Source organism: Canis lupus, chromosome 3, assembly GCF_011100685.1.
Source record: "Canis lupus familiaris isolate Mischka breed German Shepherd chromosome 3, alternate assembly UU_Cfam_GSD_1.0, whole genome shotgun sequence".
NCBI classification, from domain to species: Eukaryota; Metazoa; Chordata; class Mammalia; order Carnivora; family Canidae; genus Canis; species Canis lupus.
In genome coordinates this window covers 88,153,199-88,225,287 of record NC_049224.1, presented here as the reverse complement: position 1 = coordinate 88,225,287, position 72,089 = coordinate 88,153,199, and the positions used below count along the sequence as shown (strand labels likewise).

Genomic DNA, 72,089 nt, shown 5'->3' with positions numbered 1-72,089 from the left:
CACAGCTTTCACTTAGCAAGCAGATAAAAAAGAACAGATGACTTGATTCTGACATTTCTAAATATCTACCTATGATTTCAGTCACCTTTCTTTTGAGTCTTTGCTTATTTTTAGAATCACCTTCCAACAATGGCTAAATGAGTTCACAGAACTGAGAAGAACTCAGGTGAGAGCCATACAACTGCAGTCACTTGAGTATTTTAGACAAAGAAAGAATTTTAAGGCTTTCTGAATGACCTAGATAATTAAATTAAAAAGTGAGTACTCACCTACACTATGTACTGAACATACCTGCCACAATGTTTAGATAATAGCTAACAGCTGCCACTCTATGTATGTTTTCTGTTCAGAGTGACTACTTAAGAGAATACTTCTTTGAAAGACGGCCTCATTAGCCAATCACCAAACATCAGGGTGATCACTAGAAAGTGTCCATTGATCCTCTGGATGTGTTGCTTGATTTGCAACAAATCTGGCTGGTTCTGTTGCTTTCACTTGGCATCTTGTGGATAAGAGTGGTTATAGGGTAAGACACCAAAAAGGACAATATCTCCTGCATGAAAGCTTCTGGTTGAAAGGAGAATAATATGTTTGTTTCCCTAGATCCTGAGAAGTAGGGTTGGTTGACTTGATGTTCTCCTGTCATCAGAATTCTTTGTGTTGATAAGGACCAGTGTGTTGACATTACCCCAGAGTTAACCTTACTCATGCAGACCTGAAAACCCAATTCTACACTCACAAGGGCAGGGCTTCTAAGCCTAAAATTACCAGGGAGGTAAGACTAGCTGAGAAAGGATAAATCCCCTCCGCCAACAGGCAGTTCCCCAAAACAGAAGATGGCTAAACTGTGCTCAGTATTTTCTTCCCTAACTCACCAGTCAGAGGGGCCACCCCTCTGCCTTCCCAGAAGGACAGTGAGGGTTTGAGGGTCAGGGCAGGACATCAGGAGTATTATTCTAATAGTCCCTTCAAATGGGAACACGACTCAAAAGTTCTACTGTTTCCAACAGAGGGCAGCATCCACATCTTAGGCTTTTTCATACCCAACACCAAAGCAGCGCCCTGATCAGTAAGTTGAAGGGTGATGACCTCTAAGGAAAGAGACCAGATTTTAGTCAAGCTTGACCCTTACTTCTGAACCTTTTTGACTGTACACCCTCAGGCAAGTACTTTCTCCTCTTTGTGATTTCATCAACTATGGAATCCAGGTGGTACATACCGAGCTCACAGGAGTCTCTTGAAGGTTAAATATCCAGTAGCTTATCCCAATGCGGTAGGGACAGAGAGGCACTCAAAACTCTGAACGCCCTTCCTCTTCTTTCCCCTAATAAAACCTGCTTTCAGGGAAAAAAATCTGGAGAAGGCATCATTTATGCTCCCATTCTAAGTTTTCCTCTCCCAGGGCTATTTTTCTGTTGAAGCCTTTTCCCTCAGTGTAATAAATGGCTCATTTAGTCAATCGTGGTCCAAGAGCCGAGACGCGGGATTTAGGAAGAGAACGGCATTCTGGAAATCAGAGCCTGTCTGGATTATTGTTCTGAACTCATTATTTTCTGTGCCGCTCCACCCCTCATACCTTTGTATCATCCTAATCCTTCTTTTTTTGTTCTTTTTGGAGCATTGTCATGGGAACGTATGTCCTATAAATGGCAAGGGGGTGATGAAGGATAACGAGGGAGAGAAAAAGAAATAAAGATCTGTGCCCTGATTGTTTTGCCACTAAAAACAAATGAAATGGAAATCAAGATGTGTGACTTGGCACTGCAGTGTTTAGAGAATTGAAACCTACAGTGCTTACTTTTAATTGTTCCTTAATGGCACATGGAATTGCAAGACATTAAATCACTTTAGAGGAGTGCCAGCGGAATTAGTTTATCCCAGTAAAGTCACCTTTAGTTTGTTAAGTCGGCCATTAGACAGGCTAAATGCTAGAAGACGCCACCATTACGTGTTTTGTTGGAAGCACCGTGGAACATACTCCCGAGGTGTGAGACCCCACCCACAGCCAGATGTCATCAGAGAAATGAATGACTAAAGACAGGTGCCACTCGGCCCTGAGTACATGCTCGGTATCAACCTTACCATAAGGAAATCATTGCCAAAGGAGTTGGTGATGCGAAAGGGACACAGAGACCCAGGCAGAAGCAGTTTGTATGTTATTACACAGCCTTGGGAACAGACAGAGCTGAGTTTAAATCCCAATTCCGTTTCCTTGCTGAGGGACCTTGGGCAAATTCTCTTTCCATTAAGTGGAACTAATAGCACTGACATAGTTCATGGCTTCTGTGGGGATTGAATGAGCTACTTCCTGGGAGGCCGCAGGCAGAGGAGGCAAGTGACAAGGCTTCCGGGCTAGAGAGCCTGGATTTGAATTCTGTTTGCAGGAAAACTAGCAGTGTAACCTCACTTCCCATGCCCTTTAGTCTTCTTGTTCATAAATTAGACTCTTTACCTACTCTATGGAGCTGTTATGTGAATTAAATTAGCTCACACACATGTTAAGTGTGGGGTCACTTAAGAAGGACTCCATAGTCCTTAACTGTTATGTTAACATGCCGGCTCCTGGGATGTTGGATTCCTTCACCCATTTCTGGTAATCATACTTCCCCAACAAAGTTTTCCCAGGAGTTTACATAATTTGAAGAACTCTATTAACTTTCCCTTCAAAGCCATTTCCCTAAATCTAAAACATTCATCATTAATAATGAATTTGGTTGAAGGCACTGGCTCTCCCCTGTTACAATAATCATCATCTAGAAAGATCACATTATCATATTATTCTTAGGTTACGTTCAGACATTACCAGCGTCTTATACGTTGATTCCATCAATAGAGTTCCAGCTGCTCTGAAAGTCTGGGAATTGAAGTAAGACTTCTGGACATGTAAGTTTTGATGAGACAATAGAAAGGAACAGATACATGGACTAGTTTAGGTTGAACAGGACAAGGAAGTAGGGGAACCCATGCCCCATCGTGGCAGCTGGGGAGGTCTCAAATATATGTGGGATGGGGGACAGAAATTGAAATTCACACTTTTCTACAGTTTTCCTGGTCTGTCATGCCACCCCAACGTCTCTGGGAACTTAGGTTATATTGAAAGATTTAAATTATTCTATTTATTTAAAAAATCATGATACATGTCATCAGCATCATCCATTTACAATCCTCTATGAAATGACTTGTGAGATATTATAACAAAAAATAAAAGGAGATGAAGGCAATTAAAACATTCTCAAAGGACAAGAATAAACTAATGAAATAAAGCAAGGTTTTCTGAATGATAATGTCATTCTAACATTTGGATAATGAAGTTTAGGGTAGCTGTTGTAGATGGAGTCACAGGGAATTAGGAATCACGTTGTTTCAGAATAATGGCTAATCCTTAAACTTACCATATTTAAACTAAAATTAGGGAATGCCTTTTTTTAGGAAACCATGCACCTGCATCCCTCATCCTCCTTGGAGAGGATGTGTGAGCTCTTTGCAACATTGCAACATAGAGCAGAGTGGACCAATAGCTACTTTTATTAGGAACACATATGTCCATGCACACACGTGTGTGTGTGTGTGTGTGTATTTTCCTATGCACTTACATAAACCTTTCTCATTTTATTTTCAGGGAGAACCTAAGGTATGTTTTGCTTTTATCCCCATCTTACACAGGAAGAAGTAGAGATTCAGAAATAATTAGGCCGAGATCACAAAGCTAATAAAAATAACTAATGTTTATTGAAAGCTTACTAGGTCCAGACACTAAACACTTTACCTATGCTAATTCTTTTAGCTCTGTGAAGTACTACTATTCCTATTTTATGGGAAATAAAATTAAGGCAAAGAGAAATTAAACTTGTTCGAGCTCCCATAGATAGTAAATGGATGAGCAGGAAATGAAAACCAGGCATTCTGGCTCCTATGTCTTCACCTTTCACCACCATGCCACACTGCATCTTTCTAATGCATGCTAAAGCAACTGACAGTCCATTTTTCCCACTTGAACCACACTACCCCTTTTTCTTATGGTTTGAAATAATTTTAGGTCTAATCTTATATAAGGACAGCAGTTCGGTCAACAGCCTCTTCCACAGTCATGGTATTGAACACATTGACCAACAGCAATTTGCACAGGACTCGAACACATGGAGTTAAATACACAGAAAGGGAACTCAACACTTTGAGAACTTTGTCTAATTACTCATTATCTGTTTCATCTTTTTCTGAGTTGACTGATTGTTCAACATAATTTTTCAAGTGATTGTGTTGGTGCAGAATTAGCTCAGCTTTATTTGAGAGCATGTGCACAGCTGCTGCCTATAGCCTAGTCTCCTTGAGTCAGTCAGCTTGAGTTGGTGATTACCCCATCCCTAAATAATCTACTCCATGTGTGTCACTGAAAGTGACATTACAATGTGAATCTGTCAGTTCAAGCAATTTCAGTAGGAAAAAAAAAATGCATGCCTACCTGGAGGGTTTTGTGTTTCTCAAGTAATTTCTTTTCAATTAATCTTAAGTGCTGTATGAGGTTAATTACATTTTCACAAAAGAATAAGTGGATAGAATAGGATTGATTAGATGTTTGGAGTCACATAATGAAAGCCAAGTCAAATAAAGCTAGTAATATTAGCTAATATTTATTGAATATTTGTTATAGGTCAGGAACTGAACAGTTAAGTACTTTATACACATTATCTTGTTAAATTATCTCCTCAACCCTAAGAAATAGGTACTATTTAGATAATCCCCCGATAGGTGTATGAAACTGAGCCTCAGAAGAATTAAATTACTTTCCCAAGATAAGATGCTTGGTGGAACCAGAATCTAAAGCAGGTGTGCTTTAGACTAGAAGCTCTTAGATTTACTTTCTGCAATCATTTTAATTATTTGTAGCATGATCATGGGGATATTCCACATCCCACATTCTGTCTCAAGATGACTCAGTATAATTTTCTGATTGAGAATCAATTATGATAATTATAAATCTGTTACTTTCTGCAAGAAGCCAAGGAGCAGAATCATAAAGTAATGTGTGATACTAAAGTGAGTGCTGCCAGGGGAGAGGGCAACACGGTATTTATTCTATGTATTACTCATGCTCTACCCTCATCCTCCTGTCCACATATTAAACATGTATTTAATTTTTAAGATTATGTTCAAAATAACCAACAACTTCTTTAACTTACTCTTTTCCCCCTTTTAGTAGAAATGGTCCTATTTCTATTATAAATCTATATGTGCTTATATTATGAGCCCCATGTATACAGTCAAATTTTGGCACCAATAACTCTTTATTACATTTCCTTTTTGAATTTAAATTCAATTAACATATAGTGTATGATTAGTTTCAGAGGTAGAGTTCAGTGATTCATCAATTGCATACAATACCCAGTGCTCATCACATCACGTGCCCTCCTCATGCCCATCACCCAGTTACCCCCTCCCCTCCAGCAACCCTCAGTTTGTTTCCTGTGATTAAGAGTCTCTTATGGCTTGCCTCCCTCTCTACTTTTGTCTTATTTTATTTTTCCCTCCCTTCCCCTATGTTTTGTTTCTTAAGTTCCACATATGAGTGAGATCATATGGTAATTGGCTTTCTCTGACTGACTTATTTCACTTTATTACACTTCTTTGTGTGCTTATCTACCCTTGTGTCCAGCATATTCCCAGAGAAAAGTTATATGTCTCATTCTTTGCATCTCCAGAACCTAGAATGATAGTAATTGTATATTAGCAGCTTCTTAGTGTTTGTTCAATCAGTCTATCAATAGACTTCTGGGGGAGAATAAAGTGCAGTAATGACATGTGGGTCCTCTGGCTCTGAAGAAGTGAATTCAGTGGGCTGTTGCAAATACCTCGTAATCTGACTGTCGTGTTTGAAAACAAAAATATATCACTTTACTCTTTGTTTCTCTATTGAATTTTTAAAATCAACTTTTTCTTATTTCATAAAGAAAATATGTTTATTATTGCATACTTAGAGGTATAAATAGGCAAAGGAGATTATATTTTAAACACCATTCCAGCTAGAGAGAATTGTCAGGAACATTTTTATGTGTGCATTGTAGGACTTTTCTGTGCAAACATATTTGTGCCTTATTCAGCATGGGTAACTTTCTGAAATCTAGAAACCTGGATTTTGCATGTGAGTTGGGTTTGATATGAAATTTGGAATCTTATATATGCTTATAGATGCTATCCAGTTCATTTGTATGACCCAAACAAACATAAATAAATAAATAAAAAACCCAAACTCTATGCTAAACAGATGATTAACGTTTTTCATCTCATTTCCATATCTTAGTTCATAAACCGTGGTCTAAATTATAACAGGTGAAAGAAAGTAAAGTGAGGTACTGGTGACACATGGAGAGACTTTTTCTTTTCTTTTTCTTTTTTCTTTCTTTTTTTTTTTTTTTCCAAATCTAATGGCAAGAAGTACTTGATTCGTTTAGGCCAGTTATGGTGGAGATTCTAGTGTCTAGCCCATGACAATACAGGTCAGTTGCAGAGTGAAGGTCAGTGGCAGCACTGAGATTCCTGCTAGAGCAATCTGTTGTGTCATGGATGTTTCCATAATGTGTTTTTTTCTGGTTATGAGTCATATGTCTGCATTTCATTCCCTATATTCTCTAGTGCCACCTCCACAGAAAAATAATTCTGAAGCTACCTATTTGTAATAGGATAACTGGTTAAAAAAAAAATCCTTCTGCTTAAACTACTAAGAGTAAAATAGATTATTTCTAAGTAAATATCCTGACAAATAGGATAAATATTGACAGAAGTGATTGCAGGTAACAAGACACTCAAAGAAATGGAGATCTCAATTGGTAGTGACCTGAGTTTGATGGCAGTGACTATCCATTATCATTAGAGAATGCAACACTTATCACTTGTTGCATACAGTGGCAAAACAGCGACTTGGAATTCTCTTTGGTTCCCTGGACAGCAGTGCTTATTAAGGATAAGGCCTTGGCAGAATGGGACACCGAGAAATATCATTATGAAGTCTAAGGAATAGGCTGGTTACTTCTAACTGCATGGGATAACTTTAAAAATTAAACCACAAACTCATGGTTTTTCATTCTTAACTTAAAATACAGGCAGGGAACCAAGGAGTTTTTATAACTATCCTAATCTACATTACATCTCACCACTCTCAGCCGATAGAGCCTATAATCAGACCAAAAATTTGATCAGATTACTGAAGTGCAATGTAGGTTAAATTTGTAGCCTTGCCTAAATCTCTTACATGAGAACTGGGGTATTAAGTAGGAGCGAATTAGATTCTGAAAAGGAAGAGGAACATCTGCAGTGATTTGGATATCCTAAACCTCCAAATTCTGTGGAACCTCTTTTGCCAGCAGATATATCTCCTCCTCTCCTAAAGGAGCTGATTCTTGTAATTAATTCTTGTCCCAAATCTACCAACTCTCACTTCCTCTTAGATTAAAACTGGAGGCAGGTTCCAGCATTCCCAGGACTGGGGAGTGGAAAACTGCAAGGCCAGATCTGAGAGGAGAAAACTTGCCCACCCAAAAATTGCAAGGTTTTGCTAACACTTGTAAAAAAAAAAAAAAAAAGTCTAGAGGTTTATGTAGGGCTAGATTCTAAGGAAGGTAGAGGAGGGAGTTTAGATTGGGCTAAATTTACTTATATGGGTACTTTTGCCCCAAATTCTGCATTCTGTGTGCTGAGTGGGACAGTGGTGGTTCTGGTTGTCCATTGAGTGGCTAAAATAGTAAACTATTGACTGCACTAAATGAAATTGAGACATCAGGATTCCTTGTGATAATGTAAAAAAGAAAATACAGACTTAATGACAGTGAATTTGTGTAGTGACTCTATCATGAGTAAGCCACTTGCCCATTCCCCATGAGATCTCTAAGAGAACATTCCTTTTGGTGCAACACAGAGAAATCTATTGGTGAGTAGAACAGCATCCTCTTGGAAAAGTGAATGTTCTTGGGATAAAGGTAGGAAGATAAAGGATAAAGATAGAAAACACTGCCATTGAATGGACTGCCTCATTACTGTGAAAATTGTGAGATCCCACAGTGGTACCTAACCACCAGACACAAGATGGCACAGTACGCAATAATCTGTAGCAGGGCTAGGGTGGAAAAGATGATAGCTTGGTCCAAAGAGATCTTTGGCTGATACGGTGCATTTTATCAGGGGAAAAACTATTCCCTCGAGTTGTACGTAAGATGGTCTCATCCTCAGCAGTAATAGATATGGTAACCCACTAAGATGCTATCCAGTTCATTTGTATGACCCAAACAAACATAAATCAATCAATCAATCAATCAACCAAACTCTATGCTAAACAGATGATTAACGTTTTTCATCTCATTTCCATATCTTAGTTCATAAACCGTGGTCTAAATTATAACAGCATATCCTCTCCAAATTGAAAGGAAAATCTTTATATTTCACACTTACTAACCACTAAAAAGATGTAATATTTATTAGATTTTCAGCTTTGGAAACATCATCCATCTCAGCCAGATGCACTGCTCCCACTTACTGAATTACCAGTATGGCTACCAGGTTCAAGAGAGACTTGAGAACCCCAACGCAGGCTGCTCTGTCATCTTGTGCATATTACACGGTAACCGACCCAGCTGTTCCCAAAATGTCTATGGCTGATGAGGATGCTCTGTGGAGCCCATTACCAGCCTCAGAAAGAGAATCACAGTAGGTTTGGAAGTTGATCCACTTCCATTTACGCAGCTAACCTTTCTTTTAAAAATTAGTTCTTTGCTTGCTACTAGACCTCTGTCGAGACTGAACACCTAACCATGAAAGGGTACATAACTGTGCCCCATGAAAGAAACTACAGTCAGGGGCATCTGCGTGGCTGTGGGGGTTAAGCGACTAACTCTGTTTCCAACTCAGGTAATGACCTCAGGGTCTTGGGATCAAGCCCTGAATTAGGCTCTGTGCCCAGCAGGGAGTCTGCTTGTGAATTCTCTGGGGCACCTGGGTGGCTCAGTGGGCTAAGCATCTGCCTTCAGCTTAGGCCATGTTCTCGGGGTTCTGGGATAGAACCTCATGTTGGGCTCCCTGCTTGGCAGGGATTCCACTTCTCCCTCTGCCTCTCCCCCCGGCTTGTGCCCTCTCTTGCTCACTCACACTCTCTCTCAAATAAATAAATAAAATCTTAAAAAAAAAAAAAAAACCCTGCTATACTCAGCTGTTTCTAGTAGTATCCATGCTCTACTGAGGCTATATATACAAGATCAAAGACAAGCAGATCCTTGGAGGCACAAGCAATTTGCAGAATTAGCTGTCACTACCAGTGTGCTCCCCCGAACACACTATCATGTATTGGTCAATCTACATCTTGGTCCTCATAAAGAATTCCCAGTGACTGACTAAGGGGGAAAAATGGTTTACAGAAGATTCTGCATAATAGGCTAAGGTGGGAGTGGAATGTTGTGATATTATAACCTTATTTGGTTGAGGCCCCAAAGGGCAGTTATGTTGGAAATGGTTCTAGTTGGTGAAACTACAAGAAATATATCACATGGTCCCTTGTGCAGGGAAGGAATTAAGGTCTCTTGTGCATGGAAGGAATTAAGGTCTCAGATGAGTCTCTACATCAATTCATGGATAGAGGCTAAACAAACTGGCTGACAGCGGAGTATTAGAAAAAACATTTTACATTTGATAATAAGACTTGTGGAAGAAATATATGGATAAACCACTCTTAATGAGTTCAGAGTGTAACAGTGTATGTGGCCATATAAATCATATAAATGTTTATCAGAAAACTCCCATCCCATGGTGAGAGAGGAGACTTACTGATAAGGTTAAAAAAAAAAAAAAAAAAAGATCTCTTCCAGGGCACCTGGGTCACTTAGTCAATTAAGCAGCCAACTCTTGATTCCAGCTCAGGTCATGATCTTGAGGCCCTGGGATGGAGACTCGAGTCGGGCTCCCTGCTCAACACCTCTCCTTCTGTCCTTCCCCCTGCACCTTCTCTCTCTCTTTCAAATCAATAAATAAATCTAAAAAAAGAAAGAAAGAAGAAAGAAAAAGAAAGAAAGAAAGAAAGAAAGAAAGAAAGAAAGAAAGAAAGAAAGAAAGAAAGAAAGAAAGGTCTCTTCCACGGGTGTTATTTAACCTGTTTCCCTAGCCATGGCAACTTTGAGAAGTTTCTCTGGTATTCATGAACAAAATAAAATGGCCAAGGTGGCAAGAACATAAAATATCCACATGTAAAGCATGAACTTCCCCTCACCACATCTGGCCTGGACATTAAAAGATCAAAGGTTCACTCTTGTCAACAGCAACATCCTTTTCTCTTTTTTTTAAGTCCTTTTTATTGAGTTCGATTTGCCAACATATAGTATGACACCCAGTGCTCACCCCGTCAAGTGCCCCCCTCAGTGCCCTAAACCTGAGTGATGAGCCTGCTCCCTGGCAGCAGCTGAGAGCACGGGGAAAGTAGATTGGCTTTTCTTTAGTCACACTTCTGTTAGCAACACATTTAGATTTCCTAAGAAAGAGTAAACCATAAAGAACAACCTATGGAGGACTTAGATTAAGTCCTGGCTTGGAACTATCACCTTGAGAAGCGGAGGATACGAGTGCTTTGAACAAGCAATCAATACCTCATGCTGTTTTTCTTGTAGTCAAAACCATACGGTGAGAGTAGGTGTAGCACCTTACATGCTTTCACTTATTGACCTATTGAACAAAAAAATATATTTTTTAAAGTCTTTAGGACTCCAGGTTCTGCTAATTATAAGTCTGAGTGCCCAAGAGAGTAATTCCTCCACTGCACTTAAAGTTAAAACTGCCATAGGGTCATTTGGGAAACCTTAGGTTACTGAATGGACAGGGTTATTAGCCATAATCACCAATGGGAAATTGCTGCCCTATAATGAGGACAAAGAAGAGCATTCTAGATCACTGGGGATCATTCTGAGTACCCTCTAGTGTTTCCAAGTCTGTTATAAAATGTTAATGTGACACTAAAGCATCCCATATAGGAAAGTCCATCAAAGACCCGAATGCCTCAGAACAGCAAGCTTTGTTTATTCCACCAGGTAAAAAACTCCAACCAACCAAGGTATTTTTGAAGAAAAATGAAACATGAAATATACAGTAGAGGAAGGGGATTGTAAATACCAGTGGCCTCACGACCAACTGCAGAACCGAGTTTCTCGCTGGCTGTATTTCGGGAGTATATTAGTGTGGTTAGACGTATTAGTCCGCAGGTTATAAAATACCGAGGCAGGACTGTGATTCAGCAAAGGTAAGGGAAAAAAAACCCACTCATGAGTTTTAGTTGTCATAACTGACAAGACTTTGTATCTTCCCTTTAGAATACATATAATGAATCCAATTTTGGTTTTGTAGAAACAAATGTTTTTACATATGTTAAATGTGAACACACTGTGCTACTCCTGTTGTTTAGATTTTTGCACATAAAAAAGAATGCGTACGAAGCATTTACACTGTGACAGCCTCATCAGACTTAGCTCAGGTAACAGCCACTCCCATTCCCTGTGGGACCAGGACCGTGCCATGGCTTCCTGTTGGGAAACCAGAGGAGATAGTCCAGATATTTCCCAGGTCTTTTGCAAATAGGATTTCACTCAGCAGATTGCACTGCACACGTCTTGCAGGAGGGAAGTGAGCAATGTGAGATAGCAGCTTCACTTCGGGAAACCAGATCTCCTTGAACCTATGGTGGTGGAGACATCTGGTCGTCTAGGGCAGCTCTCATGCAGGTTCCACCCTGGCACCAGAAAGTGCCCAGTAGCAGATGGTGGCAGAAGTGGGATTTCACCTAGAACAATCCCGTGTGTGGCTGAAAAGTTCTCCTTCTGTTTTTTTCTTGACTGTGTGGCATGCAGGCCTAAGTGCCTTCCTTTCCTGAAGAGTCAGCACGGGACTAGGGGTTTGCTTGCTTGCTTGCTTTTTGAGGGGGAAGGAGAGGCAAGAGGGTGAAAGAGAATCTTAAGCAGGCTGCAGGCCCAGCGTCGGAACCCAAGGCGGGGCTCGATCTCAAGACCCTCAGAACATGACCTGACCTGAAATCAAGAGTCCAACGCTTAAACCAACTAAGCCACCCAGGAGCCCCTGGGATGAAATATTTTTCAATAAAGTCCTAGCTGGAGTCTGTTGTTTGTAATCATGAATCGTGACCAAATAAAATATCTGTCTACATAAGGGGATTATTTTACATTGACACATTTTATAATTTTTGCTTAATAATATGTCACTAACAGAATTATATAATTAAGTTATTTTTTTTAAAGTTGAAGTGTAATTTCCATATAGTAAAATGCACAAACGCTGGCTGAAGGGCTCCACAAGTTTTGACAAACCTGCAACCCACATTGCTATTCAGATGTAGAATATTTCCTTCATTCCAGCAAATTCCCTCCTGCCCTTTCAAAGTAAGCCCTCCCCCTTTGCAGGATATTCTGATTCTGATTCCTACTACAATACACCAGCTGTTCCTGTTCGAGAACTTCTCATAAATAGCGTTGTGCAGTAAGTGGACATTCGTATCTGCTCCTGTCACTGAGCATCATGTTTTCCAGATTCATCCATGTTATTGTGTGTATCAGTAGATTATTCAGTTTATTGCCAGATTGTATGAAGATGCCACAACTTGCTGATCCGCTCTCCTGTTGAGGGATATTTGAGCTGTTCCCATTTCCTGACGGTTATGAATAAAACTGCTATAAATATTTTTGTACAAGTCTTTCCATTGACAATAAGCTTTGGTTCCTCTCAGCCAAACTGCTGGGACAATAGAGTAGGTAAATGTTTAAGCTTGGAAGAAACTTGCAAACCATTTTCCAAGATGGTTGCAATATTTTAACAATTTTACTAACAACGTTTGCGAGTTCTGGTTGTTCCATAGCCTCAGCAACATTTTGGTGTTCTCCGTGGTTTTAAATTTTAGTTATTTTAGAGGGAGTTCGGTGGTATGTCATTGTAATTTTAATTTGCATTTCCCTGATAATTACCGTGTTGACCACATTTCCTGTTTATTGGCCATTTATATTGCTTCCTCTATGAACAATGTGTTCAAGGGTGTTGTGTATTTTGTAATTGGGTTGTTCATAGGAATCCTCTAGAGTCTGGATGTAAGTCCTCTGTCAGATATACGTACTGCAAACATTTTTCTCTCAGTGACTTGCATATTCATTTTCTTAAGAGTGCATTCTGATAAATGGAAGTTGTAAAATTTCATAAAGTTCAATTTGTCATTTAGTAGAAACTTACTAATTTCTGTGTTCCTGCCTACAAAATTATTTGGCTACTCCAAGGTCACAAATATATTCTCCTGTTTTCTATTCCTAGAACGTTAATGGCTCTAGCTTTTACACGTATGTATATGATTCAAATTGAACTCGTTTTTGCGTAAGATGTGTGTTCGGAGTCCACGTTCTTTCCTTTCATGTGAATATCCAGTTGTTTCAGCACCATTTGGTGAACAGACTTTCTTTTCCCATTGAACTCCTCTGGCACCTTTGTAGTAAATCAAGCGACTGTGTATGCATGAGTCTATTTCTGGCCTCTATTATTTTCCATTGATCTTTTTGTCTACACTTATGCCAGAACTACACTTTGTAGATTACTACAGCTTCATAGTAAGTCCGGAGATTAGGTAGTGTAAGCCATCAAATTTCATTCTGTTTCAAAATTGTCTTGGTTATTCTAGATCTTTTGCACTTCCATGTAATTAATTTTTTAGAATCACTTTGTCAATTTCTATCAAAAAGCTTGCTAAGCTTTTGATTGAGGTTGCACTGAATTTATAGAACAATTTAGGGAAAATGATATCTGAACACTGAGTCTTCCAATCTAATGGTATGATATCTCTCTCCTTATTTAGGTCTTCTTTGCTCAGAATTACCTTATAATTTTCAGTTTACAAGTCTTTCACATTGATCATCACATTTATTTATAAGGATTTTGTTTTCGTTTTATTGAAAATGGTATTTTAAATTTTATTTTCCAATTACTCATTGGTCATAAATAGAAATACAATTGATTTTTGTATACTGCCACATTACTAAACTTACTTACTGGCTTTTTTGTGATTTTTTTTGGTAGATTCCTTGGATTTTCTTAGAAAGTCACATTAGTTGAAAGTAAAAATAATTTTATTTTTCTCTTTCTAATCTGTATGCCTTTGTGGTCATTTTCTTCCCTTCACTGGCTGGGACTTGAAGTATAATATTCAATAGAACTAGTGAGAGTAGATGTCCTTGCCTCATTCCAAACTATAGATAAGGACCAAGGGGCTCAAGGTTTCACCATTAATACAATGTCAGCTGAGATTTTTTTTAAAGACATCCTTTGTCACGTTGAGGAAGTTCTCCTTAGTTTCTAGTTCACTGACAGTTGACTGTCATGAATCCATGTTGAACTTCTTCAAAAGTTTTCCTATGTTTACTAAAATATGATTTTTAGCCTTTATTGTATTAGTTTGGTAAATCACCATGATTTGGGGATGTTGAAACAATATTATATTTTTAGAATAGGTCCCACTGAGTCATGCTGTATTATGCTTTTTACATATTGCTGATATCATTAGCTCATACTCTGTCCATATACATTCATGAGGAATATTGGTATTTAATGAACATAAATATTCTTGTAAGGTCCAATCAGGTTGGCATTGGCTTACTATTTTCTGAAAGTGTCTGTGGAAGATTGATATTTTTTCCTCCTTATATGTTTGATTAAATTGACCAATATAGCTACCTAGATATGGTGTTTTCTTTCTGAGAAGGCTTTTAATTATGAATTCAATTTTTTAAATAGATATAGGGCTACTCAGATTTTCTAGCATAAGCAGGGGGAGAGAGAGAAGCAGACTCTCCACAGAGCAGGGAGCCTGATGCAGGGCTCTATCCCAGGACCCTGGGATCATGACCTGAACCGAAGGCAGCTACCCAACCAACTGAGTCACCAAGGTGCCCTCTTTTTGTCTGTTTTAAAAATATGTTCCCCTGGGGCACCTGGGTGGCTCAGTTAGTTAAGCTTCCGACCCTTGATTTCAGCTCAGCTCGTGATCTCAGGGTCATGGGATCCAGCTCCAAGTGGGGCTCTGCTCCCTGCATGGAGTCTGCTTGTCCCTCTTCCTCTGCTCCTCCCTGCTTCACAGTCAATGTATGCTCTCTCTCAAATAAATAAATAAAATCTTTTTAAAAAAAATGTCCCCTCAAGGAATCAGTTCATTTAACTTAAATAACCAAATTTAGCATCAGATTACTGTTCATGTTGTTCATATTATTCCTCTATTATCCTTTAAGGATTTATAGTGATGTCCATCATTATTGATATTTGATAACTGTTTCTTTTTTTTTCCTTGATCAATTCACCTAAAGATTTTTTTATTATGCTCTTCAAAGAAATGACTTTTAATGCTATTATCTCCATTTTTATTCATTTCATTGATTCCTACTCATCTTTATTCTTTCCTTGTTTCCACTCACTTTCATTTAATTTGCTCATTTTTTCTAGTTTCTCAATGTGGATTAACTTCTTCTAACCTTTTTTCTTCTCATACATAAGAATTTAAAATTTTAGCAGTGCTATTGCTGTATTCACAAATTTTGGTATACAGTCTTTTCTTTACCATTCAGTTTGAAATATTTTCTAAATATCTCTGTGATTTCTTTTGACCCATGATTCAGAGGTATGTTGTTAATTTCCAAATAGTTGAGAATTTTCTACATATCTATTGACTTTTTTAGAGAGGGAGATCTAGGAGGAGGGGCAGAGGGAGAAAGAGAATCTTAAGCAGGCTCTATGCTAGCACTGAGTCCAAGCCAGGGCTCCATCTCACAACCCTGAGATTATGACCTGAGCCAAAATCAAGTCCAATGCTTGACCAACTAAACCACTCAGGTGTCCTTACTTTATTAATTTTAATCTTTGACAGATAATATAAATTCTTTGAAATTTTTAGACCTTTTCTTAGAGCATTGCATATAATCTATCTTTATAAAAGTTCCCTGCTCACTAGAAAATAATTTGTTGGGGATCCCTAGGTGGCTTAGCGGTTTGGCGCCTGCCTTTGGCTCAGGGCGTGATCCTGGAGACCCGGGATCGAGTCCCACATCAGGCCTCTGGCGTGGAGCCTGCTTCTGCCTCTGCCTGTGTCTCTGCCTCTTTCTCTCTGTCTTTCATGAATAAATAAATAAAATCTTTTTTTTTAAAGGAAATAATTTGTTTTCTGCAATTTGGGGGAGCAGTGTATCAAATATATAAATGAGGTTAAAATAGTTGATGGAATTGTTCTTTTATATTCTTACTGTTTTTTGTCTAATTGTTTTTTTAATTAGTGAAAGGAATGTTAAAAATCACAAACCATAATTGTAGATATGTCTATTTTAAGCTCTTTTTAGTTGTGTTCACACTTCTTTTAATTGCTCTTTATTTAAAACCATAATCAGATGTACCTTGGTCTTTACATTCTCTAGCTGTTATTCAGTCTGAAAATAAACATTGGAAGTATATGATTAGTAACAGTTCAATGAAGCCAGAGCATTTGCAGGATTCTCAAATGGGTACAATATAAAACCTGTCATAAAAATTAGTAAAAGATACAAGTAGAACACATTCTAATACCGGTATAATGACAGTAGCAGCTTTACAAGTGTTTATTTATAGGATTTTTATAGCATTTTTATGAACCTTTATTCCACAAGAATGATTAAATCATCAAATCATTTAAATGAAAAGGTACATACATGCTTTTAGAATTGTTATATCTTCATCATGAATGGACTCTTTAACCATTTTAAAATATCTATTTCTATTGACATACTCAGTATCCGGAAATTTATTTTGTCCAATATTAATCTAATCATTCTGAGTGTCTCTCGTGTAGCATTTTCTTGGCATTACCTGTTCCAATTCTTTTAGTTTTAGCTTCTTTAAACGCATCTCTTGCAATACCATGTAATTAGATTTTGCATTTATTTAATTATTTATTTATTTAGCGAGCACACTTGGGGGGAGGAGCAGAGGGAAAAAGAGAATCTTAAGCAGCTCAGTCAGAGCCTGACACAGGGCTTGATCACATGACCCTAACATCATGACCCCAACCCAAAATCAAGAGTTGGAGGCTTAACCAACTGAGCCAACTAGGCCCCCTAGATTTTGTTTTTAATACCGTATTTAATTGCAATATCTGCCAATTAACTCATTGTTTACTCCATTTACACTTAATGTAATTATTTATATGCTTGAATTTTAAGCTACCATCCTGCTATTAGTTTCCTATTTTTTCCATCTGTTCTTTGCTCATTTTCTTTTCCTTTCCTGTCTCCGTTTGAATAAATCAACCCTTTTCCCTTAAGCATTTTTTTTACCTCCACTATTAGCTTTTAAACTCTTGTCTCTTATTTTTTTTTATTAGTGGTAGTGTTTATTATCATTTTAGGGATTATAGTACACATTCTTAATTTATTAGATCTGTCACAGAGTAATGTGTTGGAGGTAATGTTATGCTACTTCATGCATAATGTAAGATTCTTACAAAGTAAGTTACCTTTTATTCACTTCCTTTTCTTGGTCTATTGTCATAGGTTTTACTTCTACATATACCATAATATCCCCAGCCTATCATTACTAACTTGCTCTAAATAATAAGGTGGCTCTTAAATAAATTAAGAGAAGAAAAAAGACAGTATCATATATTTATTCACATATTTGCTATTGCTGTTGGTATTTTTTATGTGTTTATTTTTGTTTCCATCTGGTATCATTTCTCTTTAGTGCAAAAAAAAAATTCATTTGATATTTATTATGTGCTAGTCTTTGCTGATAAAATTGCTCCACTTGTGTTCATTTGAAAATGTTTTATAATCACCCTAGTTTTTGAATAATATTAGGAAAATAGACCAGGCAGTTAGTATATAGTAAGATAAGAATCAATATGGAGGAGGAATTAGAGAAATTTGTGGGAATGTATGGAAGAGGCACTTCACCCAGGCCTGGAGGAGTCAGGAAAGGTTTTCAGTATAAGTAATACTGCAACTATCTGAAAGATGAAAAGAAAAGAGACAATGTGATGAGTGAGAGGAACAGAGAGGTCAGTTGAATCCTTTTCAAGCAAAGGAAAATATAATTTACTTAACCAAAATCCTATAATGGATTTAGATTAGTTCCTTTATCCCCTCCTCCTTGCTTTTCTTTTAATTCGTTATTTCTTATTATAAACACCAGTGGGTATCTTTGAACATTTCATCTGTATGTATTGCATGATTTATTCATAATAGAACTGCTAGAATTAAACATTTGAGGTTAGAAGTAGGTACATTTTTTATCTTTTAATACATACTAAAGGGTGAAATTCCCTCTAGAATGATTATATCAATTTGCATTCCTACCAGCAGCCTATGAGAGTAATAGGCTTTATATTCTTGGCCTTTCCAGCATAATTGTTCCTCATTAATCCTTCCTTCTCTATCCTTGTTGAGGCAGCCTGCAGATCCATCTTTCCCAACTTCCAGACCTTAGGTAGAGACTGCCAGCACTCCTTCAGAGCACAATTCCTGACCTCTGAGATACAGGAGGTTTCCTGCCAGGCCTCTTCCATCATATGCTCTATATGTGCCTGATCTCTGACTCCGAATTCACCCTTGGTCTCTGCTGTAACCACTTGGGATCTCAGTTTCCTACAAAATGAGACTCCTGACTGACTATTAAATTTTTCCTCCTGGGAACTGAAGACATGTCCCTGGATTCCATTCTTGTGTCTAGAAACACCCTGAAAACTGTAAACAAAATCTTATGATGTCAGTTGTTTCTCTGTACTTCTTAAGGTCATCCACCCTGAAGTGAATGTCACTGTGCTCCATTTACGTATAAGAAGACTCCCAGCAGGCCACCTTGAAGTACCTTGATTACATTCACACTTAAAAAAAAAAAAAAAAAGAAAGTACTTTTATATCCTAAAAATCTTCTAGGCAATACCCAAAATTCATTTTTACAACCTCAATCACATCAGAGACATTCATGCATATTGAACATAGAATAAAAAATTTGCAACACAGAATAACCTTAATCTGAACACAGTTTGAAGTTCTTTGTTGTTACAATGAAGAATATCTTTGCTTGCTGCAGGTGAGCTACCAGAAAAAGAAAACCTCTTGTGCTAACATTTTTGAATTCACATTTTATAGAAATCTAAACTACAAGCTCTATATAAGAAAAAAAAATCCTTTAATAGGAACAGATTCAAAAGAGATTATATTTTCCTTTTACATATTTTGTGAATAAATGCATATATTTGCATTTTATTTTCTTACTTTAATCATACCCCATTTATAAGTTGCATTATTAATCAATAAAGATTTAAGCCTTCATTGGGTCTGCCCGTTAATAGAGTTTTCTGTGGAATATAGCTACATACATGGCATATATCTCATTAGTATATAATGTCCATGGAGAAGATAAATCATATATACCTACATAAATATTAGCTAATTCTATGCAGCATTCTTATCTTAGGATTTAACTATCTTCTTGTGATGTGCAGAAACTAATCCCCGTTCCTGCTTATTCCCATAACTTGCTCCAGAGCAGTAGAGAAATAATGGAAAAATACAACATATTTTTTATTTTAGTATCATTATCACTACACTCACACACATAGAACAAACACCTATAAGCAGGGCCGTTAATTTGTTCTTATCACAGGGAACAGTCATAGAGTGTGCATTCACAGGATGGAAGTGCGCCAGTGCTCCTTTGGTCACTGCCTGATGATGCTCTTTAGCCAGGAAAAAGAATATGGAACAGAAATCTCAAATTAGGAGTTAGTTGGTTTTCTCTTTGCTTGCCATGAATGCAACCTAAAATGTGACTTGGATACCTACATGGATGTCTTGGTCCAGGGAGTGTGACAATCCACCCTGTTTATTATATTCCCTCAACCTTGACCTCATATCCCAGCTCTTCTTTCAAATTCTATCTCAAAAGTTACTTCCTTCATGGAAACATTTTCTGATCTCAGAGCATATGGGAAGACTAGTCTTTCAATCTTCCTACCACTTGTTTTCTTTCCGAAGGTATTTTCATAAATTGTAATGCAAAATGTGTCAATGTGGAGGAGGACTTGGATAAATTGATAGGATAAGATAGAAGGGATACATCACCCGGAGGAAGCCAGGGAAGGTGTACAGTGTAAATGGTATCTAAAGTAACATCTCAAAGACAAAAAAGAGGCAGAACTGGCAAGTTATTTATAAACATCATTATCTTGATTTCTTAACTGAATACCTACTGTGCACCAAACTATGTCAGCACAAACACCGTGCTAAGTGAAACATGCCTTCTCATGTTTTCTCTGCTTTATAAATTTCATTTACTCAAGATAAAGCTATGGAATTATCCATGACTTGTGTCTTCTCTCATACCCCATCTACAAGCCATCAGAAAATCTCACTGACCCTTCTGTGAAATAAATCCAGAATGTAATCCTTTCCCACCATCCCAGTTCCAGGCACCATCTTCCCTTGACTACATGACCACAATAGCAATAGCCTCCTAATCTGTCTCACTTTCCTACCATTTCCCACACTTCTACTTCTCCCTACTTTTACAATTGCACTTTAAACTTCAGTCAGATTATGTCACTCCTTGGTGCAGTTCTGTAAATATCCTACCACCCTAACCTCATAAAAAGGCCCAAATCCCTACAATGGCTAACAGGTCTTAAGCAACCTGATCTTTCCCTCTTGTTGCCTTAATTGATCTCATTCCCTAAAACTATTCCCATCACTTACACTGAAAAAATCTTGTTCTTCCTTCGACATGTCAGGCTTGCTCCTGCCTAAGAGTACTCTGTATTGGCTGTGCTCTGCCCCTGAATTACTTGTAGGTTACCTGCTGGCCATCTTTCTCACCTCATTTCCTCAAATCTCTGTGAAACCTACCATATTTAAAACTGTAGCCTCCTTCCCAGTCCTTATCCCCAGATTCCTTCTATCCTGTTCTACTTTTCTTTCCCCCTGTTATCATTTATCAACTTATCACATATTATGCAATCTACTTTCTTATTACACCTCTCATTTAGCCTCAGTCTCCCTCCCCTGGAAACTGAGCCACCCGAGGGCAGATATCTTTGTCTATTTTATTCACCAATATGTATCAAGCATCTATTACAGTTTTTGATGTGGATGGAGTGGGCACTCAATAAATACTAGTCCATTAAATGAATAAATTATTTATTTCAATAAGCCATGAAGTAGGAACTTTCTTACACTCCTCTAAAATCAACTGCATTATCTACTCACAACTAATTAATGGGAAAGTGGATTCAAAATACACTCCAGAGGTCAAACCCTTAGTCCTGACTCCCAGTCTATTATGCATCTGCAGGACTGTTCTATGCTCTCCTTGAAGACAGGAAGGGTATGTATTTCATATATCCTAATATTGCCTCAGTGATACACAGCACTGTGCACACAGTAGGTACTCGATAAACAATTAGGTAATTGTGTTTGGGCAACTTTTTCTAAGCAAGATGACCTTGTTTGCTATAGCAATATTCCTGTGTTGGCTCTCATAATACTTCCCCTAAAAACATGTGCTAACCTAGGAGTCATAGACATTATCTGAGTAGAAGGAGGTTTAGACCTCCTTTATCAACACTACACATCTGCTTAGAGATAAAGTCAAGGCTAGGACTCACATCTTCAGACTTTGCAATCATTTTTCCTTTTATGGTTTTAATTTTTAAAGATAAGCATGTCTATACCATTAGAGTATAAGCATATGAAGGCAGAGATTGCATTTGTCTCTTCTGTGTGCCCTGGTAGATTCCCAGAGGTTATTCAAAAATGCTCATTCACTTCCAACATGGCCCAAGCTAGACTGGTACAGACAGTAGAACCAGTACAATTTACCTGGATATTCAAGCAGAGATAATGAAGGGAAGTAAGAAATGAAATAGTCCCATAAAAACAGCTAATAAGCAATCAATTTTACCTTTAAAAGTGATCACAGTTTCTGAGATGGGGTTGGGAATTAAACAGAGTTTGGAAGATTTTCAATCAATATTCTTCATGGTTTTCATTTTAATTTAAGGGGAAAAAAAAAAAACAGCCAGGCCTTGAGCAAGACTGATAGATTGCTACTTGATCAATTCTTTCCTTGTCCCAGTTGTAAAAACAAAGCCATAAATTATACTAATTCTTATTTTGGCTAAATAGCTTATTTCAGCAGCATGGGTGGATGGTGACAGCCCAAGTTATCATGGATTCATCATTACATAAAGCCCAGAATCAGAGTGTTGGAACTGTTCTTCCTTCCAGGGCATTGTCAAAAAAAACTGTGGTCCTCTCGGAGTCAAACTGAAAACCTATTAAATAATTTAAATTTGTCATTTGTGTTCAAAGAACTTTTCTTCCATTTCTGTAGCAGTTTGAGAGTAATAGCATTAATTCTCATGATTGATATGACCCAATAGTATGTCACTTTTTAGCTTAATTTTTCTTTCTAATGGATGATTTTTGACTTATGCAAAACTAGTAAATTTGCTTTGGGCATATGTTAATCTCAAAGGACTTTCTGACAGTGCCTGTAACTATAGGCAGATGTTCCTTGTCTAATATGAAAATGCTTCACAAGTCTGTAGCAGAAGCAAGAAAATTAAATGAAATCTAAAAAGAAAAAAGGAACATAGAAAAAAATGCATTAAAAGACAAATTGACACAACCTGACCTCTGTCTCAGCCCTGCCATACCTTTGAACCGGCATGCCTTGCAAGAGGGAGCCATTTTCCATGAATTCAATCTACAAGTGACCTTCAGATGCCAAAGATTTCTGTGTGCGATTGAAACTAATATATGAAAATTTGGGTTTGCATCATACAGAGTTCCCATAAGCATCTTCTTTCCCTGACTTAAATCCATGTATCATTCCCTCCTTCTCTTGGGGATTTGTAAGGAATTGGCTCACATGATTTCTGAGGGCAGACCAGACCTAAATCTGCAGGGCAGGCTGTCAGTTTAGAAACTCCTGGGCAGGAGCTCATCTTAGTCTTGAGTTAAAATTTCCTCTTTTTCATGGAAACCTCAGTTTTGCTGTTAAAGCCTATCAACTGTTGATATGAAGCCCACTCAATATTGAGGGTTATCTTCTTTCCTTAAAGTCAGTTGATAGTAGATGTTAACCATATCCACATAGTACCTTCAGGGCAACACCTGAATTAGTGTTTGATTTAGTAACTTATAACCATAGCCTAGCCAAGTTAACCCACCAAACTAAGAGTTTACAGTTTAATGAGAGAGAGAGAGAGAGAGAGAGAGAGAGAGAGAGAGAGAGAGAGATTGAAGAGATAACTGCACACTATAAGAATCACAACTATGTTATAAGGAACACAGAGGAATTAGGCTAGCCTAAGGATCACAAAAGGCTTCCCTATAGACATAATATTCAAGCAGAGACCTAATAAATGAACAGGAGTGGGACAACACCGAAAGGAAGGAATGCTTTTCTGGCATTCTGTGTGGGCTTATACAAAAGCTCTGAGTAGGGAATGAACCTGGCACATGTGAGAAATGGAAAAGGGACCAGGGAAGCTGGAGCCTAATAAGCTTTGTACTCAAATATCCCTAGTAGACAAAGCAGAGTTACTGGACATAACCGAAAGCTTTGGTTTCCATTGGATCCAAGAACTAGACTAGATGTGCTTCAGATATCTTTAGGGGAAATAGATTTTTTCTTAATCTACTGATCCTATGATTAAAATCTTTTCATTGCCTTATTACGTGCAGAATAAATATCTTTTTCCTCTGAAAGTTTTTAGGACCAAGTACTGCCTTATTATCTTGATAGCAAGTATTCCTATTTGCCTTCCTAACTACCATCCTCCTATCATGCCTTTAGTTCTCAAAGTTGCCAGGACTGGTCCAGTCTCAGGGCCTTTGAACTTGCTTTCTTCTGCTCTCATCATCATTCCCTAAAATATTACACAGCAGGACTCTTCTCAGCTTTCAGATCTCAGTTCAAAATACCACCTCTCTGCTTCCTATTTTCACCATCACCCTCTGACTCTCTTATTTCTTTCCTTACTTTCTATCTCCATTCACTAGCACAGAAAATACATAAGAGCAGAGACTTTGATAATAAACATTTCATAATATTCTTTGAAATATATATTTAATTCTTTTAGTAAATAATCTTCGAACTTAATCTTATTCATCTTTAGAATAAGACTAATATTATATATTTTGTCTATCAACAGGACCACAAGGCTATGCAATGGGACAGGTATGTAACACAATTGTAAATTGTGGAAGGCTGTAAAAGTGATTTTCTTATGTACAACCAGAGACTAAACTTCTTTTGATTGAATTTGAATTTTTTGTGGGTTTTTTGTTTGTTTGTTTGTTTTGTTTTTGCATTGCTTCTTTGTCAACAAATCCATGCCTCTCAAATAATAAGAGTTAGAAAGGATCATGATTTAAACAATATCCCAGACAAGGCATCACAAGGTAATGAAAGATGAAGAGAACTGTTGTAAGAATGTCTGATTGCACAGTAGCAAAACTATTCTAGAATTCACCCATTTTTTTAGTTGAAATGAAATGTCACAAACCTAGAATATGGTGGATGACTAAGAAGAACACAAAGTGTAAAGTAAGATAAATGATGATCTAAATCTTAACTACTTGCTCAAATTTTATAAAATGGGTAAAGATACTTAGCAAAAAAAGGTTGCCATAAGGACAAACTGGGATATATGAAAACATGCCTCACTAAGCCTGGCACATACTAGGTCCTGAAAATTTCTTCTTCTTTTTTTTAAGATTTTATTTATTCATGAGAGACAAAGAGAGAGAGAGGCAGAGACATAGGCAGAGGGTGAAGCAGGCTCCCTGTGGGAAGCCTGATGTAGGACCTGATCCCAGGACCTGGGATCATGCTCTGAGCCAAAGGCAGATGCTCAACCACTGAGCCCCCAGGTGACTCCAAAAATTCTTATTATTGCTGCCATAATAGCATTCGTGGTGTGAGCATAGCCTTTTAGACCGTGTCATCCATATTGATGGATCATGGGTGATCAGTTCAAGTTAAACTAGAGAAAGTCTGGGAAGGAACCAAGGGCCTCCATTGGAGGGCCAACATAATGAGGGCCTTTTAATGACTTTGGTCACCAAATAAGAGCATTTCCAATGTTCACAGCCTCAATAGCGTTGGGCAGTAGCTCCAGAATTTAGAACTCCTCCATGTCTCCTAATGTTTTCATCTTGGTAGAAGAGGCACTGGCAGAGACAAATGTGGGGCCTGAGCTGCCAGCCAAGAATGATAATAGCTACTAGCTTTAGAGAGAAGTCAATCCTTCCTATTTCTTGTGGGATAGTTGCAGTATCAAACAGGATAGCACTTTCATTTTCCTTCACTTGATGAAAAGTTGATTCCTTGGCTCCCTCCTCCTTATTGATTTGCTTTCTGTACTCCTTTTGAAATCTGCCTCTTAAAAAAGCTGTCTAGTCTACACGCAAGACCATAGATCCAGAATACTTGGAAAAAGAGGGGGCATATTGGCCTGGCTCCCTCACCTTCCCCAGAGCTTCTCTTTGGTATGCCCTCAGAGGGGTCAGCCCAATCCCTCTTCCATCTACTCTTGGAATTTATTGCTGTCCAATCCAAAATGGAGAAACCACTGTCTTGTGATTGTGCAACTATTGTTCTGTTGGTTTGTGTTGTTGGTTAGCTATTCATATAACAAAATTTTCAAGTGTTCATATTTTTTTAAAAAATAAGGAAATGCTCCTTTTAGTAGAAAGCTATGGCATTTTGTTAAATGTCTGAAATGCTTGGGAAGGCAGATTTTCTATACCTAGAACCATTCTAGGAGCTGGGGATACAAGAAAACATAAGACACAACTACTGCTCTTAGAAGATCCTGTGTGTTAGGGATGACAGATTACAAATTAGGAAATTTCTTTACAGTGCAAGTTATGAGAACATTGAGTGATGGAAACCAAAAGACATATAATCCAAATCACAGGCCGGGGAAGGGAGGGCTATCAATGGTTTCCTAGAGGAATGAAGAAATACAACCCAGGGTATAGAAGCCCTGTCCACAAACAATTTCTAAGGATATTTGGAAATAAGGTCAAGCAGGAGCCAGAGACAAGAATGTGGGACTGTGGACAATATCTGAGTCACTGGATCACATGGAGAAAAGTATGAGCTTAAACCAGGTTTTCAGAGAATAGGCAATTTCTTGTTGACTTTTCCATCTCTATTTTGATTTTGAGGCAAGCAGGATCAGAAGAGGGGACTGACTGATAGAAAGACAGTGCAAGCAGTCCTATTACCTGGGATGGCAAAGTGAGCATGTACTTAAGTCCGGTGCCTGCAGCAACAGATCACGGGACTTTGCAACGGACAGCAGCAGAATTGCTGAAAGCCTCATTCCCAAGACTCAAGGAACCGAGAAAGCACTCAAGGCATGTGCCACCAAAGCTTCAAGCACCTGCAAAGGCTCCTTAAATCATGATGTGTCTGAATCCAAAGATCCAGAGGAAGAGTTATATGAGACAAGTAAAAGACTGAATACCAAAAATGAGTCTTAGATCTATTGCTATGTTGAACTTTCCTTCTTGATTTAAATTAGCATTTTATCATCTACTATATTATGCCCTTTACTAGAATACACTTAATAGTGTTTACCAACTGGTTTCAATGAAAAATGCTTTACTTAGAAAAGCGTTTTGAAGATGCTTGTTACAGGATCTCCACTGGATCTGTGCCTGGAGAGACCTGTCCTCTCGGTGAGGCTCAAGAACCTTCTGGTCAGCCCCTGGACCATCTAGTTGCTATGACGCTGATCTGCTAGAGGTGAGACCACCTGGGTGCTTCCAAGTTGGCAAAAATAAACCAATTTCATGATGGCAAATGCTGCTGGGAATCTTTGGTCTAGAGAAAGAAGAGCTGCATAATTTATATATAAATACTTACATATTTATATTTAAACATAAATACACATGCATGTACATGCCTATATAGACAAATGCATGTTTGAATACGTATAGCCTACAATTTTCTGTATCAGCTTGATTATTTTCTCTCTAGAACTTTTCTCTGTAAACCTTAGCAAAATGGGCAAAGGTCATGCTTCTGCATAGGTCTCCCTTTAAAAAAAAAATGGACCCTTTTGATCTATGGGGATTGTAATCAACTAGTGAGTGATTAAAATTCTCAAAATGTTCCAATATATTTTTTTAACCTCTGAGGATTTGGGCTGCTTCTTAAGAGACTCTGGATTCATTTTCAGTCCAGGCAAGTCCCTCGAAATATAAAAATCAATCAACTTGGATTTTTTTTTCCCTTTCTGTTGTGGTTATTCTTTTCCTTTGTTTCAGCATTACACAATAATGGTGTTTGGAGCATGGAAGGGAGCTCTGGTAATTAGAACAATGTATTGGCAAACAGTTAGAGAACTGCAATAACCAGGCCTGCCATCTGATACAAAAGTAATCGTGCCACCCTCAGTCTTTCTTCTAGACTTTTTGGAAAATAAATAGAGAATATTAGACTTGTTAGATAATTGCCTATAAAATTTTAAGGAAATAAAAATAAAGACATTTAACTACAAGAATCCTAATTTCTTGTGAGTTTCTCCTGGTTGATAAGTTTTACTTTCGTCTTACTTCTCCCGTGTCCGCCACATCTTCTTATGAGCCTCTTAATAACACAATTTGATGTTCAACAATTGAATAAAACATAATTTGAGTGGGAATTCCTATTAACATCCAATATTCATTTGCAGAGTCTGTTTTCCATTATCTTGCTATTCCCCTCATGTACAGAGCTGATAATGTAGTACAAAATCTGCAATTATAAGTGTCTATGGTGAATACTACATTTGAAGCCCAAGAGAATATTACTGAGGGAATTTGCACATGGCAATCTGACCAACCAAGGTTTCTGATTGTCTTAAAAGCATATAAGAAATACAGTCTTAAAAATCTGATTTTACATTTTTTGAGACATATCTCCACACCTTCCCCTCCCACTCATTTTTAAAAGCACTTTGTAGTAAAGACAAGAGGACAGTTGCATTCCAAGAGAAGAAGCTCATTACAAACTCTTGCATACTCTGGGCATCATGGATTCACCCACTTAGAGGTGAGACAGCTCGTTGAGCTTCATCCCACTTGAATAAAATAACTCCAATGAGAGCTAAATTCCTTAAAATTCCAAAAAGAAAGCACCAAATCTAGTTATACTGGTAGAAGAAAACTTTTTAATAGTGTCCAAATGTGGGTTTTACGTGCTTCCTCCCACTATAAGGATGAAGCGGAATAAAGATAAGTTTAGAATCAAGGGAGAGAAAGAATCCTCTTCGGGAAAAGGCAGCCTTGTCCACTCTCTGTGCCAGGGAGAGCTGCCCACTGGCTAAGGCACTGTTTCAAGCATTACTCTCTGCGGAAAGAGATTGGAGAGACGGCCAAATGAATAATTCCCTCTGATAGAATTTATAGACATCAAGAAATGTCAGCCTGGCCACCAGGCTCAAATTATCATGATAGATAAGCAAAGTTCTATGGAAAAAAAAAAAAAAAAGGAAGGAAGGAAGGAAGGAAGGAAGGAAGGAAGGAAGGAAGGAAGGAAGGAAGGAAGGAAGGAAGAAAAAAAACAGTGCCCTCATATATCCTGAGAACTCTGGCTCTTTAAGTCAGCAGACATTTATTGAGCTTCTATTCTGTGCTAGACTCAGTGGGAACAGAAAAATGAAACCTGTATCTATGGTTCTCATGACTACAGAGCCTGCCTAATACTTTAAATACCCTTTACTTTTAGAATAAAACTTGAAAAACTTGATAGATCCAACACACACACACACACACACACACACACACACACACACTATACACATAAATCCCGTCTCTGTCATTGTTCCCTAACTTCAGCCAGGGACAAGTAATCCATATAAAATACTTTCTCAGCTTCTTTCTGGAACTAGACCCAGACTTGAGATACAGATTTAAGCACTTGGATGCTTTCAGCATGGAGCAGTGACCAAAAGAGAGGGAGGATTTGTTAAACAGATCGTAAGACGATAAGCTTGCAGGGTTAGAGAGAATTAAGGGGTCACTTAATAACCATATATCCCTGTAATGTAAAAGGTATGCCTTGAGCCAAAATTAATCAGACCATTGGGACATTTAGAACCCCTACTTCTGGGCAACTATAAAAGAACATATTCATCAGCTACTAGTTAATTAAATGGAAATCAAATGAAAATATACTTTGCTGCTGAAGGCTAGAATCCTTGGCAGTGATTATCTGTATTGATCGGGGTACTTTTCATTAGATCTTCCTGGGAAGAGATGATTACAAGTAGTTTATGGAGACAAAGTGCACAGACAAGGGCGGATGTTTGTAGCGGGGAGAAAAGCATGTACCAGTGGCTGCTCCTAACTCTGAGGTCAGGCTGTCCTGAATCTCCAAGGTCAAGAATAGATTTAGGTTCTTCTGCTTTCCTATTGCTTAGATTTTCTGTTTCCAGTAGTTTCTCAATATATCTGCCTTGATCCACCTCCTCTAAACCCCCATCTTATTTTCTCCACTTTCTTACCACTTTGCTCCATGCTGAAAAACACGGAGGTTCCTTCATCCTCCCAGAATAAACACTATCTCAATACTCCTGAGTGTAGCAGCGTTTTGATTAAAGTTGAGGTGACACAGAAGTTAAAGCAGGGCACAGTGATGACCAAAAGTGAGTTCAAATACTAGACTCCTCTCCCCCTAATTTCAAATCCATTCTCACCATGAAGAAAAATTTTGTTGGTCATGCTCTTCTGAAGGATCCCAGTTCCTTCCAGTTTCTTAAGCTCCTCCCCTAATTCTAATATTCTCTCTTCTTTTTCACCATTTCCAAGCTTTCATTCTGTTTCCCCTCCACCTTCAGGAGAGCTGCTCTGAGTAACAACAAACTTCCTGAGACTTGGTTATAGCAGAGCACAACTTTCACACCACACCTAAGGGGAAGGACAACTCTTTTCATTATCAAAATCCACCATTTTTTCCAACAAAAGACAAGCTATCCTTCTTAAAAGGATTTTACCTTCCTTTCATGTCAAGAGACTCATTTTGTGGCCTTCTTTTCAAAATAATATATTTTCTCTCCTTTTTTTTTTCATCCAGTCACTCTTTCAGTAAAGACTTTTCCAGTACCTACTATGTAAGCCACTATGCTAAGCTTTGGGGAAAATGAAATTGTTTTAGATAAATGATTCAATCAAGTATCATCAGATCAAATGCTTAAATGTTTTTTTTTTTCCTCTTATCTCGACAATGGTTATGAATATCCTGGTGAATGGCTCAATTAATTTAGTCTTCTTATTTTGGAATAATGACTAGTTGAAAATTGATTATTTGAATTTAACTGCTTCCTTTTCAAAATAATGAATCTATGCTTTCAATGAGCTGTTTTTAAATTCCTTGAAATGCCAGGCAGAGCTTTAGCAAGTCTGAAAAACATTATCCCATCATAACATACGCTCATGTCTATGAGACAACACAAAACTACTTCTTAAATTTAAGACTGTCAACATAATAAAGCTTCCTGGCCATGTTCTTCTGTTTTATGTAGAACTGTATTAGTCTCAATTCAAACAGTTTAATTTTCAAGTGTTTTGACACTTAATCCAGACACCCTTTAGAGAGTAGGTACATGGTAAGGAATGAGAAGAACGACTTTCATAGGTTACTACGTAGAGATTACAGACTTAAGTGTTTCTACTTGAAGGTGTAACAGTGGGCTTTTGTTTGCTTGTTTGGGTAAATGTGTCAGGCCAAATATATCCTTTATAATGATAATAACCTTGGGTGTTTGGAGATGCAGCAAACTAGCTCTCTCAGTTCAGTACGTGTGTTGCTCATGACCCAAGTGAAGGAAATATGGTAGATTTTGTGTCAGCTGAGTCAGAGAGAACACCACAGCCTAGGAAAATTATACTTTGTCATAATGATATCTGAACAGAACTTTCCAGGTGTCCAGACTAAGTGGAGTGAGTCATTGCTTGGGCAGCGCGTTCACACGGTCCTAAATACCCTTTCTGAACTACAGTATGAAACCTACCTCATTTCCAGAAATGGTCAGGTTTTATGTCATTCTCTTATCTTCCACTTCTTTCTATCACATGTCAGGTTAATCTCCTCACAGAGGGGGCTCTCCCTCCTGGAATGATTTCATATATTGTTGTTGCAAGGAGAGCCCGAGAAAGGAAAGCTTTTGAATGTAGAATTCTGCATTGGAAATGATTACAAGAGGGAAAATGGTTTGCAATAGCAAAAAGGAAGGCTTGGCTCAGGCTCCTGAGAGCAGTCGCTCTTTCTGACTCATTTTTTCTGATTGGCCTTTTCTCAAAATGAAATCCAGGGTAGTGCATATCTAAGCTTAGTAGTGTTCTAAGCTCCAGTGTGCTTTACTATGGGACTTTGGGAGCAGAGGTGGTCCTTGCAAATTGTGATACAGCTTGACAGTATGGATTCACCTCCCCGCTCTGAGTTTCCTCATCATCATTTCCTCTGAAAATGTCATTTCCTAAAAGCCTTCAAGAGCCAAAAAGAAATCCATTGGTGTATTTTTCAGACACCCTGACATTGTAGATTATGGGCCTTCCAAGGAGCAGATAAATCATGTAGGATATAGTTGCAGCTATAAAAGGAGAGCCACAACTGGAAGCCATACATCCTTACACTGTTTTTTCAACTCCTTCTATGTCTTTCCTCAATTTATATTTCCTTTATTAATGAGCATTTAAGCTGAACGTGGTCCTCTAACTTTCTCAGTGAGTGTCTACCATGTGCCAGGCACCATGTTTTCTACCTACAGTATCCATTTAGTCTTCCCAACAACCCCAGAAGAGAGTCATTATCATGCCCGTCTTACGAATCAGGAAACGGAAGTCCAAAGAGATTATGTAAACGACACAAACTCAAGCCTTTCTGTCTCCAGAGCCATATCCTTCCCGATATGTCACAACACCTCTCATGCAGCTCTGGAGATTACTCAGGACAGACAAGAAGGGGCGGCAAGGCCTTGTGTTACTCTGAGCTCCGCAGAATTCAGATCATTTTCTCTTCATATTTACTTAAGATCCTTGAGTACAGATTTAGTATTTCTCATACCACACAATTCATTTTAATCTCATCAATGTCTTTTGTGTCCATAAACTCTGCCATTCTTTCTTCCTTTCAAACTCACTGCTTCAGGTCTTGCCTCTTCAAATCTTACTTGATTGTTGAGACAGAATGTTAATAGTGGAAATCAAACCAATTACTCTAATATCCCATTCTGTGGGAAACTTCCACTGCAAGTATTCACTATAGACCATAATAGCAAATGCACTCTCCATTTTTATAAAAACCCAGAGAAAGAGATTGTGGCCTACTGGGGGGTTAAAGAAAGAAGGAATAAATACTGGGCTTTGTATTATACAGACCTTAGTCTATACCCACATTTGCCACCTTCTGACTTGGGTCCTTAAGCTGATTACTCGAGTTTTCATAACCACAGCAATACTCAGTCCTTTTCTTATCTGCAAAATAAGCTTAGAACCCCCTTCATTTATAAGGAAGGTTAAATGAAATAATGTATGTTCGGTATCTAGCTAGCTAATTAGATAGGCCTGTAATATGTCCCTTCCTCTTCTACTCTTTCTGCCCACCCCCTTTCCCCCAAATTTGCATTCACCCTGGCTGCAAAAGTCTATCTCCCAAGTAACACAAATCTTGATGGATTAAAATGTTTCTCGTGTCTTCTCCCACTGAAGAGGTGAAATAGCATCCATGATATATAGGAGAAATGTGGCTGAATTATTTGGAAATATTTTGCTCCTAGAAGAGACTATCTCAGGTGGACAACGAGTACAATATTCAAGCTGAATTTCGCCATAAGTCAGAAACCATTAATCTAACATGATTCCTCTCTGCTCTACCCGACTCCTGCTTTACTTATTGATTAAAAGGGGGAAAAAAAGAGTCTGTTGTACTTGTACAACAAAACAGAATCATGATAAACGCTGCCGAGTTAACAAGTTCCCAGTGGCATCACATCAAGCTGGGCATGAAAAATAAGAAATAGGAGACGACTATTAGTTAAAGTCCTGAAATCAAGTTCATCTGGGACACTTCATTGTTTCTGTGCCCTGCTGGGGTTTTTAGAGGGTCTGCAGCATGATAACAAATTTGACAACCCTTCCAAATTTACGAAAACCCTAGCAAAAGACTGGAATATAAAACCAATCTATGCTGGTAAGATGATATTGTTTGGCATTCTATTTCAGTGAAATAAGATGTGTCCAGGCTTTGAATCACAATGAAGATAAAGACATTTAACCCCTGTAGGATCTTCCTATTTTATAAATTCTAATTTTCTGGGCCCAAATACTCAGCAACATGGGGAAGATTTTGGTTCAGAAGCACACAAAAGCTTAGAAATCGTCTTGATTATTTATCTCATGGACTTGACTCACTTGACAGCATTATCATTTTAATTTCTTTTTAAATAACATTTGCCATCTTGGCATCAAAAACTCTAGCATCAGTCACCTGACCCTTAGATGTAGTCTGGGGAACAAATTGGCAAACTTCATACTTTTATTAATTATAAAATATATAATTATATATTTATATATATAATTATATATTATATATAAATATAGTATATATCATATAATTAATAATTATACACTATATATAAATATATTATATGTCATATAATTAATGATTATATTATTAATATAATTAATAATTATATATTTTATATTATAATATCTTTATATTTATGTATATAAATATATATTTCCAAAGTCAATTATCTCATCTCCCTATGACCAGATGACCCTGAAATTTCTCAACTTAAAGTTTGCTTAGAGGCATGTCCTGCTCAGTAATTCCTTCACTGAAGAAAAGCTGGCTGATATGATGAGATCACTGGCAGCCCTCATTTCCTATGTGTAGCTTTGCTGGGGTTTGGCTGCTCAGAACCAGCATTGCCTGGTGCTATCCATCCTTCCCACTGTTGTGATGGCATTTGGCAGTGGTAACTTAAGGCTTACTGGGGGAGAAAAGAAGCCACTTCCATTTAATGTTGAACTCAGTCAGGGCCATCTCAAGCCAGCTGGAACCAGAGCACCTGATGTTTTATCTCTTTATCCCCTGCTGCTGCTGCAGATCCTCATGCTCCTGGGTTTTCCTGAAAGAAGACAGTCTGGTTCCTTCAGCACTCTTTATGCTCAACCAAGGGTGTTCAAACTTGGGCTTCCTCAGGTCAGGTTGGATTTATATTCACACGTTCCATTATTTTTCACTGAGCACTGTCTTAGCTCAGGCTGCTGAAACAAAATACCATAGTCTGGGTAACTGATGAACAACAGAAATCTGTTTCTCACAGTCCTGGAGGCTGGAAACTCCAGGACTGGGTTCTGGGAGGGCTGGGTTCTGGGAGGGCTCTCTCCCAGGTTGTTGAGAGCTACCCTCTCCTCATACTCTCATGTGGCTGAGAGATCAGGCCAGGGATGCTCTCTGGACACCAATATCACTCATGAGGGCTTGACTTTCATAACCTAATTACTTCCCAAAGGCCTAATTCCTTCCCTAATACATCACACTGGGAGCTATGATTTCAATATGTGGATCTGGGGGTGGCAGGGCCATACAAATATTGGGTCAATTGCAAGCATCAATCATAAGGAAAACTCAAGTTTCAGCTATTGAGAATCCAATCATGAATTAGGTACAACCATTCAGCCCTCTGAAAGTTTACTTTTTTTTCCCTGTTGAAGCATGCTATTCATCCCAGAGTATCTGATTTGGGAAGGGCATTAATGCTCATCTGCTTGCTGAGCAGAACCAGTGCCCCATCCCTAACTCCCCAACGACATAAGCCCAGGCACAGATTTAAGGCAACTTTTCTGCATGATGAGCTTCCTCCTGAGGACCTGGTATCTTTTTCTTACAGCAAAACTCCTCTAGTGAACAGACTAGCTGAATTCAGATCCTAAGTTCATGCCTACCAGCACTTTGGCTTTGGACAAGTTACTTAAATTCTGTGTCTCCATTTCCTCATCTATAAAATGGAGGTAATAGGAGCACCTACCTCACAGAGTTCTTATGAAAGTGCTTGTTCCACACAAAGCGTTATATGAATATTGATTAAATAAGTAAAATAAAAAATGAAGCTTTATGTGCTAATCACTATATGTTTATTACTCTTTTAAATAGTTTACATGTATTAACTTAATTTTGAAATACTCTATGAGGCAAATTCTCATATTAGAAATGAGAAAACAGGCCAAGAAACCTTAAATAACTCGCAAAGGTCATAGAGTTATTAGGCTCACAGTTGTTAGGTTGTAATTCCAAGATTCAAACACGGGCATTCTGGATCCAAAATTAGAATTTCTTAAAACATGCATTTCTTTTTTTTAAGAGCAATGTTGGCCAATTCTTTTTCCTAAGCTCACTGGGCTCTTAGGTAAATTCTCTAGACAGCCGAGACACAAACACAATCTCTTCCAACGTGACTCTCATGTGACTTCCAACTGGGAGTCTCCATTACTGAACAAGATTTTAGGTTTCCTCTACCCACACGCTCTTTGAAAGGAAGAGTTTTAAGATGGTCCTCAAGATTCCCACACTCTCATGTACACACCTGGACAATTACCTCCATGTGGTTATAAGCAGGACTTGTGAATCCAATGATGTTCCTCTCACATGATTCTATTATGCTATACAGCACACAGGATTTTGCAGATGTAATTAAAATCCCTAATCATTTGACTTTGAGCTATCCAAAAAAAAGATTATACTTGGTAGGCTTCACTCAATCAGGTAAACGCTTATAGGATATCAGAGATTGAGCCACACAGTGGGGATAGAGATCACTTAAAAATAAAATTGAAGCATATCAACAAAGATTTAAAAAAAAAAAAAAAGCTATCAGAGTTATGCAAAGTGAATGACTCTCCTTGTGACCTTAAAGGAGCAAACTGTCATGTTGCAGAGGGAGCTGTGGGGCAGGAAACACAGGTGGCCTCCAGGAGCAGGGAGTAGCCCCAGCTGAGAGCCAGCCAGAAAATGGAAAATGCACTCCTACAACCACAAGACATTAAATTCTGCCAGTGAAATGGAGCTTAGAAGAAGGTTCTTATCTTTAAAAAAGCAGGGAAGTGGTGGCAACTTTGTGGCTCAGTTGGTTAAGCATCACGATCCCAGGGTCCTGGGATTGAGCCTCTGCAGGAAGCCTGCTTCTCCCTCTCCCTCTGCCTGCTGCTCCCTCTACTTGTGCTCTCTCTCTCTGTCAAATAAATAAATAAAATCTAAAAAAAAAAAAAAAAAGAAGAAGAAGAAGAAGAAGAAGGGGCTCAGTGTAGGTTAGCGCCACCTTCAGCCCAGGGCCTGATCCTGGAGACCTGGGATCGAGTCCCACATCGGGCTCCCTGCATGGAGCCTGCTTCTCCTTCTGCCTGTGTCTCTTCCTCTCTCTCTGTGTCTCTCATGAATAAATAAGTAGAATTAAGAAGAAGAAGAAGGAAGAAGGAAGAAGGAAGAAGGAAAAGAAGAAGAAGAAGAAGAAGAAGAAGAAGAAGAAGAAGAAGAAGAAGAAGAAGAAGAAGAAGAAAGAAAAAGAAGAAGACTCAACCCCAGAAGAGAGCCCAGTCTGTCTTCTGAGACATTCAGAAGAGAATTGAACAGCTCCCTGTTCAGACTTCTGATTTAAGAAATGGACATTGTTTTTGACAATTATTTGCTGAATATGACACACAAAGTACAAACAACAAGAGCAAAAATCAACAAAAATGAGAGTATATCAAACTTTATAGCGTCTGCATAGCAAAAGAAATAACCAAATGCAAAGGCAACCTAAAGAACGAAAGGATATTTTTGCAAGCCATGTATCAGATAAGGAGTTAATGTCTAAAATAGATAAAGAACTCATACAACTCATAACAACAAAAACTCCAATTTAAAAATGAGCAGATGAACTGACTAGACATTTTTCTAAAGAAGACATCCAAATGGTCGACAGGTCCACAAAAAGATGGTCCACATCACTAATCATCAGGGAAATGCAAATCAAAACCGCAATAAGCTATCACCTTACCCTGTTAGAATGATTATCCTCAAGAAGACAAGAGACAACAGATGTTGGATGTGGAGAAAAGCAAAGTCTTGTCCACTGTTGGTGGGAATGTAAATTGGTTCAACCGCTATAGAAAAACAATATGAAGGTTCCACAAAAAAAATTAAAACTAGCTCTACTCTCTATGATTCAGCAATTCCATTTCCCGCTATATAATCAGAGGAAATGAAGGCAGGATAACAAGGAGATAGCTGCACCCCCATGTTTATTGCAGCATCATTCATAATAGTCATAGATGGAAACAACCTAGGTGCTCATCAACAGATGAATGGATAAAGATGTGATAAACACATATCCAATAGAATATTATTCAACCCTGGGAAAGGACATCCTGCCATTTGCAACCACACACATTGGGCTAAATGTGAGAAGTCAAAGACAAGTACTGTATGATATCACTTACATGTGGAAACTAAAAAAGCAAAACTCATAAAAACAAAATTAAATGGTGGTTATCAGGTGACAAGCATGTGGGGACCGGGCAGATGTTGTTTAAGAGGACAAACTCACAGTGAGTCGTAAATAAGCCCTGGAGATCTAGTGCACAGTATAGTCAATATTGACAACAATCTTGTAATCATCACAGTTGCTAAGAGACTAGAACTTAATGATTTAAGAAAGTACCGTTACGTAACACACTAGAGGTGCTGATTATCACTACAACGGCAATCATATCACAAAATATAATGTATCAAATTAATACGCCGTACGCCTAAATGTGCAGTGTTATATGACAAATACATTTTAATTAACAAAAAGAAAAGAAGCGGGCATTGTTATAATCCACTACTTTTGTGCTAATTTGTTATGCAGCAATAGGAAATGAAGACACCCCTCATTGCTTTATACACTGACGCAGAGAAGACTCGGTGTGATAATTCAATTGCAAAAGAGTGTTTTCCAAAAAATAAAAATAAAAAAAAAAAATAAAAAAATAAAAACAAGAGGGTTTTCCAAACAGAGGCATCTGATCCAGTCTCTTTGCTATTCAAATGCAGAAATAAAGCTAGAGGGGGAAAGCTCTTCACAAAGTTAACACTAGAATCCAGGTTACTCAAATCCTGTTTCACGCCTAATGCAGAGCCCGCTAGATGCAGAGCTGAGACTTGAGGCCAGGAACTCTCAGGTCTCCATCCAGGTTCTCATTCTCCATGGAATTCAGGTTCTCCATGGAACATGAATTCTTTTCCTGCTGAATTGCTACTGGTGATGAGAAATAGAAATGTGGCCAAAGAAAGAAACCATAGGGTTATATTATTGGACTTGCTGAGTGACTGACTTTTCTGATAGAAAGGTTCCATGAGTCCAATAGTGAATAGGAAATAATTTTTTTTTTTTTTTTTTAGGAAATAATTCTTGTATGTGAGGAGATTCAGATTATGCCCTGGAACATATGCAGCTCACATCCCAAGGCCCCATTTGTAGAGTGAGAAATGAAAAGGACATAAAATAAGCTTTCCTAGTTTAGTTTTCAATTAAAGACCAATATATACGTAACCCCCATTTTATATTACGAGCCTGATGCTGTGGTTGGCTATAGGCAGCGGCTCTTAAGCTGGAGGCCTGACCCTTTTCTGGGGGAGAGGGAGGGTTCTGACTCTTAATCCTGGCTTTGAACTTGAATCTGACTTTGAACCACCATCCAGGTGTGTAACCTTAAGTCACATACCTCAGTTTTCTCATCTACATAATTGAGATAATGAATGTAAGTATCCCATAGGCTCTTGTGTGTATTAACTTGGTCGTGCAAGTTATGCACGTCCAAAAACAATGTCTAAGATAAGGTCAGCCCTCAAATGTTAATCAGGATTTCTTATGTTTCAGTCCCTAAATACTTGGTTTGAAAAGCCAATATCTAAACACATTAATTTGCCAGGTGCTCCCATTATTAGGATTTTGACACATAAATTCAAGCATGGCATGTATTCCCTTCAGTTACACGCCACTTTTTTCTTTTACTTTTTATTTATTTATTTGAGAGTGAGAGCATGAGCAGAGAAGAGCAGAGGGAGAGGCACAAACAGACTCTGCACTGAGCACAGAGCCCGGGGCAGGACTCCATCCCAGGACACTGAGATCATGACCTGAACCGAAATCAAGAGTCCCATGCTTAATCAACTGAGCCACCCAGATGAACCTCTTTTTTTTTTTTTTTTATTTTGAGAGAAAGAGAGTTATACATCATTTTAAATGTCAAAAGAGGTGTAGTGTTTCACAAGTGCCTGCTTTGCTTAATTTAGAAAAAGAACTATACTCGAGTAAAGCAAATCTGTGATTTCAGATGGCACTCAAAGTAGATTAACAGACAATTTCATACCAACATTTTTAACCAGAATTTTCCTTGTTAAAGAACGTTAGTGGCTTTCCCTGTGTTTCATCAAGTATCGAGGGAGGGTGACGCCAAGATGACCAACATGAGACTCACTAATCATTTTCCCCAAAACTGTGTGTTCTAGAAGTTCTCTAAAATTGGACTGATGAGATTCCTAACTTTTTGGAAACATAGAATTTATCTATGTGGACAAAATGAACATGTGATAATCTGTAGGTAGCTGACAGTGTGTTCACAGAGCTGCAAGATTACCTAGGGACCTATGCAAAATAGTTAACCCCCAATATAGCTCAAGCTTTTCCATAAAGACCTACGAGTACCTACTGGTAAAATAGCAATCCTATCTGCCGAAGCACAGAACTCTACTCCAATTTGAATTCGACTATTGTGGCTGGGTTTTTGATGGGGGATTTGGTGTTGGATTTAGGCTAAATCATGGCAAATCTATAAACACATGCACTGGGATGCAGGGTAAGGGATCAACAAGCATTTCCCAGAAGAAGGGATTTTGACAAGAAAATCACCCGTGGCCACTATGAGGGAGCTAATTAAATTCCAAATCTGAGGTCCGAGATGATGGTTTTGAATGTTTCTGAGCCCTTCTGTGTGTCGGAGGAGAGCCTTTGTGTATAATCCCAAATAGACAAGAGCATTCTGCATCTGCGACACTATGAACTATGCCACTCAGATGAAATTAAGGCAGTCTCTCACAGACCGGGGATCACTGGCTCTCTGCTATTACGGGGCATAATCCCTTGCTCTGCGTGCGACAGGTGACACAGAGGAAGGGGTAGTATGCTGTTGCCAAAGGAAACGGTGTCTATTTGGGACTCTGCGCGCCAGTTATCCAACTGCTTTCTTCGGAAGTCGAGATGCGTATAGTCTACGGAGAATGAGCTCATCGGTGACTTAGATTTCGGCTAATCTCAAGTTATTTGTGAGTTTATGTCAATCGTTATATGTGTGCCAACAGGCAGAACACCAGCTTCCAATCTTAATTCAACCGTTGCTGAATTTCTGCCCGCAATTGAATGGAAAATACTTCCCCAAGTTGGGGGACCGCAGTTATTAGACAAATACTATAGGAGAAACAAGGAAGGCCCCTGGACCTGGATCTTCACACAACTGGACGTCATCTCCTTTCACATTCCTTTGTCAAGAAGGAGGGGCTTTGCCCTTCAGTTATTTTTGTCCTGATGCAAATTTTATGATACAAAGGTTAGGTACTCTTAAGAAGGTGGCTCCTCCCCACATGTTAAAACTAAACTCAAAACTAGACATTTTTGAGGGCTCCTGGGCGGCTCACCCTGTTAAGCGTCTGCCTTTGGCTCATGTCACGATACTGGAGTCCCCAGGTCGAGCCCCACATAGGGCTTTCTGCTCAGTGCGGGGTCTGCTTCTCCTGTCCTGCTGCTCTTGGCCCTGCTCATGCTCCTCTCTCTCTCTTGCTCTTTCTCACTCTCTCTCTCAAATGAATAAATAATCTTTTTTAAAAAATTAGATGTCTAATCTTTGGCCTTGCAGCAAACCCATTTTTTTTAAAAATTCTTATTTATTTATGATAGTCACAGAGAGAGAGAGAGAGAGAGAGAGGCAGAGACACAGGCAGAGGGAGAAGCAGGCTCCATGAACTGGGAGCCTGATGTGGGATTCGATCCTAGGTCTCCAGGATCGCGCCGTGGGCCAAAGGCAGGCGCTAAACTGCTGCGCCACCCAGGGATCCCCAAACCCATTTTTTTTTATCTGACTTCCATAATCTGGTTCTTAAAAGAAGTTGCTTGTTATGAAGTCATAAGTAAAGGTTTGTGGGAAGTCATTCCTGAGGGAAAACATTAAAGCCTTCCCCATGGGCTGTAGGAATATGGTCAGGGCTCTGAGCCGTCTGGCAAGCACCCGGAGGAACACTGAAGGCGTTTGCTGCTGCATTCTGACCCGGCAGCCTCAAACCGAGTCCTCCTATGACATCGCACAGCTTCGGAATCCTGGCATTACTTGTTCATGTTAGAGCCTAAGGTCCAGAGAGATAGAGACCTTGTCTATGGTGGTCATCGGCACTATCTCAGGATCTGGCATAGACTCACTACCCAGTTAACACTGGAACCCACTAACAGGGACTTTTATTTTTTTTAATTCTTAAAAAAGATTTTATTTATTTATTCATGAGAGACACAGGCAGGCAGAGGGAGAAGCAGGCTCCCTGCAGGGAGCCTGAAGAGGGACTCGATCCCAGGACCCCAGGACCACACCCCGAGCCGAAGGCAGACGCTCAACCGCTGAGCCACCTAGGAATCCCTAACAGGTACTTTTAAAGGCAACTTACATGTATCACCTCATTTAATCCCTTCAACCACCCAATAAGTACATGTTAGTCTTATTCTCATTTTATAGACAGGGAAACTGAGGCACAGACCATTTTCATAATGTCACCAAGATCATGCAAACAGAAAGTAAACAGGTGGGTTTAGAAATAACATAAGGAGAAAGTACCAAAGGGAAGGTGGGTGAGATGATGGATGAAAGAGGTGATGGGGATTCAAGTGTACACTTTCCATCAGGAAAAATAAAATAAAATAAAATAAAATAAAGCAAAACAAAACAAAATAAATAAATAAATATAAAATAAAAAATAAAATAAAATAAAATAAAGTAAATAAAATAAATAAAATAAAATAAAATAAAATAAAATAAAATAAAATAAAATGTAAAGCAAGCCAGGTTTCCAATCCAGCATGCTGGCCCCAGAGCTTCCACCCTGATCACCGCATGCTGATTGAATCAGAGAGAAAGGGTTCACCGGAAAACATGGGCATTTATAAGAACTCAATCTAAGATCTGAACTCACAAATTACCCCCGCCACTTCAGCCCTCTTTATAAAATGGAAGAAGCAGGTCACAGAGCACCAAACTTGATCACCAGAATCATCAAAACCACCACAGTGCCCTAGAAGCACTAGAGTCCTGACAGCAAACTAAATACTTAATTTCCTGCCATCTTGCATCACTTCTTAACAGATTCTTGTCCACATGCTCCAGAGAGTAGACAAGATGCTGAACCAGGAACCAGGAGATGATAATAACCACCATTCATTAAACATGCATTTCAAACCAGCCCTCGGCTGGGCACTCTTCCTACACGACCTTCTTTCATCTTCCCACAACTCTATGGGATGCATATTTTCACCCCATTTCAAGGTGAATGAGATAATGTCATCATGTGGTAGGAAAAGGACTTGGCCCTATCCCAAGTCATGGTCCCCTCACAGGCCATGGTCTCTAAGTGGTTATTGAGTTCAAACCCCACCTCTGCCTTCCACCTGCAGCCCAGCGGGTGTGATTTTTGACGAAGTCCACTAGCAGCTCCCTCACCTATGTTTGGTCATCTGTGAACATGGAGGTGATACACAACAACAGCGATAATAATAATAAAACAACAACAACAACAACATGTTATTATTCAGGCCTATCCAGCTATTCTCAAGGTTGTTAGAGGAAACATATGTGAAGTGACTATATTAGTCACTTCAAAACTTGAGTGTCTCTCCCATCGACCACTTCTCATTCTACATGTTCTCCAAAACAAAATCAATACAAAACCCAAAACTTAAATAGAATCTGCAATTAAAATAGACATCGTGTTGATTTTCTTAATTGCAAAGTGGTGGGTAAATTTGCTAAAGCTGGACGGTGCCCATGCCCTCACCCCCCCCCCCTTTGCTGAGGCTGCACACACACGCTGTGGGCCCATTTGCTACTCCTGCACTCGGAGACAGGTTTATAAAATGCAAAATGTTCTGCAAAGGTAGGAACTCACCTTGGCATGACTGTTAGTATCACGACCCACGTCACTCAGGGGCTCAGGGCGGTGTCGCCCTCACTCCCTGCGGTGCCCGCACAGACATCCCTGCCCTGGGGCACCTCTCAGCGCTGTCCTGCCCGATCTCAGACTGGGGATGTGCAGGGGCAACAAAAGGAAAGAATGGCCCCCTCTGGGCCCCACCAGGGTCCCACCGAGGAACTGGGTCGGGTTCAGTATCCAGGCTTAGGCGAGGACAGAAAGGTCTGGCCCCGGGCCCCTAAACACCTTCCCCGCTCTCTATCCCAGGAGCCCAGAACGGCTGCGATGAGGTAAGGACCCCACCGGAGGGTGGGACCCCCCGAAGTGTGGTCACGGGGCGCAGTGGGTGCCGTTGGCTTCATCACCTGGCCTCCCGAGCCCATGCAGAAGCCAGGCCCACGCAAGGGCGCCACGGAGCAGCCTCAGCGCATCTTCAGCGCATCCTCAGCGCATCCTCGGCGCATCCTTGGCGCATCCTCAAGCGCATCCTCAGCGCATCCTCAAGCGCATCCTCGGCGCATCCTCGGCATATCCTCAAGCACATCCTCAGCACATCCTCGGGCGGGGAAGCCTCACCAGAAAGGCCAAGTGATCTAAGGGCAGTTCAATCTCCAATGCAGTCACCAGGCCGGGAGGGAACTCTGGCGGGAAACCCTCCCCACGTGCTCGAAGACACTCCTCCCAGACAGGAGGTCCAGGCTTTCAACCCACCTGCAAAACCAGGAAGAGGAAAACTCATCAGCGAGACCTGCCAATGCCCCGCCGGTGCCAGTGCACCTGCCACGGGCCAGCGGAGTCTAGGGGGGCAGGGGACACACAGAGGGCCACATTTACGCGACCCCGTTCCCTGGGAGCATCCCTGACACAGAGCGGGAGGAGGGGGACAGGCACCCCGAGAGAAGGAACGGTGTCCTGAATTTGTGGGGTCTCCACGGACACCAGCAGAGAGAAGGTAAAATCCTTAGGGTCTCCAGGATGTCAAGGGCAGGGGCGCTGGGAAGGAGGGGCGCTGGGGAGGAGGGGCCTGGGGAGGAGGGGGGTCCAGGGAGGAGGGGAGCACGGGGAAGAGGGGCCTGGGGAGGAGGGGGGCCCATGGGAGGAGGGGCCCCCGGGGAGGAGGGGCGCACTGGGAGGAGGGGTGCCTGGGGAGGAGGGGTTCACTGGCAGGAGGGGTGCCCCGGAGGAGGAACCCAGGGGAGGAGGGTCCCCAGGGAGGAGGACTTATTAATCTGGAAATTTATGACCTTTGGGAAATTATTTGTTCTAGGGGGTATTAAAGAGAAAATGTCAGAATTTCTAGATCCCAATTAAAATCTTTCGGAACCTAGGCTCAGGAGTGACATCCCATCTGTTGGCCATGTTCTATTTGCTAGAGGCTGGTCAGCAAATTCAAGCAGATGGGATCACACAAGTATGCGAGCACCAGGAAGGGGATCATTTGGAGCCCTGTTGGAGGCTGCCTACCACCCCTTGCTTAAAAACAGACAAGAGTGGGACCCCTGAGGGGCTCAGTGGTTGAGCATCTGCCTTGGGCTCAGGGCGTGATCCCTGAGTCCTGGGATCGAGTCCCACATGGGGCTCCCCTCATGGAGCCTGCTTCTCCCTCTGCCTGTGTCTCTGCCTCCCTCTGAGTCTCTCATGAATAAATAAATAAAAATCTTAAAAAAAAAAAAAGACAAGAATCATAATCTCTTTCCTTTATCTGCTTCTCCTGAGAGTGAAACTATATTCCTTGGTGGCAATATATGGCCTCAGATCTAATGTAGAACATTTTCCTGAGATCTTCTACAGGGAGGATCATTTTTGAGGGGGAAATACTTGATTTTCTTTTCCATATATAAAAGTTGATAATACTTTTTGTGTCAGGGAACACGGAGTCAAATACTACATGAGTAAATATGGTGAAAATCCATAGTTTGTATTGCCTTGGAAGACAGCAACTACAATAATTCTATGAAATGACCTTATCCTACTAAGAGTATTAACAAGAAAAATTACTAATAGGAAAATTAAGGTGAAGATTAGAGTAATTAATCATTCAATTAATTTGAACAAAATATTCATTTGTCTTAATAATTAAGGAGTATAAGGATAAAAGATTACTTCTCCAAAACTATACAAATCGATGTATCAAAATTTATTTTCACTTCACCAACAGAGACATTCATTACAAAAGTGATTACTCAAACTCAGATGCAGTTATCTCATTTCTCAAAGAAAAGCCCCCAAACCCAGAGAATTAAAATTGGAGTTTTTGAGGCTGTTTCCATAATGCCATCATTTCTAGTGGGGAGAAAAATCAGGCATTGAACTCAACTTAGCTGTTTAATTGAGTTTTTCTCACTTCTTGAATTGACTGTTGGGATCGCAGCACCCCCAGCTTTCTCCTCCCTATTTGCTGTATGATAGACTAGTTATTAAAATTTCCCAAACTCTGGGAAAAATGGATTTTGAGGCCTTAGATTCAAATGTATAATTGAACACCTGTTCTCGCTTCTAACTCTGCGTGTGTGTGTATGCATATGCGGTGCGTCATAAATGTGCTAAACTTTATATTAGTGCTCTCACACATAAAAAACATTGTAAGTTAGCATTGATTGTTAGGTGCAATATCTGAGCTATTTTGAGCTCAGTCAAAGGTGAGCAAATCTGACATTTTATTTAAGTGAGTTAGAAATTGCATGGGCATTGTTTGACACCTCTCTCAGTGCCAATAGCCTACTTCCCATTATCAAATTCCACTCAAACTCACATCTGCAGAAATGAATCAGCCCTGGAAGCAGTTATATGGTACAAGAAACGTTGACCACGCTATTAAATTCAACTTTCTGTGTGTGCTGATGGAGTACCTTATCATTTATTGATATATTTTCAAACCAATGCTGAAATATTATCTCAAAATATGTTAATTAAAATAAGAAAATTTGCAGGTTTTAAAAAAACAGGTATTTTTAAGCCCCTGTTATGGGTCTGCCACCAAAGTAGGCATAATAGAAAAGAGAAAAGGAATAGAGGTTATAATCCAACAATTTGTCAGTAGAACAGAGCACCTGCAAGAGAATTTCACAGTAGAAGCTATTGGATGTCTATTCCCCACACACATACCCCTTTGGACTATGAAATCTTGGAAGCACAATCCGTGTTCTATTAGGTATTTGGTACACCACCGGTATCGAACACACAAACTGGAATAAAATAGATGCTTAAGAGACGGCTAATGGATGCTGAATGAATCAGTGAATCAATAAGCAAATCTGCATATGAACCGGATGCATGATACAGGACACTCTCGAAGTCAAACAGAGGAATATATTCCCTACAGGCTAGTGAAGTAAGGAAATGCTGTAACATGGGGTGCCATAGATGGAAAGTGTCCCCCTAAAATTCATGTTGGAACCTAACCTCCAATATGATGGTAATTAAGAGTAGCACCTCTGAGCGTTGGTTAGATCATGAGAGCACAGCCTTCGTGAATAGGATTGGTGCCCTTATAGAAGAGACCCTTATAGAAGAGACCCTCTTGCTTCCACCATGTATGGGCCCCACAGGGGAAAGATAGAGGTTTCTGAATCTGAAGGAGGCTCTCACCAGACACCAAGTCAGCCAGCACCTTACCTTGGAGTGCTCAGGTTTCGGAACTGTGAGAAAGAAATGTGCGTTGTTTATAAGCCACCTAGGCTCTGGTATCTTTATTACATCAGCCCAAATGGCCCAAGACATGGGATTTACTCAGCTATTGGAAAACTAGGGATATTCTGGTAGGATAGAAAGAAGGCAGGAACCATATTGGAGTTGCTTTCCTGAGAAAGGATCCTTCAGCACTTTCTCCAAACACTCAGACACCAAGAGGTGATCTCATGAAGGTTACTGAAGCTGGACTGAAATCCTGCTTCCTCATTGCCTAGCTGGGGGGTATCAGCAACTGATTTGATTTCTCTACTCCAATTTGTAATCAATATTCTAGGAGAACTAAGCCAACTTAATGAACTGTGATGATTTAATGGCTCATGAAACGGAAGGGCTTAGAGTAGTATTCGGCACAAGCAGGTGGTAGCTATTTTGGCAGAGACCAGCCAGCTTGCCAGCAGAGTCTGTTACCCCGTTTCAATTACATAGCGTTGTGACTGAAAAGAGGCTGTGTAGTCAGAGACCTTTCCTAGACTTCCTGCACCATAAGTGTCACCAAGTGACTCGTTCTTACCCACAGAATGTGAGCAGAAATGACATGGTTGCTTCCAGAATAGGGCATTTAAAAAAAAAAAAAAAAAAAGCACAAGTAGGGGCGGCTGGTGGCACAGTTTGTTAAGCATCCATCTCTTGGTTTCAGCTCAGGTCATGGATTTCAGGGTCATGAGATTGAGCCCCATGTCAGGCTCTGCGCTCGGAGTCTGCTTAAGATTCTGTTTCCCCCTCGCCCCCACCACACACGTGTTCTCTCTCTAAAATAAATAAATAGGGATCCCTGGGTGGCGCAGCAGTTTGGCGCCTGCCTTTGGCCCAGGGCGCGATCCTGGAGACCCAGGATCGAATCCCACGTCGGGCTCCCGGTGCATGGAGCCTGCTTCTGTCTCTGCCTCTCTCTCTCTCTGTGACTATCATAAATAAATAAAAATTACAAAAAAAATAAGAGGAAAATCTTTAAAAAAATAAAAAATAAAATAAATAAATAAATCTTTAAAAAAAATAAAAAATAAAATAAATAAATAAATCTTTAAAAAAAAAAAAAAAGCACATGTGTCTTCTCTGGGCTCCCTTTTATTCCTTCTTCTCTCAACTGACTGGGCCCTAAACAATTCATTAAAATATTCATTATGTAATGAGGCCTAGAATAATTTATCACTGATAAGAATTAGTGAAAACATGCCTTACCATTCTCATTAGACTCTTTTCTGAGTTTTCACCATGATGACCTTTACCTTCCATTGGAAATGGCCAGTAGGATAAAGCTTGGGTATCTTTCAGCTTTGCTTTCTTCCAGAGCAAGATGGGGCCCAAAGGCCACAAGGTGCACTTGTGTGCTTAAGTCTTCAAGTCAACACAATTACAGAAACATGTTCAGGGATCCTCATGTCAAGACAGCAGGAACTGTAGATCCTGTTCATGAAAAGAAGCCGTGCTTTGAAAACTCACTTTTCCCAAAACCTGCATTTGCTTTAACCAAAACATCTAATTTTGAAGCACCCTCCGAGAATGCTTATCACATTGCCAATCAAAAAAAAAATTGCCTCATGGGATTGGTAAGATCTTAGAGAATTCACGTGTGTTGGTTTGCTGGGGCTGCCATAAGGAAGGGCCACAGGCTAGGTGGCTTAAACAACAGAAATCTATTTCCCATAAGTCTGGTGACGAGAAGTCCAAGACCAAGGTGTCAGCGGGGTCAGTTTCATACTGAAATCTCCTTCCTGGGCGTGTGGATGGCCATCTCCTCCTTCCCATGGTCTTCCTTCTGTTAGTGTCTGTGTCCTAACTTATTTTCTTATAAGGACACCAGTCATATTGGATTAGGACTCACCCTAATGACCCCACTTTAACTTAATTATACCTTTAACGACCTGATCTCCAAACACAGTCACATTCTGAGTCACTCAGGGTCAAAACTTCAACATATGAATTTGGCAGCGCATAATTCAGTGCATAAAAGCATGTGATCTAGCAATGGTCAAGTTCAAAAAATTGAAATACTGCCTCTATCAGAAAATGTTATCCTCCCCCAAACTGCCAGTATCCCTTCTAATAAGTTCCAGGTAGCAATGCACCTTATTTTTCTCCTGCAGCATTAACTGGATGGAACTACCCTGGTCTCTCAGCGCTTCCAGTAACCAAACTTATTCTTTTCCTAATATATCGATGAAAAATGCTTTTGGGGTCACCTGGGTGGCTCAGTCAGTGAAGGGTCTACTTCTGGCTCAGGTTCTGATCCCAGGGTCCTGAGATCGAGTCCCACATTGGGCTCCCTGCTCGGTGGGGAGTCGGCTTCTCTCTCTCCCACTGCCCCTCCCCCTCCACTCATGCACTCTCTCTCTTGCTTTCTCTCTCTTAAATGAATAAATAAAATCTTTATTAAAAATTGCCTCTTTGGGCAGCCTGGGTGGCTCAGCAGTTTAGCGCCACCTTCAGCCCAGGTCGTGATCCTGGAGACCCAGGATCGAGTCCCACATCAGGCTCCCTGCCTGGAACCTCCCTCTGCCTGTGTCTCTGACACTCTCTCTGTCTCTCATGAATAATTAAATAAAATCTTTTTTTAAAAAATGGCCTCTTTGAGCCCCTTTTGGAAACTGGTTACAAATGATAGTCCAAGAGAAGGAAGAGTTTATTGGCTGGGCACAACCTTGGCATACAAATTCTTGGTGCTTTCTCTGGGTGTCACCTGTCACACATGACGTTAGTTTACTTTTATGCTTTAATGAAGAAGCAAGCTGTGCACATCATGGGGTTTCTTTGTTTTGTCCTGAAATCTCAGACAACCAACAGTCCTAGGAGGGCGGTCTGCTGCCCTGAAAACGGGCTCTTTCATTTGAGCTAGGTTTTGAATCACAGCCTCTTCAGGTGGTCTTAGCCAGGAGATGGAATACAAAGCTATCTTCTACACAGATATTCCCTGGCTTACAACAGGATGAGTCTTGAAGGACTTGATTGAAATTTGGGTGGAAGTTACACCTTTTTATGAGAAAAGTAAATCATATTCCCAGAACAGTTGGAAGGGGTGGAGTTCATTTATGTCTTGGCTCGGCTGGCAGCTATCTGGGCACTTAAGTACGACGTAAATCATTTAATTGGAAACTCTATAGTCACCTTTATGGACGCTGCTGCTGGACAACTGTGGATTCCATCAGCCAACTTGCCACATTGGAAGAGGAGATGAGAATCACAAATTTGTGAAAACTTTCCAATGCTGGAGGAAGCGTTTCAGCAGGCTAAAGCTGAAAATGATAAAATCTAATCAACTTGTCAGAAGTCTGCAGACACTCAAAAATACTACAAAAGTCTACTGAAAATTACTTCTGTTAAGATGGAAAAATGATTCATGACTTTGCTTGAAAACATATATGGCATCAATGAGGAAAACTCTGGGAAGATAACCCTCACTGATTTGAGGAAAAAGGAAATGAAATCATGAACTCAACCTCAAAAGAAAGGGTCTTGGAAATATCTAGTGTTTTGTAAGACAAACCACCCTCACATAACAAAGAGCATAATGAAGAATCGTGACAATGAATACTCAGTTTGCCTCTTATTCCTTTATAATTTAGGGTTTTCAGCACTAATCCTATGAAAATAAAAGTCAAAATCAGGGGCACCTGGATGGCTTGGCTGACTCTTGGTTTCAGCTCAGGTCATGATCTCAGGGTTGTGAGATGGAGCCCTGCATTGGGCTCCACATTGGGCTGCGGAGCCCTGCTCTCTCCTACCCTGTCTCCCCCGACTGCATCCACACGCTGCTCTCTCTCTCTCCCTCAAAATAAATAAATAAATCTTTTAAAGACTCAAAATCAAATGGATATCAAGATACCTATACACTGGTACTTCAATCTTACCATCTCATTATAACCAAACCAAATCAAATTGATTTTAGGACAATTCTCAACTTTTTTCAGAAAGTAGAGAGATAATTTTCATATGCAAAAAACAAAAAAGAGTGAAAAATTATAATTCTTAAAAAAGATTGTTTCTTCATTATGAAATAAATTTCCAGCCAATTGCTTTCATTGCACTAATATAAGTTGTGTTTTAGGAAGCAGAACCAGGCCCTAAGTAAACTGTAGGCTTGCATGCCTTTGGACTTCAGAGCAAACACGGACCATTACTTCTATGTGTCTCTTACCTTGAGGCTAGAATGTTTATTGCTATTGTCCTCTCTCTGTACCAGCAAAGTATCATGGGTATGTCAGGGGCAGACAGCTTGCCCTTAGTATCAACATTTTTAGCTTAAAAGAAACTACAGTCAAGTAACCAAATCCATGAAGCCGTATCTACACATGCACCTGATTTCAATAATAAGCTCCTTGATCTGGAGCCTGAACCTCAAGCCCAATGGACAGACTGTGGGAGGGGTTTGGGAAGGGGTAAGCCTATTTTACAAGTGGAAGGATAAAAATAATTTGTGGCCAAAGGGCAGAATAGGGTAGTTTCAAAACATGCCGACATCTGTTGCCTTTATTCCCACGGGAGGAACCATGCCTGGTTCTCTAAGGACGTTCACTCTGAAGGAAGCCAGCTACCATGTAAGAAGACCAGTTTCCCTGGGGCTGACCCTAAAGGTGGAAGGTAGGCATTCTAGAGGTCAGCCTCGCTGAACTCTCTGCCAACGGCCAGCAACAATGACCAGTCACGCAAGTAAGTCATCTTGGACTTCCGACCCTGGTAGGCGTTCTACTGTCCAATGAATGACTGCAACTACATGAAAGACTCAAGAAACAATATGACCCAGCCACGCCATCCTCAAATTCCTGAAGCCTCTGTCCCCTAGTCATTCATTAACTAATTATCTTAAGCCACTTAATTTTGGGGTAATTTTAAACAAAGCAATAGAAACTAGAACAGCAAACAGAAAATAACTGGGGCTAATTTCAAAGAAAAACAAGTTGATTGGGGCAATAAATGTGGCTCATAGAGTCAAATGGGCAGAAGCCAAGGGATATTCTTGGAGGCAGGTATGAGAAACTATTTCACAATCTCATCTGAGTCCTTCAACTAGAATGAACGCGTTTAGCTTGGCTGCTATAACAAAATCCTCTTGACAGGGTGGTTCAGACAATGGACATTCATCTCTCAAAGTTCTGGAGGCTGGAAGTTCAAGGTCATGCTAACATGGCCAGTTTCTGGGGAGGGTCCACTTCTTCTCTTATAGATAAGTGTCTTTTCATTGCATCCTCACGTGAAGGAGTGCAGAGAGAGGGAAGCAAGCTCTCTGGTATCTCTTCTTGGAAGGGACACAACTCTCATCATGAGGCCTCCACCCTCATGACTTAATCAGCTCCCCAAGGCCCCATTTCCAAAGCCATCACTTGGGGGATTAGCGTTACAACACATGAATTTGGGGAGGGGACAAAACATGAAGTCTGTGACAGATGATTACAAAAATAATTTTTCCCCATTTTTCCTCACCTGACTTGAGATTTAAAGTCCTCAATTGGCCTACCTTTTGGCCACTGTCAACAATTTGGACAGAACAAAGGCATACTATTTACATGTGTAATTCCACTGTGCCAGTTACCCGTTGCCATTAGAAGTTATAGAATAATGATAATAAACCAACGTGAGTCTCAGGGGCTTACAGCAATACATGTTTATTACACAAGCATCTAGAGTTAGCTCAGGGTCGGCTAGGAAGCTCTTCTTATCAGCTGAAATCGTTCACATGTCTACCATTAGCCCCTTGTTGGGTGGGCTTCAGCTTTACATGTCTTTTTTCTGCATTTCTCCTTTTCCATCAAGCTAGCCCAAACATTTTCTACATTTACACAGACTCAGGAGAAAAGGCAGAAATACTCAAGGTCTCTATGCCTAGGCCAGAACTGTCACACCTTCACCCCCACCACATTTTGGTGGGCAAACTCCTATTTAAGGGACAGAGAAAATGTAGTCCACCTTTTTTAGACAGGATCGGCTAAGTCGCATGTCACCTGGCAAACGGCGTGGTTACAGGGAGGGGGAAAAGCTGGGACCATCAGAGCGACCTTCACCAAGGCTATACACATCATGGGGAGGTGGGAGGAGAACTTACCAGAAGGCGTCCAAACTGCCAAAAGGACATTTAGGTTAATTCTGAGAAGCCAATTATAACAATAAATCTTATACAAAATATTAAAGGTGTAATGTGTGTGTGTTTAGATTTCTTTTCATCAGATTCTCATATTAATTTAAGAATCAAAAGAACACCATACAGGGACGCCTGGGAGGCTCAGCTGGGTAAGCATTGGACCCTTGACTTCAGCTCAGGGCCTGCCCCCGGGGTCCTGGATTCGAGCCCCATCAGGCTCCACACTCAGAGGGGAGTCTGCCTCAGATTTACTGCCTCTCCCTCTGCCCCCTCACCTCGGTCTCTCTAAATATATAAATAAAATCTTTAAAAAGAGAGAATATGACATACACATTGATCAGAACACACAGTGGCAGTTCAGTCCCAATATCGAGCTGTAAAAGCTTTGACATAGCTCTGCACATCCGGGCCTCAAACTCTTTGTCTGTAAGCTCTAGGTGTTCCCTAGCTACTTAGCATCTACGGAGTAGAGTCTCTCATTATTCTTCCATTCTTTTTTTTTTTTTTTAACATTTTATTTATTTATTCCTGAGAGACACAGAGAGAGAGGCAGAGACACAGGCAGAGGGAGAAGCAGGCTCCTTGCAGGAGAGCCCGATGCGGGACTTGATCCTGGGACCCTGGGGTTACCGCCTGGGCCCAAGGCAGATGCTCAACCACTGAGCCACCAGGTGTCTCTTATTCTTCCATTCTTAGAAGGCCCCTGTGGACATATAATTTATTGAGATATTAGTTTGTGTTTAGTACTCAAATGTTCAAAACTTCAGAGTAGCCAGATTAGAAGGGCAGACCCTGAGACTGGAGCCAGCCCAGTAAAACCTGCCTCGGCCATTTACTAGCTGGGTGACTCAGGCAATTTACTTGCCCTCCCTGGGCTGCAGTTCCCCTGCCCATAAAATGGGAACAGTAATAGTCGTATCCGCCCCTTGGGTTGTTGAAAGGCAGAAATCGTGACCAGCGCTGGAACTTTTTGTTCTAGCAACGTGTCATGGCTGTGATCCTGCACAGTCACCAGCCTCCTACCACACTAGGACTGTGTCCTGCCTACCCTGCCTCTCGCCGTCCCCCGGGGTTGGTAACTCTGAACACCGCGAGGCCAAGGCCAGTACGGTGGCTGTGCTTGGTGGCAGAAGAGAGCAGCTGTGGGCGGGGACCTCACCCCACCTTCCAAATCTCGGGGGAGGGCATCGTGCTGGTGGCAATGAATTACATTCACAACTGCAGCTGCCACGGAGCCTACGAGATGCCCGGTTCTCTGTCTGCCTTTGCAGCCGCTGGGGTTGACAAAAGCCACACCATGCTCATTTTTATGACACTGTCCACGGGAAGGGGAGGGGGGTGCAACCTTCTTTCCCTAGGGTGCTGATTGCAGAAGCCGTGAAGGCAGGGGGAGGGTGAGATTTCCTAAGAGGAGAGGATGGCTTTCTGCGGACCCACGTGGAAGCACCGCCACCACCACCGCCACCTCGGAAACCAGAGTCAGGGCACACTCAGGTAGACGCCCCCTTATCTCTGAGAGACGCTAAGCATATTTCCCCAGAGGACTAACCTGCTACTAAAATCTTAGTATCCACCTTCAAAGACACTGTGAGAAATGCAGGAGATGATGGAGAGGAAAGCAGCTGTTGCCATAATGACAAAGCGACTGGGTTCCGTGGAGGATTCCTCTGAATTTCCAAGGGCAGGGGATGTGCCCTGTTCTCTGTTATCCCCACGCGTGGTGTCTGACCCAGGACTAGATGTCAATACATGTTTTTAGACTGTACCAACCAGAAACTGCAATTCCACTGCAAATGGGGATGCCCAGAAATGCCCAGAGGATTAAGGAAGGGAAGAATGTAGAGAGAAAGAAATCCCTCTGCCAGAATCAGAGCAGAGAGGATGCCTATTTGGGCCTGCGGAGAACCGGACTTCATGGGAACCAGGGGGACTTAGCAGTCACCCCAACCAAGAGTGCCTTCTAAGGAAAAAAGATAATATTGCCTTTTCAGATTAAATCATGATTCAAAGCACTTAGGCTTCTTATTCTATGTCTACTTATGCATTCACTTATTTCATAAATTTCTCAACCCCAACTTCATAAGTGACAACCTTCAGAATTAACAGGACAGGTAAATCGGGCTCATTTTGCTGCTTTAAAAACTATTATTTTATCTACTTCTGAAACATAGTAAAGAATCTTCTTATGAGACTCAAGGCAATTCCCCTATTTTTATGTGTGTGTCCCCTAGAATCGGACAATGTGCCAAGTATGGGATGGTAAATGTAATAAAGCCAGTTTTTCCTGAACCTCTATTCCACCGCTCACTCCAGTAGGCTGTGTACACAGGTATCTTTAAAGAGACAGAGACTCCACACCAACCACCCGTGTTCACACCACTCTCCCAACAACAGCTGTCACCTGTCCCCTCTGAGCTGCAATGTTCTCACTTCTGAACCTTCCCATAGGACTCTTGTGATAACATACACGAAAGCAAAATGTGAAAAGTATAAAGCGCTTGCTGTATTGAGAAGTTTTAATACTGAGCAGTTTGAAGCATTTTAATTATTAAAACAGTCAATTGACATGCTGAGGCATAAATATTTCTAGAATACAAATTTGAAAAAAAAATTAAAAATTAAAAATTTAATGAAAAATTAAAAATTTTTGAATTAAAAATTAATTTCAAAAACAAATTTGAAAATCTGAAAATGACTTTCAGTTTGACGAATTTTCGAATATTTAATGTGGGAAATATCACGGACATGTCAGAGAATACACAAAAGGAAATTCGTATGATAAAATGTAAAATTGAAAATTAGGAACCTTTCCAGAATTTATACTTGAAGCCCAACGAGTCATGCTACAAATATCTTTTAAAATTAGCAACAGTTTCTAGCAGTCTCTTTAAAGGTAAAGGTTTCTTCACAATAACTTTTATGGAAATTTTCACTTTGCTTAAGCTGATAAAGACTCAGATCAGATAGAAAAAGTATCTCTAGAGAAAGAAAATCAAATTACATGCATTATAAACTTTAGACTTGCAGACGGCAGATCAAATCTGGCTTGTCTACAACAATTACAAATCATGGAGTTGAATTTTGAATTATCAAAGTTTGACTTTAGTATCTCCTTAAAGTATTGCTTTAAAAAGAAAAGAAAGAAACAAAGAAAGAAATATCCACAAGAAATGATTCTGCAAAATACGACTTGTCAATCTCTGAATGCCAGACTCCATCCTGATTTTATCCAACAAATCTTCCTAGATTGTGATGCTTGCAGAAGAACTAATATCATTTGCATTGTCCAGGGTAGGTTTTCTTTTAGATGCAAAAGCGGCGACTTTAATGTGAAAGAGAAACAAAGAGTTTTGCTTATCATAACTCCGGTAACAACTGGTGACGAAAAAGCAAATGATTATTTAGTGAGAACTTCTAGCCATGGTCTAGAATATCAGAAAGTAAAGCTGAATTTAAGAATGTGTGTTGCTAGGGGATTACTGCCTCACCTCTGTTTTATTTTTATTTTGTCATAATTAATAATCCCACACGATTGCCTATTCTCTCTCCTCTTAAAATCTTCCTTTGCCACTTGCCATCACGTGAGATTGTCCTACCCCAAGAGTGTTGGTGAAACAGACCATCGTCTTCCTAGGGCTCCCTCTCTTGTTGTCTCTTTGTTTAAAGCATCTACCACCATAGGAAAAATTAAAATCTACGTGAGGATATTAGAAAGCTTTGAAATCTGTGCTCCCAGTTCCCGCTGAGCAGACATGCCTGGTTCCCACTTCCTCTGGTGCCCGGCTCCTCTCTTCAACCCTCCAACCCCAGGGTTGGCAGCAGCTTCCCACGACTGCAATTCTCGAGGTTCCCCTGTCTTCTGGTTGCACTTCCTAACGCTTTCATGACTACATGTAATAGACTCCTTTTATTAAATTAGCTAGCATGGCTTCTGCTGGCAGGTCAAATCCTCTCCAATAAGGGAGGATACGCTGGTGATTCTTTCTTCATCAAAGGTCTCAAACAAGGTCATTAAACTACAAGGTAGCAACATTTTCCATAGCTCCAGTTCTGGCGAAAGAGCCACTGCAAATTTCAGAAAAACTCTAAGAAGAAAGTCAGCGAGGGGCGGGTGGGGAGGGGGGGTTTACTTTCAGGAAGATCAAAGGACCCACAACTGGAGCTTCAAATTTCCCTTTGGGATGTGCTGGTATCAAAGAATTGCTTAGTTAACCAAACTCTCCAATAACCTCTCACTCTGTGATGTGTACGGTTTTATTTTCTTAATTTCATGTAATGTGATAAGAAAAGTAGTTCCAGGCTTCACTTCCATCCCTAGAATGGGAGAGCATGATTTCTAAATTCTTCCTACATAGCAGTTCTGGAGAACCCTCCATATTTAGATGGGGAGCTAGGAAAATATGTCATTATTTAGGGAGCTTTCGAGTTAGGCTTTCCCCAAAACCTGTCTTGGAGCTTCTCTGTTGAAGTCTACAGCAATTCAATCCATTTGTACCTCAGTTCCAGGTCCCTAGTACAGTCTATGATGGTTTCTTCTTGCCATACCCCATACCTAACCCATCAGCAAGTCCTCTCAACAAGATTTCTCACATCCCTTCTGTCCCAGCATAATCCAAGCCACCATCATCTCCTGCCTGGAAAATTGCAATAAACTCCAAAGCGGTCACTCTGCTTTATTTCTTACACTCCTATAACCTCTTCTTAACATAGCAGCTAGAAAGACCCTTCAACAGTATTACTCCTATTTGAAATCCTCAGGTAGTTCCCCAACATGCTCAGAGCAAAACCAAAGTCTTTATTATAAGATCCAGCATTTCCTACATAATCTGGACTCCCCTCTCCTTTCTGTCCTTACCTCCTACTCACTCTCCCTCTTTCTAATTCCATTACAGCAGCGTGGGTACCTTCACCGATCCTCAAACATGCAAGTAAGCACCACTCTCCCATAATTATTACCAGAACACTTCCAAAAAAAAAAAAAAAGCATCAAGATATAAAGAAATATAATTATTCATTAGAACTTAAAGTTATATGGAGAGAAAATTTCCAAATGTTCTTGATAGCTCTCTATCCCCAGCTTTGGAAAAGCTCAAACGCCTATAAAAAGTGGTCGCTGCTGGGTACAAGTGTTTCAAGCCTTCTGTCCAAGCTTTGCCTTCTGTGCCCTGGTCAGGACCCTGGTGCTTTATCTCAGTCTCTCTAAGTTTTATCTCCTCTGCTTTCATGACTCACTCCAGCTTGAGTTCAGCTCTGTGTGTCTGAATCTCAACTTGGCTTCTAGGTGTGTCTTTCATATTTCCCCTTGCTCCATAATTTGCTTCCTGAGGGCAGATCACACTCCCACCCCCATGCCCAATTCCAGCCATGTACATAACATGGCTAGGAGTCCAGACCCCCACTTTTTGAATGGAGATGACTATGCCATTGAATAGCCAAAATAAAGAGAACAAAAACAAAACAAAACAAAACAAAACAAAACAAAAACGGAAGGAAGGAAAATGAAAAGAGAAGATGCAAGAACGAAAAGAGAATAACAACAGAGGGAGAGAAGGAGGATGAAACACAGCAAAGACCTAGGAGACCTGCCTTTTTATGCCTGTAAGGCTACAGTTCCCAAATTCTAAAGCAACAAATTTGTGATACTAAATGTACTTTTCTTTATTATTCCATTAAACAATAGGCAAGGGTAGGTATGATAACAACCATAGTTTTAAAGTAGTGAGAGACAGGGGAGCCCAGGTGGCTTAGTCAGTAGAGCATGTGACTCTTCATCTCAGGGTTGTGAGTTCAAGCTCCACGTTGGGTATGGAGCCCACTTTAAAAAAAAAAAAAAGCAAAATAATGAGAGACAAAGTATTTCAGAACCTCAATAGCTGTAATGTAACGTGAAAATAGCTGTGATTTCTACAGATGATAAGGTCATATTAATGTTAATATGTAATAATAGTGTTATATTAATATTAGATGACACGGTCTGCTAACATGGTAGATGGATGTTGCCTAAATTCAAAATGAAAAACTGGTTTTAGTCAGAGATCAGTGAGATTAAAGACACAATATTATTGCCATCCAAGTTCCTACTACCTCAGTAGGCTATTCAAGAATCCTTTGGAGTCCACAGACCCCATAATCAGAGCCCCTATGAAAAATATATAAACCAAGGAATGAAAGAAAATTGCTTCTGTATGTCTCACACTGAAACTAATTGGAAAAAAATGTCAATGAGGATATTTGTTTCAAGAGTTTCCTTTATGGTCCTATACCCAACATTCCAAAACTTCACTCTTCCCTAAAAAGAAAAGCAAGACAACTTTGCTACTGATGGACAACTCAGTTCAGTTACTTTGAGGCTACAAGGCTAAACTATGGTCAGTTACAGATTACACAGCACTTGTCATTTTGAGTGGTTTGGGTTTGATTCTTACTTGCTTGCTATAATCTGTGAAATGGGAACAAGACACCTGCCTCAGGGTACTTGCTGCTCCTGATACATAGTAAATGAATCCTCAACAAAGGTCAGTTCCCCTTCCTTTTCATTCCCTGAACATCAGTGAGATTTGAACCCCCATGAGATCTCTGGACCACCCAAGTTTCTAACAACATTTATGCCCCCTAGTCAGAGGATGAAAATGTGAGAACTGATTGAAGTAGATCCATCTTTAGGACTTAAAAAATATTAAAGCATAAGGCTTTAGCGATCTCAGATAGCACCAGACATTTAATTCCTAAATGCTGACATTTTATCTTATTGGAGAAGTGAATTTTTATAGGGTTCATTTTTTTTCTGAATAGAAAATTATGTTTGAATTTTTAATATGAATTACTTATATCCAAAGAGATCTTTAAAAATGCTGACAAGAGATTCTAGAAACACTTAAATTCCAAGGCTGAACCCATTCCAGCATGCATTAAAATAATGGTGGAAAGAGATGAACTGGGAGGACCACTTTCTTCTGTCTGGAATTGTGCACAATCCTTTTGAAGTCAGGAGTGGGGAATAAGCTCAGGGGCTTTAGGATAATTCTCAATTTGGCAAGGGAATTTCCTTGAGGCAGGAAACACTAGCCCAAACTGTATTAATGTATTTATGAAAGTAGTTACATCATTGCGGTTTGGGGAATGATTTTAAAGCTTAGCAAAATGTGAAATTAATTTTTGATTTCCTTGTTCCAGATTCCTCTTCAAATCCCTGCTCTGTTCATTGTTTTAAAAAATATCTGCACTTCCTTTCATTGGAAGCACATTCTTTTTATTCCCCAAATATTTGCTGTTTGCTCGAATTTAAATTAATTCTTTCAAGTGTTTTGCAAGTCCCCCACCCCCGTGTGTCAGACACTGTGTCAAGAACTTGGAATACAAAGTGGATTAAGAGATGGTCATTCCCATCAGTGGATTTAATCATGCAGATGGCCCGCCTCAGAATGAATTGCAATGGGTCCCTGGATATGTCAAAGAGATAACGGCGCTCCCATGTTTATTGCAGCATTATTCATAGTAGCCAAGACATGGAAACAACCAAAGTATCTGTCAACAGATGAGAGGATAAAGATGTCTCTGTGTGTATATACATATATATACACACACACAGACATGTACATAAAATGGAATGTTAGTCATGAGGAAGAAAATCCTGTCATTTGCAAATCATAGATGGAACTTGAGGGCATTATGCTAAGTGAGAGAAGCCAGAGAAAGACAAACACTGTATTTTATCACTTAAATGTGGAATCTAAAAAAGCCAAATTTATAAAATCAGAGAGTAGAATGGTGGTACCAGAGATTGGGGTTTAAGGAGATTGGGGAGTGGTCAGACACTTGCAAGGGTACCAGTTTACAAGCAGTAGGTAAGTCAGTCCTGGGGATCTAATTCAGAGATAGTGATTGTCATTGATGATTCTGCATTATAAACCTCAAAGCTGCTAAGAGACTAGATCTTGATAGTTCTCATCACCAAAAAAGGGTCAATTATGTGCCAGAAGTAGCTAATGCTACAGTGGTAAGATCTGCGATATATAAACGTATCAAATCAACCCGCTGTATTCCTTTAACCTACATGTTACGCACATACCTAAATGTTGTATGCCAATTATATCTCACTAAATATAATTATTAACAGAAGTGTTTACCTAAAAAAAAAAAAAAAAGAGAGAGAGATCCATGGACTGGTGAATGGATAAAGAAAATGTGATATATATATATATATCACACACACACATATATATATATATATATACACACACACACATATATATATATATATATCACACACACACACAATGAAATATTATGCAGCCTTAAAAAGAAGAAAATCCTATCACATGTTACAACATAGATGACCCTTGAGGGCATGATGCTAAGTGAAATAAGCCAGTCACAAAATCACAAATACTGCATGATTCCCCTCTTATAAAGTATCCAAACCAGGCAAAATGATAGAAACAAAGAGAAAGATGGTTGCAGAGGCTTCAGGAAGGGAAAATGGGGAGTAGTTGTTCATCGGGTAGAGAGAGAGCTTCTCTCCTGCGGGGAGGGAGGGACCTGTGGACCTGCTGCACAAGGGTGTGCATGTATGTGGTTCATGATCTTGTACTGCACACCTGGAAATTGTTGGGTGATTTCATGCGGTATTTATTTCCTGCTACAATAAAAAAGAAGTCATTGCAATTGAGAAGGCTGCACTGCTAGAGAAGGGCTGAGGATACAGGCTGGGGTGTCGGCCCCATGGAGGGAGCAGGAGGTGCTATCCAGGAGGTCAATCAGGGAGGGCTTCCCACGGGACGAACACTTAGGATGGACCGCGACTGATCAGTAGAAGATTGTCAGGCATGAAGATGGGAAGGGGACAGGCCCAGGCGAAGTGAAAAATGCAGGAAGCAGTGAGGACCTTGGGGGCCCTATCAGGGGTTGCAGAGGGCAGGTACAGAGTGCCAGGTGCTGCTAAAGAGGGGGTCTGTTGAGTTGGATAAGAGGCAGGTGTGGGGCCAGGTGCACAGGGCAGAGACATTCTAATTGAAAATATTATGGACGAGAGAGCTCACCCCTGGTGTCTTAGCTCAGACTGCGGAAACAGAATACCACAGAGCAGGGGGCTCGCACAACAGGCATTTATTTTTCATGGTTCCAGGGACTGGGAAGTCTAAGATCAAGGTGTCAGAGGTTGGGCGCCTGCTGTACACACACGGCAGAGAGAACCGGGTTCTGTTTCTCTCTTCCTCCTCTTTGAAGGACACTAATACCATCATGAGGGCCCCATCCTCAGGACCTCATCGACGGCTAAGCTACCTCCCAAAGGCCCTGCCTCCAAATGCATCACACTGGAGGGCAGGGCTTCAACATATAAATTTGTGGGGCGGAGGGACACGGACATTCAACCTGTAACTCTCGGCTTCACCAACAGCAGGGAGCTGATGCGGTAAATCTACAGGCAAGACCACAAACCACACACTGCAGAAGAGCAGCAGAGCATCGCTCCCAGGTCTGTGACCCAGACACTGCAGGACCCGAAGGGCACCTGGAGATACCAGTGTTGCACAGCACTTAGGAGCTAGGGCTCCAGATTCTTCTGCCTGAGGGAGGGCTCAGTCCTGGCTCCCTGGCCTTGAGAAATTCGTGGAATGTCTCGGACCCTCAGGTTCCTCCTCTCTGACATGGGGATGAAAATAATTCTACCTACCTCGTAAGGAATCTTGGAAGACCTAAATAAGAAATGCTCAGCCCAGTGCCTGGTGGAAAATAGACACTCAGTAATCATCACTGTGGTTGCTTTTATTATTATCTAACCCATAAATTACAAGCCACTCAAGGAAAACCACTCAAGGAGGTGATTTTGACCTTGTAAGTATGAGAGATACTTGGTACCAATCAGGTTTTCAAAGCTCTCAATGAAGAAAACCCAAACACCGCATTAGAGCACACACATCCCCAAACAAACTTCTGAGCAGGAAAATGAAGTCAACCCCCCCTCGTGTGAGCTGCCTCAATAAAGTGCTTATTTGTATAAATGTTCACACAGTTAGGCTAACAGACGTGAAGGAAAAACATCCACTAAAATGTTAAGACAAAACACAAGGTAAGTGTCACCACTGTTTAGAGCTTTTAAATATTTAGTAGTTCATCCAGTTCATTTTCGTTTGTTTTTTTAACTGGCACAATTTTATTTTCCCCTCCTTCCATAAAACATATCCAAGAAATGCATTATCCAAAGTAATTTCATTACCGGAAGAATATTCATTAAGATGTTTGTGAAGTCCCGTGGTTTTTATATAATTTGCACTTGGTTCAACACCTTCCAGGACTAATGTGTCTCCAATTTCAGAGCAGTAAACATCCCCAAACCCATTCTGACCCGTGTTTCTTTTGGATGCCTAATGCTCCTCGATGGGCAAGAGGTCTATTGTCCCAGCCCAATCTGAGATCCAGACAAGCTGGGCTCACCCAACCCGTGCTCAAAAACCAATCCCACCTCCCCCCAATGCTTCGGGGCCAAATCATAAGGTGAAGACAGAGTTTAGGATAAAGAGGAACAAGAGTTTCATTGCTTTGCTGGGCAAAGGAGGCTCCCATAGGCTCTGGCCTTGGAAAAACTGCAAGCCCCCCTCTCGGTCCCCCTGCCTCCAGCCTCCTCCCCCTAGGAAGAGACTAGGGGGTTTTATAGGGAAATACGGGATCTAGCTTGTTTGGACAGGAATTGTGTACTTGTGGGATCCCCGTGTGGCTCAGTGGTTTAGCGCCTGCCTTCCACCCAGGGCGTGATCCTGGAGACCCAGGATCAAGTCCCACGTCGGGCTCCCTGCATGGAGCCTGCTTCTCCCTCTGCCTGTGTCTCTGCCTCTCTCTCTGCATCTCTCATGAATAAATAAATCTTTTTTTTTTTTTTAAAGGAATTGTGTAACTTGCCACCTGCTTCCTTTGTCTTGTCTTCAGGGTGGTACCTAGCTCCTGAAACAAAAGGCTGAGAAGGGAGGAGGGGAGGCTTGCAGAAGAGAGGAAAAGAAAGAAAGAAAGAAAGAAAGAAAAAGAAGAAAAAGAAAGAAAGAAAGAAGAAAGAAAGAAAGAAAGAAAGAAAGAAAGAAAGAAAGAAAGAAAGAAAGAAAGAAAGAAAGAAAGAAAGAAAGAAAGAAAGAAAGAAAGAAAGAAAGAAAAAAAAAGAAGACAGGAAAATAATTACTTTAGAATTGAGCTTCCCTGAAGCATGAGTGATTTTTGTTTATGTTTTTAAGTGATTCCATTTCCCCACTTTCACGCCTTCCCTTTCTTTTTTATAAGATTTTATTTATTCATTCATGGGAGGCAGAGGCAGAGGCAGAAGCAGGCTCCCTGCGGGGAACTCGATCCCAGGACCCCGAGATCATGACCTGAACCAAAGGCAGACGCTCAACCACTGAGCCACCCAGGTGCCCCCGAGCCTTCCATCTCTATGGGAGGGGGTGTCCTACTTGTCCGGCAGATTTCTACAGGCCAGGGGCATCATCGGGGGATTTTTACTATGGAAGGCTTGTACTTGTTTTTCACAATTACCCGAACTCTAAAGGTAGATAGACTGTGTTTGCAGACATAAGGCACACACCAAACGATGACCTTTAGCAGCACGTACACTCCTGGGGCCAATAACAAAAGGGTTTGAACAAAACAAACAAAAAATGCCCAAGAAGATGGATTTAAGTCCATCTGAGATCCATGAGAAAAGACCTGAGAGCCAGTCAGTGAGACCTGTGCCCATTCCCTCCAAAGGAGAAGTTTGGTGACTTAGAGATTGTTGCAACCAGGTGCCCTGTTGCCAATTTTTTTCTGCACTACTCTCAAAGCAGCAAGAGATATTTGTATGTGTACAGTAGGATGTATTTGCAATGGCACAGATATCCTCTTGCTTGGCCAACATAAAATCTAAGGCCACAAGATTCTGAATTGCTTTTATGAGGATAATGGATTTTTCTGACCCTACACATCACCACTTGGGATTGGGAAAACCTCAGTAGTAGGTCGGTGTCCATTACGGACTTGGGAAAAATTCTTTACTGGATGTATGAATGGGTCATGGCCATCCAGAATAGACTCTGCCCTTGGAAGGCAAATCACTCAACGACCTGTGTAGATGAGCCAAGGTCTGAGCAATGTGAACTAGGACATTATCTCTCCATCCCACAGGGAAGGCCAGTATAAGGCAAAGCATAAATAACATTGCACACTCATTTTTCTTTTTTCTTAAATATGTATCTCGAATCTCCTAAGGGTTGAATTTCCCTTTGGGATTGGTCATCTGACTTAATATTTGGTGTAGGACACTTAAGTATGGTGCACCCAAGGTGTAATTCCTGACAATTTGAGGGATATTTGACAATATCCCAACTGTTGAGGGACAGTTTGGGTTATCAAGAGAACACTCTAAGGTCCTTTTCACTTCTCTTCCAACTGTTAATATGGGCCCTCTTCTTTCTAAGTCTTGAGTAGCATCTTAGTGGCCAGCCTTAAAAGGGTACAGTCGTGCTTCCAGTTGAGGTGGTTTTCTGAGAAAAACAAACTCATGAATAGTTAAGAACTGATTCAACTATCAAACATTCTGCCTTAGTTTCATTTTCTGAACCTAATGCATATCCTCTCCCCTATCTTGGAGAGCTAGGAATGGTCTACCATACGGAATTTCACAAGGGCTTCATTGGAGCCCACCTCTGGGACCACCCCAATGCAGAGAAGGGCAATTGGTAGGACCTGATCCCATTTCAGGGGTGTTTCCTGGCATGGTTTTGCAACTGTCCTTCTTAAAGTAGGATTCATTTTCCCTATTTTTCCCGTAGACTGGGGTCTCCATGGTGCATGTAATTTCCATTTCATACCCAAGGACTTCTTCCCTTGTTGAGTTGCTCCTGCAATGAAAGAGGGTCCATTATCACTCCGGAGAGAAGGATAGTCCATACCTGGGTATTATGTCCTAGAGGGCTATCAATTCAGCCTTTCATGCTGATGTGCCCAAGGGAAGTGCTCTTGCTCCCATAACTCGCTAGCCACTCCTCACAGCATATCCTGCTCAGCACTGTCCGTGATCAAGAAAGCGACTGCCATCGGTGAACAAGCTCCAATCAGCCTGTGCCAATCGCTGGTCAGATAAATCAAGCCCACTGGAGTAGACAGTTTCAAACTTCCAAACAATTACGAAAGACAGAGACTCATTTGAAGGAGAAAGCAGCAGACTGTCCAGATTTGAAGAGCTCTCGGTGACATCTGGGTGATCCGAAAGAGGGGCTTGCTCTTTTCCCATTTGGCCTGTGGCCAACCGATAGCCCCTCCCCTCTTTTGCTCTTATAAAACTGATACTTGGGGAGGCACATATATAACATTGGGCTGAACTAATGCGAATTTTTGAAGCCCTGAGGGGACACAGTCCAACAATGCTGGGTGATAACCCCCCATCTCTGGGTCTTGCCATTCAAAACTGAACACAATTGAGACTTGTCTTCAAAAGGAATACGAAGGAAGGCATCCACCTTTTATTTTTTTAAAGATTCCATTTATTTATTCATGAGAGACACACACAGAGAGAGAGAGACAGACAGAGACACAGGCAGAGGGAGAAGCAGGCTCCATGCAGGGAGCCCGATGGGGGACTCAATCCCAGGACTCCAGGATCACACAGTGTCTGAGCCGAAGGCAGACACTCAACCACTGAGCCACCCAGACACGCCAAGAAAGCATCCATCTCTGAAGTCCAACACTGTAAACCATCCACAGTCTCCTGGCATAGCCAGAAGTCAATGGAGTATATGGTGTGAATCCTGTAGGATGGATATCCTGTACTATCTCGTGGATAAGCCCTTAAATCTTAAATGAAGTGATACTCCTCCGAATGGGGCCTCCTCACTGGTAGAATGGGAGTGGTACAGGGAGACTGACGGGGATGAATCAGTCCACGTTGTGAAAACCGATTGAGAATCTGTTTCATGGCTTCTATTGTTTCCTACTTTAAAGGAAACTCTAACACAAGGCCATTTAGCTCTTTCTTTTAACAAAACTACTGTTGGGGTGGCTGACTGGGCTTGCCCAGATATCCCATCTGCCTAAACAGTGGTACTCACTTGTTCTAGATCTCAGGTGGTCCTCGACCTTCTTCCTTTGTCTTCTTCACTCAGCAGCAGTAGCTGGAGCCATAAGGCATTTTCACATGGAACTTAGAGCCACCATTGGCATTTCTCAGCTGAGAAAAGTTATTTGAGCAGCTAATTTGCATACAAGATCTTGCCCCAAAAGAGGAATTGGATAGTCAGGTATGTATTAAAAAAAAGCTATGACCCAACTTCTGTTCACCTAAATTTATATTCCAGTGGTTTTAACAGAGAGCTGGCCAGCGACATCTGCCACAGACAAGGTCAAGGGCTTAATGAAGCCAGTTTACTATTTATTACCAAGTAGCTTACTCTGGTATCCACCAAGATGTTCACTAACCAGGACCCCATTTGCTATTGCACCAGGGCTTCTGTAGGGCCATGCTTGTGGAGGCCATTGACCTGGTTGGAAGCCCCAGGTCCCTTCATCCACTATCCTTGTCCCATCCTTCACTTTGAGTGACCATCTGTTTCCCAGACCTTTCAGCCTGGCCTTCCATTTCCAGTCTAGAAAACTTTGGGCAACCTCACTTCCAACGCCCTTCTTCTTTATAATTGGTCTTTGCTCAACCTGAGATGTCCTGACTTGCCCTTTGTGTTGATGTCTCCTTTACCAGGTGTCAGAAGCAAAACCTGAATCAGCTTCGCCTGTTGTTCTTCCTCAGCATTCTAAGTCTTGTAAGCAATCTGCACCAAATGGGCCAAACTCAGAGTCACGGCACCCTCCACTTTAATAGCTTTTGCCTGGTGTCAGGAGCACTCTGCCTAATGAAGGACATATTGATCAGCTATGTATTCTCAAGGGCCTTGGTGTCTAAATTGGTGTGTTCAGCTATTTTTTTTTCCCTAGGGTCATCTTAACATGAAGGGTTTTGAGATTTCCAATTTAATGAATCCAAGGTAGAAAATGGACTATAGGTCCAATAATAAGCAGCCAGCTGGACTTGTCCATTCACTCCAACAGGCAGTTGGCACACCAAAAATTGCCTTACCCCTACATCAGGTGGGCCCCATCTGAATTGGGTGCCCTGTTGGGTCTTTAATGGGGAGACCCATTCCCATTTGTAGAGTCATAACTTGGGGGTCTCTCTTATTGATTGCACCCTCCCTTCCACTCCTCGACCTTGCAACAAAGGACAGAGATGTTCCAGAGAAACAGTATTTTTTTTTTATGATTTTATTTATTTGAGAAAGCACAAGAGAGTGAAATAGCAGAAGGAGGGCAGAGGGAGAAACAGACTCCCAGCTGAGCAGGGAGCCCTAAGACCCTGAGGTCATGACCTAAGCCAAAGGCAGATGCTTAACTGACCAAGCCACCCAGGAGTCCCCAGAGAAACAGTCTCAAACCTAGTATTTTTTCTCCCTGTGGCAGAGGAAGGGCTGCTCGGGGTGATGGTACAGAGGCCTGACCACAATTTGGATTAAAAGGGTTCATTACACTCAAAGTCAACATGTCTTCATTTGCTTTGTCTTCCAGGGTTCAAGAATCATCAAACAGTGGAGATTGCTTCTCCCAAACTATAAGCAAGATTCAGTACACGCACCGGGGGACTTTCCCAATTATGGCAGAGGAATCTCAATGCTCTCCTTTCACTATGTTCCTTCTTTCTTGAAAGACATTCCCTGTGACTCAGCATCTGGGCAGCCACAAGGCCTAGAACAGGGAGGTCCTCGAGGTCAAACAGACGTCAGCAGGTGCCTCCCAGGGGCTCCTCCAAGTCCTGGTTAGTTTCCCACCAGAGGTCAAACTGGGAAACCATCCACCCCACTGGGAAACCATATGCCCCACTGGGAAACCCAACCACCAGCAATCTGGCCTCCACAGCGCGTTTTCCACCCTAGGCCGTGCCCAAGGGAGAGCTGGCGCAGAAACCACCCTGGGAGCCTCTGCTCAAGCCACAGAGTCTCGATGGGGGATCGTGCACAGGGTCCCTTGGGTCGCCAAACTTTGCTCCAGAGCCAAAACAGACTCAAAGACAGTTTGGGATAAAGAGGAACAAAGAGCTTTGTTATTTTGCCAGGCAAAGGAGGCTGCAGCCCACTCTGGCCTTCAAAGCTCTGCAAGCCCTTCCCCCTCAAGAAGGGGCTGGGGGTCGGGGGGCGGGGGGTGCTTTATGGGAAAATACAGATCTAGCTGGTTTTGACAGGAATTGTGCACTTGCTGCCAGCCTCTTTTGTCATGTCTTTAGGATGGTATCAGGTTCCTGAAACAAAAGGCTAAGAAGGGAGGCGGGGAGGTTTGCAGAAGAGAGAAAAGAGGTTACTTAACGGAGCTTCGTGAAGCCTTAGTGCAGCCATTTTGATTTCTGTTCAATTTTACATTTTTAAGTGTTTTCAAAACCAGATACACTGAGAAGCTGCTCCCAACATGGGCATCCTGAGGACGGCCTCATCCCTCCACACTCCCTACTAGGAGATACCAGAGCAGAAGGAGGCTTTACGAATCCCTTTGGCCAAAGAGAAGTGGGAGTGCAGACAGAGGAAGTGATGGCCCAAAGGCACACAACCTCTGCGGAGGCCCGGATGACTCCCCGCCACCCACCCTCTCTATGCTGCAACTCTATCACCAGCACCTTTTCCCCAGCAATAAAGCAAAAATGCCTCTTTATATCCCTTTTTTTTTTTCTTTTTTTTAAAGACCTTATTTATTCATGAGAGACAGAGAAAGAGGCTGACACAGGCAGAGGGAAGAGCAGGCTTCATGCAGGGAGCCCGATGTGGGACCCGATCCCAGGTCTCCAGGATCACGCCCTGGGCTGAAGGCAGGTGCTAAACCTCTGAACCACCCGGGGATCCCTACATCCCCCGTTCCTCCCAAAATCAGACAGCACGTTACACGAGGTTGGGGATAAACCAGGGTGGTAGAGGGGGTAAGCCCTGAGCTGCCATGCAGGCCAGCCTTTGGGGGCAGCATTCGAGGGCGGTTGACCACCCAGGCTCCCCAACCTATCATCCCACTCCCTGAATTCCTAACCTCTGGCCTAGTCTCCTCATTCTTGAGAACAACAGTGTGATACCAGTTTCTTGATGGAAATGGCGTATGGTTTTAAGACAATGCTGCACATCATACATCATCACGCAGGCCGACGTGAGTGTTATCGACCATACCCAGGGAAGGGCTGCTGGGGGCAGGAGAGGTAGCGGCCAGGGTAGTAGTTGTGGCGATGCTAGTACCCATCACAACGGTGGAGACAGCAGCAGTAGCCACGGTCCCAGAAGAGATGGTGGCCATAGCAGTAGCAACAGTCAGAGCAGGAACAAAAATGTTGTTCTTAGCAGGGCTGACGGCTCTCGGGAGCTCCAGCCAAAGGAGAGGGGGTGAAGCGAGAAGACCTGCATACCATGGCTCGTACAGAGCACACATCCCTGCCCACGAATGGACGGGGGTAGAGGCACCAAGGTAATACCAACTGGGTACAAAAGCCACTCACAACAGAACGTGTGCCCTCTGCAGGGGGCGGTGAAGAAAGCTCACCGTCACAGGCCTGCTGCTGGGGCACTCTGCCGAATTAGCCATTTCCAGAAGTCCACCGAACTTCTGATTTACAAACTTCCTTTCCAGTGTCTGGTGTGAGACGTTGCTCAGGACTTCAAAACAGATGCACTTCCAGGGTACGGAAGTGAGGCAAGCCAGGCCCACCCGGTGCACCTTTCTAAGACACCGTTAGCTGGAACCCAGCGGGTAGCTACTGGGCTAAGAGGGCTGCAAGCGGGCGTTAGCAGAAGGGGAGACGGGGAAGGAACTGAGGCAGGAAGGAATGTTTCCCAGAACAAGCAGCTCCTACCAAGGAGACCTACGGCCGGGTGTGCAGCGGACACTCCCTTGGGGGTGCCGGCTTGAGCTGGACTGGAGCTGGGGACCCATGTGGAAGCCCCCAGAGTTGCCCTAAAGTTTCCTTTAGTCCATTCTAATACTAAGATCTCCTCCTCCTATGGTTGGGATTCTCTAGCTACTTTTTGAACGTATAATGTATCCACGGGCATGGTTTTTTTGTTGTTGTTGTAGTTTTTTAAGACTTTTATTTTATTTATTCATGAGAGACACAGAGAGAGAGAGGCAGAGACACAGGCAGAGGGAGAAGCAGGCTCCATGCAGGGAGCCCGATGGGGGACTCGATCCCAGAACCCCGGGGTCACGCCCTGAGCCAAAGCAGGCCCTCAGCCACTGAGCCCCCCAGGTGCCCCTGGCATGTTGACATATTAATCATTCAGTTAAACTGAAGAGCCTAAGTAACAAAATGTGAGTTCCCGAATGGATCAAGCTCCCTCCCCCATTCCTCACCTTGTGTTCAATTTAATGTACCTCACTCAGGGAACCCCTGGAGCTCAGTTATAGGACGTGTGCACCACTTACGCTAAACCCATAACAGCTGTGCCAGAAGATGCTCAGCTCAGGTGCTGCATGTGGGGAGAACATGCTTAAGAATCCATAGGATGGGAAAACACTTCCTTCTTAAAAAAAAAAAAAAAAAAAAAAAATTCTTCTTAGCATTATAGATAGTTCTGAATGTTAAGTATTTTTTTCCATGGGGGTCAACAGGTACTTAAGCAGGGGCACCTGGGTGGTTCAGGGGGCTAAGAGTCCAACTCTTGATTTTGGCTCAGGCCGTGATCTCAGGGTTGTGGGATGGAGCTCAAAACTCCAGCGCCGGGTGTGGGGTCTAGTTAAGATTCTCTCCCTCTGCCTCCACCCCTCCCCGCCATGCACATGCCAGTATGCTCTCTCTAATAAATAAATCCTAAAAAAAAAAAAAATACCTAAGCATTTGATTGCAGGAAAAATAGGGGACAGAAATCAGGTATTGGTGGTTTTTTCCATTTTCATTTCTGAGTGAATTTTTAAAATAAATGCAGGGACATAAAGCATTGAAGCAAGTTGCAATATGTTTCAGTAAACAAGCTCAGCA

The 72,089-nt window shown here is 41.0% G+C and overlaps 1 long non-coding RNA gene across 6 annotated transcripts; it reads left to right on the top strand.

Moving 5' to 3' along the window:
- The first annotated feature begins 41,729 nt into the window (after positions 1 to 41,729).
- Positions 41,730 to 69,792, top strand: LOC111095319. 6 transcript variants are annotated; one of them, XR_005357379.1, is made up of 6 exons: positions 41,730 to 41,793; positions 62,487 to 63,158; positions 67,165 to 67,344; positions 67,800 to 67,860; positions 68,660 to 68,906; positions 69,512 to 69,792. It is a non-coding gene; the product is annotated as an uncharacterized LOC111095319 (long non-coding RNA). The 6 variants fall into 6 exon arrangements; XR_005357382.1 differs by having other exon boundaries at positions 62,487 to 62,923; positions 67,210 to 67,344; positions 67,800 to 68,906; XR_005357378.1 differs by having other exon boundaries at positions 62,487 to 62,923; positions 67,800 to 68,906.
- The last annotated feature ends 2,297 nt before the right edge of the window (positions 69,793 to 72,089 follow it).